Source organism: Pelophylax lessonae (genome assembly GCF_965119305.1).
Source record: "Pelophylax lessonae genome assembly, chromosome: 1".
Lineage (NCBI taxonomy): Eukaryota > Metazoa > Chordata > Amphibia > Anura > Ranidae > Pelophylax > Pelophylax lessonae.
Window position 1 is genome coordinate 276,152,083 of NC_138768.1, and position 72,089 is coordinate 276,224,171.

The window sequence follows — 72,089 nt, forward strand, 5'->3', positions numbered from 1 at the left end:
AGCAGGGCAGGGAGATGGCATCTACATAATCCGAGAGTTCCGCAGCAGTGTGTCCCTGTCTGGATTGGTATAGGGTAGCGTAGAATGACCTCAACACCTCCATAACCCGATCCGGGGTGTTCACGACCCGGCCCCCATCACCCATAAGTGCCCCAATGGACGGCGACGTTTGATGAGAGTGGGCAATCCTGGCCAACAACCTGCCCGTGGTTTCCCCCTCCTCATAGTAAGCCTGCCGTTGAAAGAACCTCCTACGTTCAGCCCCAGAGGAATTAATATGAACCAGAGCCTCCTGAGCAGCCAGCCAGCCCTCTCGGTTAGTCTCAGATGGGTCCGCAATATAGCGGGCCTCCAGCTGAGTCACCAAACCCTCAGCCTGCACCCCCAGAGCCGCCGTGTTCCTCTTGATGGACTGTACCTCCCTGATGAATAAACCCCGTAGATAGGCCTTAAAAGCTTCCCACTGTACACCCCGCTCCCCTGCAACATTATGTACCTGCCAGAACTCCCGCAAAGCCTATCATGTGAGGGGAACAAGTGCAACCAGAAGGCATTAAGTTTCCACGGCGCCCTCTGCAGGGTAGCGGAGGGGCGCACAGCTAGACACAGCACCAAAGGAGAATGATCTGAGACACCCCTGGGGGCATAATCAACCTTGTCAACATATCTAATAGCAGAAGAGGAGCAGAGGCACAAATCGATACGTGATAAAGAGGTGTGGGTTTTAGAAAAGCAGGAGAAGACCCTGGTCCCCGGATTGCGGAGCCGCCAGATGTCCGTCCAACCCACTTCCTCAGCGAATTTCGCCAAGGCCGATCGTCCCATGCCTCCACTCCCCAGTGCAGAAGAATGTCGGTCCAACTGAGCGTCCAATACACAATTAAAGTCCCCCAGTACATAGACCGGAACCTCCGGGTGGCTCAAAGTATAGGATACAAGCTGGCGAAGGACCTCACCATGGAACGGGGGCGGAATATAGATAAAGGCCAGGATACAGTGTAAGGTATACAGTTTACAGTAAATAAATACAAACCGTCCCTCCCCGTCAACTAGCCTATAATGTTCCTGAAAGTCAAGGGACCGATGGACTAGCACACTCACCCCACGAGAGTAGGAGGTGTGCGTGGAGTGGTATTCCCAGCCCGCCCAAGCATAATGCAACCAGGATCCTGACTCAGCATCCAAGTGAGTCTCCTGTAACGAACATATGGCTGGAAAATGCCTGCGCAGGGTCGAGGAAACCATGGAACGCTTAAGTGGGTCCCTCAGCCCCCTAACATTCCAGGAAATAACCGGGACAGCTGTCATGGTGGGCGACAGAGCAGCACAAGCCCCGGCGGGGCAGGGACACCGATCAGCGGATATCGCACAAGATAGGGTACAAGATAGGGATCATGGCTATCACCAGCTAGACATACAGTAAAGGTACAATTCGGACTCCAATTCAAGGAGGTCAACAGGACCTTCCAACTAAACAGTGCAAAAAACCGAGCACCGTGCCGAGGGTGCCCCAACCGGCCACACAGATTCCAACTGCCAAGGCCCTCGGACACCGGTGTCGCAGACATAGTCCCTGGGGAGCACCCCAGCTCAGCCTCCCCTCCCATGTAGAGGACAACAGGTCTCATCCACACTGGTGAGGAAGCCAAATACTGTCCAAGAGGGGATGAGAAAAATTACCCCCCACAGAAAAATAAAAAGGGAGGGGGGGGAGAAAAAAAAAAAAACATCCAAAAAGGGGGAAATGAGTCACAAGTACTTACAGGAACCCAAGTTTCTGCGGAATGGACAGAACCTTACAGCTCCAAGCCAGCAAACAGAAGTTCGAGTCCCAACGGTCTCCAGGATATTAGCACCTGCAAAACAGGAGTAGAACAGGGGAAGAGAAAAAAAAAACAGGGGGTAGCAGGAGAGAGGAAAAAATCACAGGTACTTCCATCTCCAGGCTGGGGGCAGGGCCCCCCAAACAGCATCCACCGGGTCATCATCGCAGAAGGGCACCGGAGAAGAATCTTCAGGCCACACCATCTTCCGGAGGCAGCTGACGAGGACGAAGGGAATGCTCATTGTGGTCAATCCACGAGGAAGCTTCCGACGGATCCTCAAAGAAATGATGTTGACCCCCAGCAATAATACGGAGCTTCGCAGGATACAGCATGGCATAGGAGGCATGTAGTTTCTGCAGACGCTGCTTGACCGCGAAGAATTTCACCCTGCTCCTCTGCACTTCAGCGGAGAAATCCGGGTAAAACGAGACCCGCACCCCATTATACTGTATATCCCGCCGCTCTCTCGCCAGTCTCAGGATAGTCTCTTTGTCTCTATAATTAAGCAAGCGGGCAAGCATGGTCCTTGGCGGGCGGCCCGGTTGCAGGGGACGAGGGGGAACCCTGTGGGCCCTCTCAACGGCATAAAGAGGGGAGAAGGCATCCCCACCAAAAGTTTCTTTGAGCCAAGAGTCCACAAAGTCCGTGGGGTCTCTCCCCTCCACTTTCTCAGGCAGACCCACAATGCGAACATTGTTCCGCCGAAGGCGGTTCTCCACATCCTCAGCCCGCTGTTCTAGGGCCCTGGTCATGCCAGCAGTATGGCGGGACTCCCTGGTCAGGGGGGGCAGCTGGTCCTCCAAGTCACTCACTCTCCCCTCCACAGCCGTGGTGCGCTCCCTGACCTTCTGGAGGTCCTGCCGAAGAAGGGACACCGCTTCTGTCAGGCCCCCAAATTGCTTTTTGAGGTGGTCTACATTGGCGTTGCATCTGTTAACTGCCCGCAGGATATCTGCAAGGGTGGGCTGCTCCTCCACTTCCCCGTCACCCTGCTCCATCTCCTCCTCACCCTCAACAGCACAGTCCTCCACTCCAGGGCCAACCACACCCGGGCTGACGGGGCCAGAAGCACCCGCACTGGTACTGGCGTCTGGAGGTCTCCCTTTCCCCACCGAGCCAGGGGATTTCTGTGCATAGTAGCGCATATCGCGCTGCGGCTCTTTGGGTGGATTTTTCGGGGGCTTGGTGGACTTACTGGAGGTGGCGGGCTTCTCGGAGCCTCTCGTCCGCTGCGGCAGGCCGTGCGCGGCGCCATCTTGGGGCCCAGACATCCCGGAGTTCTCCCGCAATTTGCGGCGGTGCATCGCCCGAAGGCCAGCCGGAGGGATCACAGGCGTGTACCCAACGGTACAAGGATGCCGTCGATACCCGGTAAGCGGCGTAGGAGACCGGGGAAAGGATCAATGTACGGATTCGAGCGGGAGCTCAGTGAGATGCGTCCTCTCACATGCCGTTCCTGGCCACGCCCGGGCAAAGGGTTTTACTCCCACGTTTGTGATAAGAAAACCCTCGGGGAGTTATCGATTGATTTTAAATCTCTCGATAAGGTACAAGCGTTTTCGCATGGAATCGGTGCATTTCATAGGAAGCCTGCTGTATCTGAAATGTTTCATGGCAACACTAGACTTAAAGGATGCTTTTTTAACATCCCCATTCATCTGGCTTACCAGAAGTTCTTATGACTAGCAGTGAAGCTAGGGCCAGAAGTCAGACACTATTAATTTCAGGTGCTGCCCTTCGGGTTATCCTCAGCCCCTCGTATCTTCACCAAAGTCCTGGGGAAGCTTTAGCCACGCTGAGACAAAGTACATCATGATCATCCCCTACCTGGATGACCTCCTAGTAGTGGCGGACTCAGGTCAGAAACTGGAAAAGGACCTCCAGACAGTTCAGGAGTTCCTTGGGTCACTGGGATGGATGATCAACAAACCGAAATCTTGCCTAACACCCTCCCAGAGAGTGACCTATCTCGGATACGAGATCTCTCTGGATCAGAAGATTTTTCTCCCACAACTCAAGGTTTTAAAGATGTTTCAGATGGTGGCTTCTTTACAAAGCAACCAGTGGGTCTCACTCAGGGACATCACAAGAGTCATAGGCCTCATGACCTCCTGTTTTCCAGCTGTCCCTTGGGCACGGTATCAGCAGTGTCCCCTCCAATGGTTCATGTAAAACTGGGACGGATTTCCAGATTCCTTGGAACTAAAGGTGAAAGTTCCCCCCAGGGTAAAAAGAACCCTATGGTGGAGATCACCACTTCACCTTACGATGGGGTTGAACTGGGTTATTCAAGTATCACAAAGAATAACCACAGACAAGCTCTTCCGGGTGGGGGGCACATACATCTCCAGAGCCAACTAGCACAGGGAGAATGGTCCCCGCTAGAAGCACAGACCTCGTCAAATCAGAAAGGGCTCATGGCAGTACTAAAAGCCTTTAGAGGTCTTTCAGATAGACATAAAGGGAAGTCATCTACATCTTCTATTCGACAACATGGCAATGGTGGCGTACCTCAACAAACGGGGAGGTACACAGAGTCGGGGATTGCAGTTCATAGTCCAGAAAATATTCTCTTGGGCCGAGATGAATCTTGCCTCTATTTCGGATATTCATCTGAAGGGGACTCAAAATGTCTTAGCACACCACCTCAGCCGCCACCAGGTGTGTCGGGACAATTGGTCCCTCAACCCAAAGGACTTTGCAGAAGTTGTGGCCAAGTGGGGTTTACCAGAAGTGGACCTTTTTGCAGCTCAAGTAGACAGCAAAACAAAGAGGTTCTTTTCCCTGAACCAATGGGATCAATCCCTGGGGATCGATGCCTTTGTGAACCCCTGGTCTTTCAAACTCTGCTATGCCTTCCCTCCAGTCAGGCTAATCTCTGAAGTCCTCCAAAAATTTCTCCAGGAGGATACTGATCTGATTCTAATAGCTCCTTTTTGGCCCAAAAGGCCGTGGTTTTCACGCCTAGAGGCCTTATCCTCAAAACCTCCAATAACTTTGCCTTTGAGACAGGATCTGTTGACTCAGGGTCTGGTTTCCCATCTGCACATCACGTCCCTGAAACTGACCACTTGGTATCTGAAGAGCAGATACTAAGTTCCCAAGGATTCTCGGACAAGGTGGGTGAAGACCTTGATCAATTGTCGAAAGCCTGTCACAAAAGCAATATGTTCCAAAGTGTGGAGGAGATTTAACTCTTGGCTGGCTTAAAATCATAGACCATCCCCGGATGTACAGTCTACTCTGGAATTTTTGCAAGAGGGCGTTGATGAGGCACTCTCCCTTAGTACTTTGAAAGTGCAGGCGGCTGCCATTAGTACCTTTCTCCATTATTCCCTTCGGGGAATCCCATTATAGCTAGGTTCTTTAAGGCAATCGCACGAGCTAAGCCTATAGTTGTCAGAACATGTCCGACTAGGAACCTATCCCTTATCCTTCAAACCTTAGTAATAGTCCCTTAGTAACAGTCCCTTGAAGGATTTAAAAGAGACTATTCACTCTGAAAACTGCATTCTTGATTGCAGTGACGTCAGTACGAAGAGTCAGTGAGTTGCAGGCCCTCCCAATTAGGGAGCCTTTTCTTATGATTTTTCTAGGATAGGATAGGGTTAAAAACCGATCCAGGGTTTTTACCTAAGGTAGTGTAGTGAATAATGTAGCGCTAATCCATAAACCACGTCCAAAATTTGACTGGACAAGAAAGTCTGTAAAATGTCCTTTTTAACCAGATACAGGTGCCAAACTGTAGATCCAAAGAACCACCACCAGACACCCTGATCACACCGTCTCTTACCAACTCGAAATGATCCCCATCACAGAAATCCAACAAGCTCAAATGATATAGAAGCCCAGGGCGATCCTCACGATTTACCAGGATTCACAGATTCCACCATTGATCGGTATAAAACAAAGAGCAGGACACCATCATAGTGCAGACCGTCAAAACATTTATTCAAAGCATATAGATTAAGAACACTTACAAAAGGTTGATAAAATCAGGCATCTCAGCAGACCTGTAGTGTTCCCCTCGTGTGTCAGACTTGTTCCTTAAACCACCGAAAAGATGGCCGCCGCATCTCCTCCGTGTTGGCATGTAGCACCGCGAGTACCGCCCGACGTACGTTTCGTCTTCTGCAGACGTCGTCAAGGGGCGCCAAATGTGGCTGCTTTTCATTTTTTCATATATTATTTTTAGATACATATTAGTTAGCGCAGCAATACTGTCATTTATTTTTTTACCTAAGGTAGCTACTTCCTTCCATAGAGCACAGGATATTGTACTACCTACCTTTTTGTAATTCTCCAAAAAATGACAAAGAGAAGAATTATAGTTTTTTTGGGTGTCAGAAGAGCTCTTCTGGCTTACCCAGAGGTGACTAAAACCTTTAGGAAGTGTGATACCTAATTTGTACTTTTTTTCTGGCACACATAGGGGTAATAGAGCTTCTAAAGCCACCATAGCTAGGTGGATAAAGCAGGCTATTATAGAAGCTTATAAAGCAAAAGATGTTGCTCCTCCGTTTATCAACGCACATTCAACAAGGACCTTTGTCCACGTCTTGGGCCGAAAGGGCTGGTGCCTCACCAGAACAAATCTGTAAGGCAGCTACCTGGTCTAACTTTTCGACCTTTGTTAGACATTATCGCCTGGACCTCCTCTCTTAGGAACAGGCATTTGGTCGAAAGGTGCTCCAGGCAGTAGTCCCTCCCTAGACTGGTAAGTTTCTGGTTCATCGTCTTATGGGCTGTCCTGGAAGACTACTTGAGAAAAGCTGAGTTAGACTTACCGGTAACTCCTTTTCTGAGAGTCTTCCAGGACACCTGGATTTCCACCTGGTGTTGTCTTGTATTATATATATATATATATATATATATATATATATATATATATATATATATATATATATATATATGTGTATGTGTAATAATATATAAATAAATATATATATATATATATATATATATATATATATATATATATAATGTTTTACAGGAATGTCCTACGGTTCTCGAGAATACTGAAGGTGAGGACCAGAGGGCCGCATTTTTATCCGATTGGATTTAATGTGTTTCCTGTCCTGGTAGGAGGAGCCCTAGGTCTCATGGGCTGTCTTGGAAGACTCTCAGAAAAGGAGTTACCGTTAAGTCTACCTCAGCTTTTTGTGGCTTAAGTATAGTACTGCATTTCTTTCCTTCAGCAGTGTTGTACTTTACCATAAAGGAAGTTGTCCTCTTGCTCTTTAAAGTTGTTCCATAAATCTTCCTCCCACCCCATAAGTGGAAGGCACCAAGCCAGAGCCTTCATTTCAATGGTGTAAATCCCTATATGGTGCCACACACCAAAAAGTCAATGATGTGTCCAGTCCTGACTGTGCTTGCACCAATCATTTCTACGTTGGTATCCTTGCTCACAGTGGCCCCAGCCATGGGCACAGTGAGGCATGCATGAAGTTGGAATATGAAGATGCAAAGCTCCAAGTCCAACATGTTTTGGAATGGGATAAGGTTTAATTCATTCAGTTGGTCTCTTGAGCACCGTGGCGATTGTTTTCCACCTCTGGTATGACATTGGCTAGAGGCTTTTTAGCCAACCTAATGACACACATCATTCACCCTCTAATGATTTTCTGTTTTGAAATTGTTTAGTATATGTCAAATCTTGGCTAAACATGTCCAGGATTTATTTTCCATTTAATTTATCATATTCATCCTTACCCCATGAGGCAAAATCTTGCATGGAGCTCCAGACCGAGGATGTTACTGATGGTATTGTAGCCCATCACAGCCTTGTGTAGGCCTTTAATCTTTTCCCTGACGTCCTTTGAAAGCGCTTTGGTTATGCCAATGATGGTGAGGTGTCTTTTATACACATAACGAGTTGTCGTTACGAGCACCTTCTTAAATTGACAGGACTAATTTGTCTACCACATGAGCACATACTGTAGCCAGTCTGTGGAAGCCAGGATTATTGTTGATTGGTAGGGGGATCAAATACTTAATTTTACTCACTGAACTGCAACTCAATTTATAACATTTGTATCGTGTTTTTTCAGGATTTTTGGTTGGTATTCTGTCTCTATCATTTAAAATACATCTAAGCTAACAATTATAGACCCTTCATTTCTTTGTAAGTGGGCAAACGTACAAAATTTGTAAGGGATCAAAGAATTAGTTTCGCAACTGGAGATATACTTTAACTACTTGCTGACCAGCTGCCGCCTATATACGGCGGCAGGTCGGAAGGTTTCCGCGAATTGCCGTACCAGTACGGCTGTTCGCGGGAGCGATCCTAGGGGCACGCTCCCACTCAACAGCGGGGAAGGTGATCCCCGGGGCCAGTGGCCGCGATCGCTCCCTGTGAGGAGAGAACAGCGGTCTGCTGTTGTAAACACAGCAGACCGTTGTTCTCTCAGGAATCGATGCAGAGCTCCTGTGGTCCTCCTATTAAGGAACACAGGTCTCTATGTTGATTTCACAAGCCCCCCCCCCCCCCACAGTTAGAAAACACCCCTAGGCTCACATTTAACCCTGCGATCAGCCCTGGGTTAACCCCTTCCCTGCCAGTATCATTTTCACAGTAACAGTGCATATTTTTAGCACTGATTACTGTATTAATGTCACTGGTCCCCCAAAAGTGTCAAAAATGTCAGATAGGGGTCTGATCTGTCCGCTGCAATGTCGCAGTCCCGCCAAAAATCGCAGATCGCTGCCATTACTAGCAAAAAAATAAATAAAAATGACAAATCTTTCCCCTAGTTTGTAGACGAGATAACTTTTGCGCAAACCAATCAAAATACGCCTTTTGGGATTTTTTTTCTACCAAAAATATGTAACAGAATACAAATTGACCTAAAATGCTGAAAAAGTTTTTGATTTTTACTTTTTTTTTTGGGAATGTTATATAGCAGAAAGTGAAAAATATTGTTTTTTCAGAATTGTCGCTCTTTTGTTTATAGCGCAAAAAATAAAAATCAAACCGGTGATCAAACACCACCAAAAGAAAGCTGTATTTGTGGGGAAAAAAGGACATATATTTTATTTGGTACAGTGTCGCACGACATGCGCAATTGTCCATTAAAGTAACGCAGTGCCGAATCGCAAAATATGGCCTGGTCATTAAGGGGGGGTGAAACCTTCCGGTCCAGAAGTGGTTAATAAGCTCGCACGTTCATGGCAATAAATGTTTATTTTGGAACTTTGTACCAAACTAGTGTATGCACTGTATCCCACATATTTAAATAAATAAAGAAGCAGATTTTTTTTTTTTTTTTTTTTATTTCTTCTGCCACACACCTTGACAGAACCAAGTTAAAGTAGGGCACTTCAGAAAAAATTCCAATTAATTACATTGGTCTTTAATTCAAAAATGTTTAAAGGCTAAGTTTAACTTAACATAGAAAATAATAAATGCAAATAAAAAAACTATACTTTTTTTTTTTTAAAGCAGGAGCCTGCAAAGTATTGCACCTGTGATCAGCAGACTATCAGACTATGGGTGCAATGTCAGACTTACACAATGCTCCACATATACCTCAAATCCAATAGGAGGTGGGATGGATGTATAAAAGATCCAGCTCCTAAACAGAACCGGGAAGGAGAAAACGGGGGTGTGGCCTCTGAAATGATTTGTGGCCTGCCCCTACTTGATATCATCTTCTGATTTTGACAGCTGTCTGTCCCTGCTTGCGGCCATAGACACTGCCGGTCTGTCTGGCTTTCTCTGGCACTGTACACATCACCGTTACTGTATTATCAGCCGCTGATAGACCGCCTGCATGCTGTTTGCTGTCTCCTGTTCCTTCTATGGTTCTTTGCAGGCTGGATTGAGAGATTTTAACCTGTAAGTGTGCTATGTTCAATAAATGGTGTTTTTGTTTGATTCTACTACCTCCAGCGCCCTGTTTGCACACACTACGTACATCTATGTTGCCTGTTCATCTGTACAGGCTGTAGGTAGTGTGAATGAACTACGAGCATGCTGATCAGTGTACACAGTTCATTCACACTACAAGTCAGTCTCCTGTGGTGGAAGGTGGTACTTGTAGTTTATTCATTCACAGTCAATGAATGACGTGGCTGTGTAGGCGGACAGTTACGCTAATTTTAAAAAAGTGACAGCGGGTGCAGGGAGAAGAACCCCCGCCTGCTCTCACAGGGAGGAGGAGGATTTTGGGTGGCAGGAGCTGAAGCATGTTATCCCTAAATACAGGTGGAACATGTAACATGTTCCAAAGGTTAACTTGTCCTTTAAAGGGGAGAATCAAAGGGAAGCATATGAGCAACTGGAGTTTAATACACAACACACTAATAAAATTACACACAAAAAGTATCATCTAATTTATGAAGCGTAATGCAAGTTTACAGATTAAGACATTTCTATTACAAATCATTAATTTGCATTCATAAGTAACATTTACAGAGCGCAAAATGTATAAAACAGAAGTCAATGTGATATTTTGAATGAGCTCACTTGTAAAAATATTTGTATGAGGACCTATACAGCTCATTGAGGCTGTGATATCAGTACAATTGTTCCAGTCTGGCTGCACACAGTATTTCCCATTTAAATTGGTATATGGAAAATGTGACATTGGGGGCCCCATAAGTGCAGGGCCCAAACTGGGTCAAGAATCTGTATTCGATTCTGGCTTTTCTTTGCTGGGTCCCATGAATTCTATTCCGTCAACAGGGATGTCCTTGTCCTTGATAGCTTTCTACAAAAGAAAAACAATACAGTAAATTATTAATCAATGTTAAAATGCTTGAAAACAGATTTTTACGCAGAGCAGTTACGGGCACAGCACGCTCGGCTCTATGGGCGGTCGGATGTCCGTTTACACCTGACTGCCCTCAGATCCAGCCAGATGGAGAGGAACAGATCCCCATCCATTTGTTTTTGCCAGATCAGAGGTAGCTAGGTTTAAACAGACATAAGTTTGTTTACATCTGACTGCCCACAGAGGAGAATGGAGGGTCCGGTTAGGTCTGCCAAAAAAACAGACAGGTGGACCTGATCATACCTCTCTTGTGAAAGAGGTCTTGGAGATCCTAAAGCAGGACAGACACAAATACTAAATGTTTTAGGCCCCTTTCACACGAGCGATCCAATCAGATCCGCCTGTCAGTTTTTCTAGGCGGATCTGATTGGATGCTCCATGCCTCCCTATGGGGCAGCGGATGTCAGCGGTGACATGTCCGCTGACATCCGCTGCCAGCCACATCCGATTCTGTCCATGAAATCCGGACGGATGGAAACCCTATTTTCCATCCAGGGGGTCGGATCGGATCGGATGGGATCAGATGAGAGCCACCAGGCGGTTCGCTCTCATCCGATTCCCCCATAGAGATACATGGGGCGCTGACACCTCCCTCTCCGCACACAGAGCAGAGAGGGAGCTGTCACCTTCCTGCTCAGCGGGGATCTGTGTTTACGATCCCCTGCTGAGCCGCACGATTGAAAGAGCCCTAACTGTTTTCCTATAATCAGCATTTTTTTCAGCTACAAATTACTTAGAACCTCCAAACACTTCACTGTTCCGAGTGGACATACCTGTATGTCCCTCAGAACGGGAGGCCGCGCAACAGCATGATCCTGTGATGAGAGGATACAGCCAAGATGGGATCAGGATATGGGCGCTGCAATTGACCCTCCTGATCACATGATAGCTGTGTTCAATCACAGCCTTCACAGTATAAAATGAGACATGTGTCTCTGTGACAGTTCTCCCGGCTGAGCTCAGTGAAATGAGAGTGGGAGTGGGAGGGGGGCAGAGGAAACTGGAGCCTCTGTGACAGCGATGTGTAAGGGATGAATTTACACACAGAGCCGTCACAGATCCCCACACCCAGTACACCAAGCACCACTGTCCCTGTCCCATGAATATCTCTCATTGTCCTCAAACATCTGTACCAGTGCACAAAAACATCTGTCACAATGTCCCACAAACATCTATACCAGTGCACAAAACATCTGTCAGTGTCCCCATGAACATCTGTACCAGTGCACAAACATCTGTCACAGTGTCAGGGTGGATAAAAATCAATCATTTTTAAATATTTAAAAAATCTGATTTTTTTTATTTTAATCAAATTTATTTTAATAAAATGCTTTTGGAGTAAAAATCTATCTAAAAGTAGTTTTCTATTTAAGATACATTAATAATTAAATTTATTTAGCATGAAATGGAGCTTAGTTATGTAGCATGAGGCTGTATATTCTGCAATATTTACATTTTTGGTAAACTCAATCAATGAGTCCAAGATAGGCAAAAAAATTTTGGGGGAGCATACCCATGTATTTCTAAAGCTGCTGCAGCTATGAACCAAAAGACATGTATATTAAAAAAGAATAGCGCGCAAATGCAAAAGAAATTACTACCAAATCTGAAGACAATCCATAAATAAAAATGGGGATTTGGTCCCACCATATGGCCACATCGTGCTCAAGCCCACTACTGCGTCAAAGTACCCCATTATCAGTGGGTCCTACACTATCCATGAAAAAGAGATGAATCCAGCCTTTCTAACCCTTGGAGATAATACTCCTTGCTGGGAAAGCTGTGCAAATGCACTACAGGGGACTCTTCCTATATCCACAATGAGTCCAAGATAACATGCACTGCATTGATGCATTCACACAATTTCACAGTAACCTTGAGATAAAATAAAGTTCAGGAATATTCTTTTATCCCATTGTTTTGCAAATTTATGTACACTACAAACTGTATGATTGAATCGGTCCTGATATTGCTGTTTTACTAACCTGACAACTTATTATTCTAAATAGGAAATGTTCATTTTGTTTGCATGAATAAGTCCTTATATATAAAGAGCACCTGTCATTTCAGATCCATCATGGTAGAACCTGTTAGCGGACATCCACTCACCTGCTGCCGCCACGTCCCTCACCTTGTTGTGTCACTGCCGCATCACCAGACATCCCATTAAAGTGAATGGGACTGTAAGTGAGTCAACAGCGGTTCAGGGGAGGAGCCCCTGCAGGTCACAGGTAATAGTTGCTCTTTAGAAATTATGATTTAAATCGAGTGGATTTAATGAAGTCTTTTTACTAGTGATTTAAATCGACTTGATTTAAATCAAATCCACCCTGCACAGTGTCCCCATAAACATCTGCACCAGTGCACAAAACATCTGATCATGTCTCCATGAACATCTGTACCAGTGCACAATAAATCTGTCAGTGTCCCCCATAAACATCTGTACCAGCACACAAAACACCTAAAAATGTTCCCATTAACATCTGTACCATTGCACAATAAATCTGTCACAGTGTCCCCATTAACATCTGTACCAGTGCACAATAAATCTGTCACAGTGTCCCCATTAACATCTGTACCAGTGCACAATAAATCTGTCACAGTGTCCCCATTAACATCTGTACCAGTGCACAAAACATCTGTCAGTGTCCCCATGAACATTTGTACCAGTGCACAATAAATCTGTCACAGTGTCCCCATGAACATCTGTACCAGTGCACAAAACATCTGACAATGTCCCCATTAACATCTGTACCAGTGCACAATAAATCTGTCAGTGTCCCCATGAACATCTGTACCACTGCACAAAACATTTGTCACAGTGTCCCCATCACATCTGCAGCGGTGCACAAAACATCTGTCAGTGTCCCCATGAACATCTGTACCAGGGCACAAAACATCTGACAATGTCCCCATATAACATCTGTACCAGGGCACAATAAATCTGTCACAGTGTCCCCATAAACATCTGTACTAGTGCACAAAACATCTGACAATGTCCCCATCACATCTGTAGCAGTGCACAAAACATCTGTCAGTATCCCCATGAACAGCTGTACCAGTGCAAAAAAAATATCTGCAATAGTGTTCTATTGTGACATCAACATCTGTCAGTCTCCGCCGGTGGGTGATCAACATCTTTTATAAAGTAAAAGTGCACAAAAACATCTGTTAGGCCTCTTTCACACGGCCGCTCTGTTTTTTTGCACCGATGAGGGACTTTTTTTTTTTATTTTTTCACGGAGCGGATGACACTTGTGTCATCCGCTCCGTATGTCCGCATATCATCCCATCCATTTGCAGATGATATGCGGACCTAATGTAAGTCTATGGGGATTGCGGATGTCAGCGGATGACACTGCTGACATCCGATTTTCCTTCCTTTTCCGTTTTTTGAACGGAGGAAAAATAGGGTTCTGTTCCGTTCCAAAAAACGGAACAGAACTGAAAGGACGGAAATCGGATGTCAGCGGATGGTATTCCGCTGACATCCGCAATGCCATTCACTTACATTATGTCCGTAAATCATCCGCAAAAAAATAGGATGATTTGCGGACATACGGAGCGCCCGTGTGAAAGAGCCCTTAGTTGTAACTAATAAAGGTTGTTTACCAACATAAGAGCTCTGCGCTGTGACTGTAGACTGTACACAGCAATTAGCAGGTCCTGGCCATGAATCATTGGCTGGGACTTTGACAGGCTGTACAATTTTCATAGTTACATAGTTAGTCAGGTTAAAAAAAAGACACAAGTCTATCTGGTTCAACCAAAGAAAATAAAAACAGTGATGAAAACCCAACCATACAATCCCATATACACAATCCTATACCCTCTGTTGATCCAGAGGAAGGCGAAAATAAACCCCAGCAAAGCATGATCCAATTTGCTACATCAGGGGAAAAAAAATTCCTTCCTGATCCCCCGAGAGGAAATCGGATATTCCCTGGATCAACTTTACCTAAAAAAAATGTAGTACCCATTTATATTATGTACACCCAGGAAAGAATCCAGGCCTTTTTTTAAAGCAATCTAGTGAGCTGGCCAGAACCACCTCTAGAGGGAGTCTATTCCACATTTTCACAGCTCTTACAGTGAAGAAACCTTTCCGCATTTGGAGACTAAATCAGTTTTCCTCTAGACATAAAGAGTGCCCCTTGTCCTCTGTGTTGACCTTAAAGTGAACAACTCAACACCAAGTTCACTATATGGACCCCTTATGTATTTATACATGTTAATCATATCCCCCCTTAATCTCCTCTTCTCAAGAGAGAATACATTCAGTTCCTCTAATCTTTTCTAATAGCTGAGGTCCTCCATGCCTCTTATCAGTTTGGTTGCCCTTCTCTGCACTTTCTCCAGTTCCCCGACAGTTCCTGGTTTCAGGCAGGAAGTAGGCAGTGACGTACGGGTACGTTACTTTGCCTACAGCGAGGGCTCGCCCACAATGCAGTGATGGACGATCGTCAAGTGGTTAAAGTGATACTAAAGGTCATTTTTGTTTTAAAATACCAAACATGTTATACTTGCCTGCTCTGTGTAAGGGTTTTGCACAGAGCAGTTCCAATCTTCCTCTTCTCAGATCCCTCACCAGTGCTCCTGCCCCCCTCTAAATGCCCCCAAAGCAAGCCACTTACTATGGTGGCACTCGTGCATGCATGCTCCTAATCCCCGCTCTGTATATTCATAAAACACACAGAACAGGACTTGTTCCCCCCCCCCCCTTCTTACTGGCTGCTGTGTCTAAGCCAATAAGGATGAAGAGAACTGGTAGAGCGGTTGCTTCTGGTGCACATCGCTGGATGGAGATCAGGTAAGTATTACGGTGGGCTGGGAGGGGATGCTGCACACAGAAAGGTTTTCATCTTAAAGAGGAGCTCCAGTCACCTGTGATAAAAATAAGAGTCTGCAGCTACAAAAAGTTTAGCTGCTGACTTTTAAAAAAAAACAGCCTATCACCTGTCCCACGGTCCAGCGTTGAGCTCACCCCAGGCGTTCTCACCCACTGTCTTTGGTCCCCGGCATCTTCCCTATAAGCACCTGGCTTTAACAGCTTGCGGCTTCACATCTGGGTGCCCAATGCGCATTAGGAGTGGTGGATGTGTCCTCTGGGACCTGTCATTGTCCCAGAAGACTGCAGGGGGAGGTAAGAAGAAAAACGTCTGTTGCCGAGCGCCAGGGTACCTGTCAAAATCGGGTACCCGTTCTCCACTCCTCAAAAGTGCCAATTGTGAAAGAGTAGAGGGGGATCAGTCCTTAAAGCGGAGTTCTGGCCTTTTATTAAAAGTCTGCAGCTACAAAAAGTGTAATAAACAGACACTCACCTGTCCCAGGATGCAGCCGCCTGAAGCTTTGATCCTCTCCTCCCATCACTAGTGTGGGCACCCGGCTGTGACAGCGCGCGGCTTCACAGACGGGTGAGCACTGCGCAATCGCGAGTCGCGCTGTGCATTCCGAATGGCCGGGCAATCTTCTGGGACCTGTGAGGTGTCCTAGAAGATTGCAGGGAGGAAGGGGGAGAGGAGAACTTCTGCTCTGGGCGCTGCTGTGCTCTGAGCAGAAGTGAGAGCGGGTACATGTCAAAACTATATCCCCTCCCTCCCCCCAGAAAAAAACATGACATGCCAAATGTCATGTGTGAAATGTGGCATGTCAGGGGTAATTAAAGCGGGAGTTTCACTTTTGGGTGGAGTTCCGCTTGAATACATGAAAGTAAAAAATCTCCAGCCTTTAAAACCACTTTACGACTGCTCACAGTAATATTACTGGGGCAGAGTGGCTCGTTATCGTCTGACGACGTAGTACTACGTCGTCAGACACTCCCCCTTCTGGGCGGCGCTTGCGCGCCGCCGGAGGCTCGCTCCCGCTGTTTTCATTCACAGTGGGAGTCGGGCCAGGGGAGGAGCAGCGGCGATTGCCACTGCTCTTACCCGATCGTCGGGGATCGAGTCTGTTTACACACAGCGGGCGGATCTCCATAGTGACAGGGAGTGACAGATCGGACTGTTCAGCATAGCTGGACATCCGATCTGTCCATGACTCACTCAGTCACCTCCCCCCCCACACGTCAGTAAGCACCAGGCATACATTAACCCCTCCCTCTCCAATAAAATTAACCCCTTCCCTGCCAGTGTCATTTTTACAGTAACAGTGCATATATATAGCACTGATTACTGCAGTAATGTCACTGGTACCCCCAAAAGTGTCAAAAATGTCAGTCAAGGGTCCGATCTGTCCGCCGCAATGTCGCAGTCCAGCAAAAAAATTGCAGATCGCCGCCATTACGCGTTAAAAAAAAAACACCAAAAATGACAGAAATCTTTCCCTTTGTTAGTAAACGCAATAACTTTTGCGCAAACCAATCAAAATATGCTTATTGCGATTTTTTTTACCAAACATAGGTAGCAGAAAACAAATTGGCCAAAAATTTTTAAAAAAATTGTTTTTTACATCTTTTTTGGGGGGAATTTCATATAAAAAAAATGTTAAAAATATTGTTATTTTTTCAAAATAAACGCTCTTTTTTTGTTTATAGCGCAAAAAGTAAAAATCGCACAGGTGATCAAATACCACCAAAAGAAAGCCCTGTTTGTGGGAAAAAAAGGACGTAAATTTCGTTTGGGTACAGCGTCACACGACCGCGCAATTGTCAGTTGAAGTCGCACAGCGCTGAATCGCAAAAAGTGGCCTGGACGTAAGACAGCAAAATCCTCCGGTGGTAAAGTGGTTAAAGTGGAATTAAAGGCAGACATTCTCGCCCCAGGTTCTTATGGGTGTTGGTCTTCTGCCAGTTTGATTGCCTGGTGTGAGATGATGTCACTCCTATCATACTGCTGGAAGGTACATTTCAGAGGCCTGCAAACAGGCAGGTAAGTGTACTTGATTGCAGAGGAAACAATGCATGCCTCTTCTGCAATGAAAACCCTGCTTGTTTGCATTTTTTTTATATTTACATTTTAACATGTTAGTAAAGGTTGACTTTTATTTTTGTAAAAGATGAGCAGAGTTCCTCTTTCACACAGACAACGAAATCATTTCTAATGAACCGTTTTATATATTGTCCCACTGATACAGGAAGTGAAAGAAATGCCCCCATGGGAGACACAGAGGGCACTACAGGCCTGACAGGAAGCTCTAACTACCCCACATTCGTTAAAGAACCGTTTTCCCTTTCTTTAGTTCCTCCGGCTCACCCCCCTGAGGTAGGTCTCACCTGGACACAGGTGCGGTACCGCCGGAAGAGCTCGGTGCACGGGTCCCCGCTGCCCTCCCCTTTCAGGAACTTCTCGGCGAACCACCGATTGAAGCACTGGTCATACTCCCGCTTCATGTCCGTGCACTCCTCGCCCACACTGTTCATATCGCTGCCTGTGTCACTATCGGACAACTCACACCATACCCAACAATGCCTCCTGTGCCCTCTCTAAAGATGGCTGCTCTTTGCTCAAGGTCACGTTAGCCGTCGCGCTGCATATGGCGTCATTGGAAGGCGACTCCGGTGAAAATGTGGTTGCAGAAGGCAGCTGTGAGGCAGTGGAGGACGGCTGGATTTACATGCCTCCTGTCCTCGCAGAGTAAGGTATCACAGTGTTCACTATCCTCCTGCTGATCAGAGACTACATTTCCCAGGGGGCCTCTGTACACAGTGCGACGGAGAACCTGCTGGGACTTGTAGTACCTGAGCAGCTGGATATTATACATTGATTGGATGTAATGAATGTTGCCATTAAACAATATGATTTGCATCCTCTGAAGGTTCCGCAGAATCCGACTTGGAGAATTGAGCCTGAGCCGCAATCACAGGTAAATGGCATTTGTATGGTGATGACCCCTGAGACACAATCATAGGTACATGGTATTTGTATGGTGATGACCCCTGAGACACAATCGCAGGTACATGGCATTTGTATGGTGATGACTCCTGAGCCACAATCACAGGTACATGGCATTTGTATGGTGATGACCCCTGAGCCACAATCACAGGTACATGGCATTTGTATGGTGATGACCCCTGAGACACAATCACAGGTACATGGCATTTGTATGGTGATGACTCCTGAGACACAATCATAGGTACATGGTATTTGTATGGCGATGACTCCTGAGACACAATCACAGGTACATGGCATTTGTATGGTGATGACTCCTGAGACACAATCACAGGTACATGGTATTTGTATGGCGATGACCCCTGAGACACAATCACAGGTACATGTCATTTGTATGGTGATGACCCCTGAGCCACAATCGCAGGTACATGGCATTTGTATGGTGATGACTCCTGAGCCACAATCGCAGGTACATGGCATTTGTATGGTGATGACTCCTGAGCCACAATCGCAGGTACATGGCATTTGTATGGTGATGACTCCTGAGCCACAATCACAGGTACATGGCATTTGTATGGTGATGACTCCTGAGCCACAATCACAGGTACATGGCATTTGTATGGTGATGACCCCTGAGCCACAATCACAGGTACATGGCATTTGTATGGTGATGACTCCTGAGCCACAATCGCAGGTACATGGCATTTGTATGGTGATGACTCCTGAGCCACAATCACAGGTACATGGCATTTGTATGGTGATGACCCCTGAGCCACAATCACAGGTACATGGCATTTGTATGGTGATGACTCCTGAGCCACAATCACAGGTACATGGCATTTGTATGGTGATGACCCCTGAGCCACAATCACAGGTACATGGCATTTGTATGGTGATGACCCCTGAGCCACAATCACAGGTACATGACCTTTGTATGGTGATGACCCCTGAGCCACAATCACAGGTACATGACCTTTGTATGGTGATGACCCCTGAGACACAATCACAGGTACATGGCATTTGTATGGTGATGACTCCTGAGACACAATCACAGGTACATGGTATTTGTATGGCGATGACCCCTGAGACACAATCACAGGTACATGTCATTTGTATGGTGATGACCCCTGAGACACAATCACAGGTACATGGCATTTGTATGGCGATGACCCCTGAGACACAATCACAGGTACATGGCATTTGTATGGTGATGACTCCTGAGCCACAATCATAGGTACATGGCATTTGTATGGTGATGACCCCTGAGACACAATCACAGGTACATGGCATTTGTATGGTGATGACTCCTGAGCCACAATCACAGGTACATGACATCTGTATGGTGATGACCCCTGAGCCACAAACACAGGTACATGGCATTTGTATGGTGATGACTCCTGAGCCTCAAGCGTAGTAGGTTCATTGCATTTGTGTTGTTAAGACTCCTAATTTTCAGTGTTAAAGTTTAACAGAATAGTAGGTCTGGATGACAGTATGAGATACATTCATAGTGCTTTGTAGTACAGTGTACATCTCGGCAAGACATTATACACACATCAAATGTAGTAATAAAAAATGGTTCCTTTAACCTCCCTGGCGGTATGATTCTTTCCGATTTTAGGTGCTGAAAGCGGTACCATTATTTTGCTAGTAATTCTTAAGGACGAGCAGCCCAAACCAACTATTTACATATGATTTTTCTTTACTGTGCGTTCTTCTTTATAACATCTCGGGTATGATAAAGTTTGAAACACAAAATCAAAAATTATAATATAATAAATGACTATAAATGAGTTAAAGTGTGTGTGTATATGTGTGTGTATACATACATATATATAACGTGTGTGTGTGTGTGTGTGTGTATATATATATATATATATATATATATATAAAAAAGTACAGTAAAACTGCAGGAAAGGGCACTGGGGGCAAACTAATATCAATTTTGTTTTATTTTGTAATGAAATCAGTGTGTTTGTGTTTTACTTTTCAAATTTGCCGCCGGTTCCACCCCCCCTGCGAGCGTCACGTCGCAGGAGATGGAAGCCAGGGCTCACAAGCATCGGGCAGAAGATCCGGCCGCAGTATGCCGAAGGTACACATCGCTGGATCCCAGTGACAAGGTAAGTAACCCTCTCCAAGGATCCAGCAATGCTCCCTGGCAGTACCCCGAGTGTGGCTCGGGGTTACCGCTTATGGCAGTGAAATCCCACCCGAGCCACACTCGGAAATACCGCCAGGGAGGTTAAAGCTCAATATAATTTAACTATTTCCCCTCAATGTTATAATTTTTCACACATATGTTAAAAATCTAAATATTTGGGTAGAAAATTATTTAAAAGCACCACGATATTATGTTTTTTCTGAAAGTATAGTCTGTACTTGCCTGAATCCAAAACACCTTGTTCCCCTGTTATCTGCTTGAGTCAATCTGACGGTTTTTGGGCACAACAGCCTGCAGGGAGATGGCCCACACAACAGCCCCACACACTATGGTGTTGCATACTGATGTATGCAGAACAAACTGCATTTTTAACAGCCCTAAGGGTTTACAACTTCTAAATTTATTGGTATCACACCAGGACCAATAAGCTCCTATATAAGTTATGTTGATGGAGACATCTGGGTTCTATTAGATCGCTTATGGTCCCGACTGCTCGAACTGACCAACCACAGGGGTGCTAGGTCAACTGTGCACCTGGCTTTCTAGTTTGGAGTTTGTTAGCTCTGAACTGAGTGCTGCTGTCGTTATGTCGCTTTGTGTACAGCATAGCGGAGGTGCGCGCGCGCCAATTGGCTTGAGGGGGAGGCCATCAGCGGGCCCAGCAGCCGCGATCGCTACCATGGAGACAGAACAGCAGTCTGCCGATATAAACACGCCAGACCGCTGTTCTGTCAGTGATGAACACAGGGATCCTGTGTTCCTCCTATTTAGGAACAGAGGTCTCTGTGTTCATCCAGTGATTACAACCCCCACACAGTTAGAAAGCATCCCCTAGGCCAGTGATGGTGAACTTTATAGCAGGCGTGCCACAGCCGGCACGCAGAGCCCTCTCTGTGGGCACGCCAGCTATACTGGGAAGTTGCTGCTGCCTCTGCTCTCTAATCCTCCCTCCTTCCCACACGGCAGTGGCGCTGTGACAAGGGGAAAAGGGAGCGCAGGCTTTCTATTTCCCCCCCGCTCGCCCCCCTTCTTCTGTCAAGCAGTGCTGGACAGGGACAGAGCAGCACTTGCAGAGATCGCCACCCGCTGTGATTCTTTCTGCCTTCCCATTGGCTGCAGCCAGGGACCAATGAGGAGCTTGACAAGTGCACTATGGGATATATAGTCCTGGAAGACCATGGGTCTATTTTAATGTCTAGCCCAATATCCCCATCCGGAGGGAGGGAGAGAGAGGGAGAGAGAGAGAAGTCATTGCTGCAAGGGAGAAACTAGAGCAGCACGCTGTGAGCCAGGGGACAAAGAGGCAGCCAGGATACTGCCCCTACAGTGCCAGTTGCGGGCGTCGCCACGAGCAACCAAGAGTGAGTGGACATCTGTTGGGAGGAAGGGTTGTTGCTTTGTCGCTGGGATTGGTGAGAGGCCCTTGTGGCCATTATCTGTGGCTGTTACTAATTGCAGTGTTGGCACTTTGAAAAAATAAGTTGATTTTGTGTGGCAGTTTGGGCACTCTGGCTCAAAAAGGTTTACCATCACTGCCCTAGGCACACATTTAAACCTTTGATCGCCCCTGGTGTTAACCTCTTCCCTGCCAGTGTTAGTACAGTAACAGTGCATATTTTTAGCACTAATTACTGTAGTAATGTCACTGGTCCCCCCAAAAGTGTCAGTTAGGGGTCCGATCCGTCCACTGCAATGTCACAATCCCGCTAAAAATCGCTCATCGCCGCCATTACTAGTAAAAAATAAATTTAAATTACATAAATCTATCCCCTAGTTTGTAGACTTGATAACTTTTGTGCAAACCAATCAATATACACTTATTGGTATTTTTTTTTTTACCAAACATATGTAGCAGCATACATGTTGGCCCAAATTGAGGAAAAAAAAGTTGTGTTTTTTTTTATTGGGAATGTTTGATAGCAAAGTAAAAAAAAAAAAATGGATATTTGATTTACCGTAAAATCAATTTCTTTGAAGTTCATTGACGGACACAGCTCCTGATATTCTTAACCATTGGGTGTTATACTGCCCCCTACAGGAGTAGGACACTAAGCATAAAAAAAGTCTGGCTTTGCCTATGGGCAGTCCCAGGGGGGTTTCTCACTCTCCCTGCTATAGGTTTTGTTACAAGCAGTGTCAGAAGAATTTCCAACTCCACAGAGGGTTGGGTGCTGTGTCCGTCAATGAACATCAGAGAAATGGGTTTTACAGTAAGTCAAAAATCACATTTTCTCTTTCGTTCAGTGACAGACACAGCTTCTGATATTCTCAACCATTGGGACATCCCAAAGCAGTGTTTTAACATGAGGGGTGGGAACATAAAAAAATTCCCAAGGCTAAACAGTAGCCAACCAGGCAAAAAGAGCTCAACCAAAACAACTGGAACCCACCTGAAAAAAACAATTCACCCTCAAAGAGGATCAAGTCCTCTCAACAGCAGCCTGCAAACCCTTGCGGCCAAAAGAAGCATCCATAGATGCCAACACATCCACTTTATAAAACTTTGTAAAAGTGTGCACCGACAACCAGGTGGCTGCCTTGCAAACCTGTATCACTGACGCCTGATGACGGAAGGCCCAGGAGGTACTAAGCTCCCTAGTAGAGTGCGCCTTAACAGGGAAAGGAGGAACCTGACCCTTGATGGAATAGGCCTGAATCACTGTCTGATCCATCTGGAAATGGTCGCAGAGGAAGTGGACAACCCTTTACGAGGCCCATCCGCGAGCACAAATAGTATGTCTGACTTCCTGAAAGACTCTGTAGCTGCCAGGTACACCCCAATTGCCCAGACCACATGCAAGGCAATTTCCCTTGGATGTTTAGGCCTGGGACACAACACAACTTCATCATTCAAATGAAAATCAAAGACAACCTTTGGAAGGAAAGACAGGCAGGGGCGAAGAACAACCTTATCTCTGTGAATTACCAGGTAAGGTGAATGACAGGATAACGCCGCCATTTCCGACACCCTGCACGCAGAGGTGATGGACAGCATAAGCAGGGGAATCTTCTGAAGATTATCAAAGGGAGGCTTCTGGAGGGCCGAAAGCACCAAATTGAGGTCCCAAGGCCGCAACAGAGACGGCACTGGAGGAACCAAACGTCAGACACCCCGAAGAAAGGTACGCACCAGGGAGTCTGTGGCCAAATGTCATTGGAAGACTGCCAAAGCCAACATCTGGCCCTTGATGGTACTCAAGGCCAATTTCTGTTCAACCCCCCGTTGAAGGAAGGACATGATCCGAGCCACTGAGAAGGAGCAAAAATGAACCCCAAGAGATTCACACCATGCAATGTACATCTTCCACATACCATGGTAGATCTTCCTAGAAGTAGATTTCCTAGCTTTTACCAGTGTGGGAATCACCGACTCAGATAAACCTCTATCCTTCAGCACCTGGCATTCAACAGCCAAGCCGTCAAAACCAGCAACTGTAAAGCAGGATGGAAGATCGGTCCTTGGGACAGCATATCCTCCCTGAGAGGAAGCTTTCAAGGAACATCGGCGACCAGCCGCACCATATCGCCGTACCAAGCCAAGCAAGGCCAATCCAGAGCCACTAAGATGACTGGAACTCCTTCTGCCTCGATCCTGCGTAGAAGTCTTGGCAGAAGCTTGAGAGGAGGGAAGGCGTAAATCAGACGATACTGACCCCAAGGGCCATCAGCGCGTCTGTAGCGTTCGCCAGAAGATCCCGCGACCGAGGCAACAAACCTCTGCACCTTTCTGTTGAGACGATACGCCAACAAATCCACCTTTGGGATGCCCCACCGGGGGCACAACTGATGATACACCTCCGGATGAAGGGACCACTCCCCTTGGTCCAATGCCTGCAGACTGAGGTAATCCGCCTGCCAGTTTTCCACCCCGGGAATGTGTACGGCGGCGAGGGCTGGAACAAACCGTTCTGCCCACCTTAGAACGTCGCCTTCCTCCAGACCCTTTTTGTGCCTCCTTGGTGAGTGACATAAGCCACGACCGTGGCATTGTCCGATTGAATGCGTACTGGACATCCCGAAGATGATCCATACAATAGTCCAGGCAGAGTCTCATCTCTCAGAGTCCCAAGACATTGATCGGTAGTCTGGACTCTTCCAGTGTCCAGATCCCCTGAGCAGAATGCTTACTGAGGACACCTCCCCAGCCGGACAGGCTGGCATCCGTGGTGACCACTGTCCAATACAAGGGGAGGAAGGATTTGCTCAGCTGAAGCGCCAAAGAACAAAGTCACAATATCAGGGACTCCGGATCTGATTGTCCAGCGACTGCGAAGTCTTGTCCCATTTGGCTAGAATCTCCCTTTGCAGGGACCTCGTATTGAACTGTGCAAATGGAACCACCTTGAAGGTAGACACCATCAGGCCCAGCACCCGCATGAAATTATGGAGGAATGACTATCTGCTGGACAGTAGGAGACGAACTGCAGCCTGCAATTTCTGGAGTTTGTTCAGAGGAAGGAGTACTCTGGCTAAGGCCGAGCCTAGAGTCAGCCCAGATAGTCCAGCTCTGTGGACAGAACCAGTGCAGACTTCTGAAAATTCCAAATCCAACTGAATTCCTGCATAGTTCATATTGTGATCTCCTTGTAACACTTTTGTGAAGACCTGAGGAGCGGAAGCGAGACCAAAGAGTAAGACCCCGTTCACACTGGGGCGACACTACTTGCCGGGGCGACCTCACAGGTCGCGGTGCGCAGCTCGCACCGCGACCTTGGAGCGGCCGGCACGGACTTCATATCATTGAAGTCAATGCAGGTTGCTCCAGGTCGCCCCAAAGAATCTCCGGACCCTTTTTCTAAGTCGGAGCGACTTGTGTCGCTCCTATTAGAACAGGTCCACAGCTACTCTATGGCAGGCGACCTGTCAGGCGACCAGGTCGCCCCAGTGTGAACGGAGTCTCATGCCACAAACTGATAATGCTCCTCTCCCACGGCAAAGCTGAAAAAACGCATGTGACTGGCACATATTGGAATATGAAGGTAGGCATCCTTGATGTTGATAGAAGCAAGGAAATCCCCCTGACGCAGGGATGCCACCACTGTGCAAATGGACTTCATTCGGAACTCCTGCACAAAGTGGTTGTTCAGCTCCTTGAGGTCCAGGATTGGATTCACTTTGCCTTCCTTCCTGGGAACTGTAAACAGGTTTGAGTAAAAGCCCCGAAAATATTCCAAAGTCAGACCTGGGACAATCACCCCTTGAAGCAACAGGTCTTGCACCACCCCAAATAGACCCTGTAAGCGGTGCTGGGACAGTCACAAGTTGGAAGGAAAGAACCTTGCCGGGGGACAAGAGCGAAACTCGATCTTGTAGCTGGACTGAATGATTTAGTGGACCCACTTGTCTTGTATCAGGGAAGTCCACGAGTCTGGAAACCAGCAAAGACGCCCCCCCCCCAACCCTAGTACGAGTGAGGGCACCTTTCATGCTGAAGGAGCCTTGTCTGCTGTCTGGAGAAGCCCGTTCTCGGTTTGCCAGACCAGGTTCGTTTGGATCCTCCAGAGAAGGCCCTGATAAGCTTTGAGCGCTTGTCAGTCGACCCGGAGGGCCGAAAAAAAACTTCTTATGAACCGAGAAGGAAGGCCCAAGTCTACAACAAGTTTTCTTGCCCTTAGTAGCCTGTGGAAGAAAGGGACTTCCCCCCCCCCCCTGTGAGACCTTTTGTGATGTCATCCAGGGTAGCTCCAAACAGGCGATCTCCTTGAAAGAGAACATCAGTCAAGGCCTTTTTAGAAGTCTGCAGCCCAGCATTTAAGCCAAAAGACGTGCCGCGATCAGGAAGTAAAATGATTCAGGAGTCAACAGGAGATGAGGAGGGGCTCCCACCACCAAAATCACCGCCCACAAGGCTCCACTGTCATGGCTGCCGCTATTTTCAATGGCAAGCCACCGCAAAATGGTTGCTAGACTACACAAACATGGCCGCCATGCATAGACACACACAGGCTACAACAAAATTGCAGCACCACGAGCCTTCCAGGAACCCAGGAGGGATCCCTAGGACTCAGGAACAGACCCGGGCAGGATGGGGGGCCCTGACAGGATCCCCCAGCTGGTAACCCCCCCCCCCCCCAGCCAATCACCCGGTTGCTGGCAGCACACACCCCCCATTGCCAGTATAGCGCCCTGCCCCCACCCCAGCAGGTGAACCAGACCACCCAAACAGCCCCAGCATAAGTGGAAGGGGGGGTAAGATGGGCCCACGTCCACCCCAAAACCCTCCAGGGGGAGATGGGGGACAGCTACTCAACATACCAGGAACCGGGTGGGCACCACTCCAGATAGAACCCCTCTCCATCGAAATGGGGGGCTGTCGTCTAGGAGGAACGCTGGGACTCGAGCCGAGACCCGGTCGTATGCAACCTTGCGAGGCGTTTAACTCACAGGCCAGCCCCTATCCAGTGGGGCTATGTCGCGGCCAAACTAGCGTGGAACTGAGGTCTGCGCGCACTTGCTGGCCAGACTGGGGTGACCACTGGATTTATAATAAGCAAGAAAAGCTCTATTTACCCAACAATAGTCGGTTAAAGGTACCACATCCCAATTATATTGGAAAAACAAGAAATTGGTGTGGGGCATACATGGGGACTTTATGAGGTACCATCTCAGACAAATAGTAATGGTATAATACCACTCCAAAGGAAGGTATAAAAAACTTTTATTGTATTTACATATCAAAAAAGAGGGGGAAAGACAGGAGAACAAAATGATAAATACTAGTTCAGACATGCATAGTACAACCAAATCTCAGCAAGTTGTAAACCTCTAATTGTAACGTGTGTTGTTGAATACACCAGGGGATACTATAGGGGCCAGATAAATCCGGTGTCACCCCATGTATTGCCCTGGATGTACAACTAACCCACTACCCTACATGTTTCGTGGAGTAATCCGCTTCTTCAGGGGTACAAGTAGATGTTCAGAGGAGTAGCTGTAGGATAATCAAAAACAAAAAATACACTAAAAACAGGCATGGACGGACGCAAATAAACACAAACTAAGGCAGGTATCGGAACCTAAAAATGTATATAAAAAAGAGGGGGGGGGGGGAAAGAAATACCCTAACCTCTCTAGTATCTACGGTATAAGACGTGGTTTGCTACCAGGTGATTACTGCCGGTCCATTCCTTCAATCAGCAGCCTTTTCAGGTGGGAGCATCCCTACCCCTTTTTTGGCGTGTATGTCTATATATCTATATGATTTATTATGTCTGATGTAAATGTACAATTATATGAATTCAGTGTATGTTTCAAGTGGTGTAGGATGAGGGGATTACGCTTTTGCGGTCTCACCCCCCCCCCCCCCACCAACACGCTGAATAAGATATGTATTCTATGTTTACATGAAAGCTGTTATAACAGACTGTTAATGTATTTTTTGTTTTTGATTTATCCTACAGCTACTCCTCTGAACATCTACTTTTACCCCTGAAGAAGCAGATTACTCTGCGAAACATGTAGGGTAGTGGGTTAGTTGTACATCCAGGGCAATACATGGGGTGACACCGGATTTATCTGGCCCCTATAGTATCCCCTGGTGTATTCAAACAACACACGTTACAATTAGAGGTTTACAACTTGCTGAGATTTGGTTGTACTATGCATGTCTGAACTAGTATATTAAAAAAGAATAGCGCGCAAATGCAAAAGAAATTACTACCAAATCTGAAGAGAGTCCATAAATAAAAATGGGGGTCTGGTCAGACCGAATACATAATAAACAGGCAAAAAATTTGGGGGAGCATACCCATGTATTTCCAAAGCTGCTGCAGCTATGAACCAAAAGACATGTATATTAAAAAAGAATAGCGCGCAAATGCTCCCCAAATTTTTTGCCTGTTTATTATGTATTCGGTCTGACCAGACTATCGAGGTTGAGCAGCCCTCCCCACCCCCCCACATACGCCGGTACTCAATCAGTGTCCACCATCAAGTGGATATAGGAGTCCCCTGTAGTGCATTTGCACATTTTTCCCAGCAAGGAGTATTATCTCCAAGGGTTAGAAAGGCTTGATTCATCTCTTTTTCATGGATAGTGTAGGACCCACTGATAATGGGGTACTTTGACGCAGTAGTGGGCTTGAGCTCGATATGGCCATATGGTGGGACCAAACCCCCATTTTTATTTATGGACTCTCTTCAGATTTGGTAGTAATTTCTTTTGCATTTGCGCGCTATTCTTTTTTAATATACATGTCTTTTGGTTCATAGCTGCAGCAGCTTAGGAAATACATGGGTATGCTCCCCCAAATTTTTTGCCTGTTTATGTCTGAACTAGTATTTATCATTTTGTTCTCCTGTCTTTCCCCCTCTTTTTTGATATGTAAATAAAATAAGTTTTTTTATACCTTTCTTTGGAGTGGTATTATACCATTACTATTTGTCTGAGACGGTACCTCATAAAATCCCCACATATGCCCCACACCAATTTCTCGTTGACCACTGGATCTAGATTATCCAGCCCGTCGCCCAGTCCAGCAGTTGATTGTAGATCTCACAGGAAAAATCCAGAAGAGAAAAAAAAAATTCAATGTAAAAAGAAAAAATGCCAGGACCAGAGATCCCAGCAAGGAACTAGGTCCTTACTCAGCAGAAAAAAAAAAAAACTGAGTATCTATAGGAGGGAGTATACCTCCTTGGACTGCCCATAGGCGTAGCCAGACTTTCTGCCTAGTGTCCTACTCCTGTAGGGGGTAGTATAACCTAATGGTTAAGAATAGAAGGAGCTGTGTGTGTCAATGAACGAAAGAGAAATATTTTTATTTTTTTCAGATATGTCGCTTTTTTTCTTCTATAGCGCAAAAAATAAAAACCGCAGAGGTGATCAAATACCACCAAAAGAAAGCTATTTGTGGGAAAAAAAACACATCAATTTTATTTGGGTCCAGCTGCGCACAACCGCCAGTTAAAGTAACGCAGTGCCGCATCTCAAAAAATGGCCTGGTCATGAAGGGGGTAAAAACCTTCAGGGTGGTTAAACCACTTCTCATCCAACCTCATGGAGTGGCCACGCTGCTCTTTATTCTCTCCTCACAAGGCAGTGGCTCCTCCTGCTGCCGTCAGTCAAATCTTGTAAGAAGGGAGTGGGGTTGGGCCATACTGTTTCTGTCTCTATGGACACACAAAGCCTGACTCAGGAGCGAGCCCACACATCTACCACTATAGCAAGCACTTTAATGGGGGCAGATACAGAAGAGGTAGGTCAGGGCCACTGAGCAGGTATTACAGGTTTGTTATTTTAAGAACCACTTTAAATTCAACTAGTGTAAGTACTTGAATTTGTCTTGATAGCCTCCTGCAAACCTTTGCACACAAGCACCTGAAGTTGGTCAGGCAGTGGCACAGTAGACATGTGCCGAAACTAGAAAATAGAGGCATGACTATGCAGCAACACACTCCATTCGGCAAGTAGGTAGTTATGCTCTGGACCAATTTTTGTACAGTGTGGTTGGGGTGTCTGAATCACAATACTGGCCTCATTAGATCTTTTCAACAGTAAATTGCACCCACATATGTATTACAATAAACTGCCTGCTGTGAGTTTAGCTCTAAAATGACCTTTTAGTTTGAATCTTCAGCCAACTGTGATTATGTATACTACAAACATTAAAGTGGTTGTATACCCAATGAAGTGAATAGCCTCAGATGATACACAGAGATGAGACCAATCATCCTACATAAGTATATATGCAGTCTTCCCCTCTCAAAAGTGCCGATAATGGTCAACCCTTCTTCACATGCAAGGGTGGAGAGGCTGCACTTACACTGTGTGAGAGCTGATCGAAAGAAGAAGACACCCCCCCACATAGGCAAAGGAACACCTGCAGAGCTGTATTCTGAACCGACAAGCTCAGTGCTCATCTCCCTACCAGACATGTTTTCAGCTACTGTTATCTCCTGTATCGGAGAACTTGTCAGAAATGACTCATGTTGATAACCGAAGAATGAAGCACCAGAGAGAAAGAACACTTGGAGCGTTGATGGGAGACAAGTAAACACTAGATATACATGTGCTTCATTCCATGAATGGGTTTACAACCGCTTTAAAATTTCCTTTATAGAACTGTATTTTTCAGTTTTGCTTTTGTATGGGATACAATTCTAAGTTCATCTGAACTTAGAGTTTAAATCAGCCAACTGCAATAAAATAAAAGCTAAGTCTTGTGGTTCATTTTATTTTCTACGGCCTAAATAGAAAAACTTCCCCTGCCAGAAGTGCCGGCAGGGGAACCAAGAAGAGGAGGATTAGGCTTCGTTCACACCTAGGCGTTTTTGGGGAGTTTTTCTGCTCTAGGATCAGCTCTCAAAACGCCCAACAAGACTAATCCTATTCATTTCAATGGCCCCTGTTCACATCTGAGCGTTTTGATGCTGTAAGTAAAACGCCCAAAAAAGTACATGAGCTTCTTTTTGGGCAGATTGCAGGCGTTTTCCATTGGTTTCTATTCAATCTAAAAACGCCTGTAAATCACGGTAAAAATCGCTGTAAAAAACGCGCGAAAACGCTACGCTCAGGTGTGAATGTAGCCTTAGGGCTACTGTGCGCAAAACCATTGCACGGAGCAGATAAGTATGACATGAATGTTAAAAAAATTAAAATTCAAGCTTTTTTTAACCAAAAGGCCCACTTGTCCTTAGGTTTACAGCAGCAAGCTTTTTATCTTAGGGAGGTATCTGCATATTTCAGGGCTACAATGTTTCCTAAGGCTAGCCTAACCCGATTATACTAGGCAGATGATTCCACTTGCATTTCATAGTTCCTAGACAGATTTAATTTGCCATTGCCTTTATCCAAAAATCCTTGCAGTAAATATAATCATAGAAAGCTGCTGTCCCCCCCCCCCCAAAAAAACAAAACTAAAACTAGCTTCACAGGAGAACACTAATGTGGTTTCTTCCTAGTTTGTGATTCCTGCATTTTGCAGTTACCATTATACATGACCAAAGGTCTCTAAATTTACTGCACCAACTTGCTTTGCTAGTTGTCATCGTGCATTGTCCATCGATGCCACATAAGCTGGTAGCCAATCAGTTGTGTAATTCCATTTTTACAGCCAATTCTGTGCAATTCCAATAAAGACATTTCATAACCAGTTTTTTTGTGCAATTACCAGGACTGCCATGTCACTCCAGCGGTCATCGATCATCTAGAGAGGTTAGCCCTTGTAGACTTTCGTAATCAAGAGGGAGTACAGCGCCTGCAGAGTGCAATTAATTTTGCAAATCAGCTCCACAGTGTGAACACCGATGGCATAGAGCCACTTGCCTCTGTATTAGAGGACAGGTAAGCATCAGCCACACTATTGGGACAGTTGCTTCATGTACATGAGTTCATCTCGTTTTCTTTCTGTAGGGCATTGTATATAAGAAGTGATACGGTTACATCTGGCAATTGCTCAGAAATTCTACTTCAGAACGCAAGCTCAGTAGTTGAAGATTATTTTGTAGCGCCTCCAGGTATATATATAAAAAAAAAAACCCTTGCATTTTGAGAAATATATATATATATATATATATATATATATATGTGTGTGTGTGTGTGTGTGTATATACACACACTAATGTTTGTTCTACCAACAGGAAATATTCCCTTACCGCAGAAGGAAAATAACTACGTATCCTCCAAAGGAGATGACATAGAATTTGCAAAAGAGGACTGAAGGGGGAAAACAGGCAAGGATACACCCTTTTGGAAATCTCACTGTTTTATTAGGACAGCTACAGATGTTTACTTTAACTGAAACACTTTCATAATAAAAAGGAAATAAACCACATACAAACTTGATTGAGGAGGATTAAAAGTTATTTCAAATAATATCATTCTAACAAATTGAGGGGGGAAAAGGTCTATATATAAAGGACAAACATGTACCTTCCCTTATGTTTGCCCCAATGCCACAACATTCCACATTTGTTTTTTTTTATACCCCATAGAGCTATCATTCACTGTCACTGCACACTTATGCAAAGAACATCAGATCAGGCACAATACCGTCTGTTGCCTTTTAAAAGATGACAGAACATAAAAGAAAACAAGTACATCTGATGCAAAGATCACACTTTCCTTAAAAAAAAAAAAAAAAAAAAAAAGTAGGGGCAGAAATAATGGTATAAAAGATAATGAACTCCATCAGTTGTGGAATGTAAGAGCAGATGGTCTTCAGAATTGATTTTATAGAAAGTGTCCCTGTGTGGCAGCTCAGTACTGTCGGAAGGGGGAGGCATAACGAGGAGAACGACGACTTTGATAGGGAGAAGAATCACGGCCTCTAGAACGGGATCTGGATCGCGAGAAACTGGCATTTCTTTCTGCACAGACACGAATATAAGAAGTTTCACCCTAAAAGAGAAAAATAAGGTTAGGCACAATCAACTGCATGGATTGGTTTTATTTTGGGGTAACATCCACTGCTTACTTCATGAGACCGAAATTTAGTGTCATCCAGTTTCCTCAAAGCGTATTCCATGTCTTCTTTGCGTATAAATTCCACTATTCCCATTCCATCTTTGTGTACATCAGCATAACAGACATCCCCAGCTTCTCTCATATGATCCTTCAAATCCTGCCAGCTCCCTGATGGTGGAAGACCTAGAATAAAAAAAAAAAAGCTAGTCTTTAGTGCAAAAGGAAACTCTACATTCAAAGTATTATGATTAATATGTAAAGTAGACCTGTCATGAAAAAAATAATGGGTAAGGCCATTTGACCTCTCTGAAAATACTTATTGTCTGCCTGTTATGCTGACTCACAGGCATCACTGAATATGTATATATAGTGGAGTAGACACCAAACATGTCCTAGCTTAGAAACTCAAGTATCAAATCAAAAAGGCATGACAGCCAAGCAACTAGCACTTTCAAAAGGAAAGGTCAGGAATGACATTTCACAATATACTTTAACAAAGCGTAAACATACACAGATAAGTTGATATTCTAACTAGGGCAACAAAGTCAATTTTGTAAACTGGATTCATGAATTTTATATCACTAGGACAGAAAGTGAGATTATCCCAAATTGTGCCACAAAAACAATTCAATAGAATAGGGTTAACTGTCCCCAGTTTGTGGGCCTTGCTTCCAGCCCAGCTTTGCAACTTAGTATGGGAACCGTGCCAGAAATATGTGGGATGCCAAGCTACACCAGAATGCTGTCTTGCGACTTCCAATCACTCGCTGAACCTCAGGGCATAATGGAGAGCACCGCTGACACCTCCTCCTTGGAGTCAGATGCCTGGAGGCTACGAAAACCTGCCTTCCACAAGATTCCCACTGCTACCTGATCTCCTTCCTTCCTCTCTGACTTCCAAGTCACTAGCCCATACCAAGCATGCACCATCTGACTTTCCGGATCCACATGCTTGTTCCAGGTCACCACTAAAGTTTTGGAGCAAGGGAAACAAGCATTTGCAGTAGATTGTAGAGTTCACTATAGCCAGCCTGGGTTTCTCTCATTACAGTTTTTTTTAGGGCTAGTTCACAAGTGTAGCAGCCTTTGCCATTTCCTCTGAAACAGCAAACTTGTGAACTGCTTTTCACTCACCGCCTGATTTTACCCTGTAAATGTCACACCACAATCACATGCATTGAAATTTTAGGTGGCATGGCCTCACAGACCTTGCATGGGTCGCATTCCAAGAAAACTTGCTGTTTCACTTTTGCTGCAGAACACACCACTGTAGTGTGTATACATCTCTGAGCAGCTGCATAGCTGTGTTCAGGTGGGCTGTAAAACCACAGCTCCATTGCTTGGTTTTACCCCCCACCCACATGCATGATCAAACTCTTTAAAGTTTAGGGCTGGCCTAAAAACAGCTTAAGATTCTGGCCAAATCTAGCTGAATGTCATTATTTCAGCTGTGGGTGGTCCTATTAGAACCACCTTGCACCATGAACAGATTTTTTTTCAACTGACTTTTTGAAACAGTGACTGCATCCAATCAGATACAGCTACTTTAAAAAAAAAAGGTACCTGCTAAATACAATATCCAGGAGGGGGGATATCTGTGTGTATGGCTAACTTAAGTGTTCATAAAGACAAAATAAATTAGTACCCCCCCCCATTTACTTCAGTAAGACTTTCTTGTATGAATGCATAAAGTTTTATTGATATGTTTTTCTGCATGTAACACACGTACTGGTTAGGGGGACAATATAAAACAGCCTAAGGCCCCTTTCACAGGGGTTTCGATCAGGTCCGCCTGTCAGTTTTTCAAGCGCACCTGATCGGATGCTCCATGCAGCCCTATGGGGCAGTGGAGGTCAGCAGTGACATGTCCACTGACACCCGCTGCTATCCAATCCTGTCCATGAAATCCAGACGGATAGAATTCAAATACGACGGGAAGAAATGAAAAAGATGTCTGCGGCTGTCAAGGGGCTGCACTCTCAAAGCAATACAGGCTCTCCCCAAGCACCGCAAGCTTCCAGTCGCAAGGTATGGGAGGAACTGACTCTCCAAAGAAAAAAAAAGGGTATGGTGGAGCAGGAAGCATGGTCTCTCAGGACAGCACCATAAGAGTTCCTAACTCCCCACTAGGTGTTCCTCGGCCAGAGGAAACAAAAACTGATAAAATGTGGGAGAGGCCTCCTTTTAAAGTTTGGTGGATGTGGTGTTTCCTGTTGGCAAGTGGAGAGAGCCATCTCAAGGTGCTGTCATGAAAGATGTTTTAGGGAAACCCTATTTTCCATCCGTCTGGAAGATCCCGTGTGAAAGGACCATATATCGAAGTGCAATTTTTATCACCTATCCCCAAATCAGGAGATACTGACAGCATCTACTTGCCAGTGTTAACATTAACATTCAAAAAACAATAAAAAATGTAGTGGTATATATATATATATATATATATATATATATATATATATATATATATATATATATATATATATATAGTAATAACTTCAGACATCCCTTCTTTTTTTTTTTAACTTTGTTATTTTTATGTTAGAAATAAAAACGTATATCTGACTGGCTGTAGGTGCTACTACTGTGTTCGCCCCTCTGGTGTATATGCAAAACACAGGATAGATTTGCTGAACAGGACAAAATGTAAACAGTTATGTACAGGCACCAGATTATATCATTGACATATAGAAATCTATCTAACCAGTTCTCTTCCAAAGTGACCCAATAATTTTAAAGCATGCCCATAATGCAGGGCTTGACAAATTTGCCTGAAATCTAGGAGCCAGCTAAAAAAGTTAGGAGCCAGTTTTTTTTTTGTTTTTGTTTTTTTTAAACAACCAAGCTTTAGTTAATAAAACGGATACTAAATTTACACATAAATACGACTAGAACCCCACTCTCCTCTATAGCGCAATTGGATGGAAACAGACTGTCTCTTTCCATCCGCTGCCATCTGATCCGATCCACGGTCGGGATGGATAGAAGATAGAACAACCATCCGTCTGTTTTTGGTGGACAGGATCAGATGGTGGCAGATTAATGCTCCATAGAGGAGAATGAAGGGTCCGATCAGGTCTGCCTGAAAAACTGACAGGCGGACCCGATCAGGCAGCCCGTGTGAAAGGGGCCTTCGGCTGTGGCATGTCGATGAGGGGAAAAAAAAAAAAAAAAAAGATATATATATATACACACACACACTTTTTTTTTTTTAATTTAAAAAAGAAATTAATAATAATAATAACCACACTCCCTGTCCACTTACCTTTAAGCAAAGGTAACTGGATAGGGAGATGAAGCCTGCAAAAAAACTTCCCTCATCTCCTCTTGGGAAGGAGATGGGAATGCATTGAGAACAGGCAGTGGAAAGTCATTACTCCCGGCCACCACAAGAGGGCGCCAGTTCCCCGATGGAAGCCTCTCTCACTCACAGAAGAAGGCCGAAAAGCCGGGGCCTCAATTTTTGGACGGCGCGGAAGTCCGCGCACTCGGGGAGGAGGTGGGGGCGCAAAAGGGACAGGACACCCCAGACGCCAGGTCGCTAATTCTAGTCGCAAATGCGACCTGGCGCGCGGGGTTTGTCGAGCCCTGCCATAATGACACCAACACAGGTAGACTAGGACAGCTACCCAAGGTTAGGTTTCCTTAGATGTGTTGTTTCTTATTTTGGACATCTCCATGTTTGTGTATATCCGCTCCTATGGGTCTAAGTGTTAAGAATTGCCTGTGTTCCTCCATACAGTAGCCAACAAGGCCCCATTTTATTTTCTGATGTTATCTGGAACCATTAAAAAGAGCCAAGCTGTAAATTACATACAAGTCTCTAAAACATTTAGTTTTGGATAAGAGAGGAAAGGGTAATGTCTCTTACCCCTTCAATTCTAGTAATATCGTATCGGCCCAGCCAATGCTGTCAAGCACCACACCCCAAATATGGCATTTGGTAAACAAAAGAAAAGAGAAATGGGGCTATTCCACCCTACTCAGCAAACAGAAAATTTCATAAATCTATAAAAATTATGCTTTATTAATATATCAAAAAGGATTAAAAAATATTCAAATTGATCAAAATACATATAAAACTATACATAACAGTACACATATTGATAGAACAATACATAAAAGAATAAAGCCCCACCCCCAAGGGAAGGGAACAGCTCTACCCTCTGATATGTACATGGGTACACTGTACATAGAGTGATACTAAGGGAGAGATTGAGCCTTTTATTGAGGGGGTTGATTCTTGTATGCATTGTTCTATCTTTATGTGTACTATTATGTATAGATTATATGTATTTTGATAGATTTGAATATTTCTTAATCATTTTTGATATTAAGCATAATTTTTATAGACTTATGAATTTTTGTTTGCTGAGTGGGATAGCCAAGCACCGGAAAAGCCCAGTTTCTCTTTTTTGTTTACCATATGCCCTTTCAATTCTTTCTCTACATCCACACTGGGATGCTTTCCCTTGCTTCTTGTCCCAGGTAGTATCAGTAGCTCCACACAGGGTTAGACAGCAGCAAAGACCCAAAAGCAGTTTTAACATTTAGCCACATTTATTTAGAAGGTGAGATTCAGGGCAGACTGTTTGGGTCCTTTCACACGGGGCGGATTGTTTGGCACTTTTTTTTGTCATCCAGTCCGTTCACGGATGATAAACGGAGATAATGTAGGTCAATGGGATTGCATCCGTTTCGTTTTTTTAAACGGAAGAAAAATAGGGTTCTCTTCCGTTCCAAAAAACTGAACTGATAGGAAAGGATGCAAATCGGATGGTCTTCCGCAATCCCATTAACATGCATTATGTCCGTTTTTCATCCGCAAAAAAATGGGACGAAAAGCGGACAGCCCGTGTGAAAAGACCCTTAAGAAGTTTTTTTACAAATGCATTTGAATGCAGTACTACTCAAAGACATACTTTCAAATGCAAAACCTCCTTAGCCTGTAATGTGAATGCATCTCAATAGGACTTACTGCAGCAAAAGAAAAAGCAAAACAGGTCACATAGCCTTTAGAATGGTCATCCATACTGCACCATTAAAGTGAATGGGAATCTGCAGTCTTGCATTTCAGCTGCATGCAGAAAAACAATGCAAGTACATTTAAGCTTCTACTCTAGTTCTAAAAAGGTGCCCATACTGTTTCTCTTTACAAGAGATAGTGAAAAAGATTAAATCAGAAATTTGCTGCAACCTTAATAGTCGGTTTACACTGATCCGACTCAGTCGCCCCGACTTCGGGCGACTAATGAAGTCGCCCGTGCACCGCGACTTCGGCGCGGCTTGCAACGACTTCACATAATGGTAGTCAATGCAAGTCGCTCCGACTGAAAAAAAAAAAAAAAAAAAAAAAAAAAAGGTGCAGGAACCTTTTTCCAAGTCAGAGCGACTTGAGTCGCTCCGATTAGAACGGTTCCATTGCACAGCATGGACCGCAACTTGTCAGACGAACAGGTCGCCTGACAAGTCGGATCAGTGTGAACCGGCACTAACACTCTTCTATTGCAACTCCTAGGTACAACTAACACTTTGCATTTTTAGTCCAGTTAAAGTGGGTGTAATGTTTTTTTTTTTTCTTAACTAGAAAAAAAATAATTTATACCTACCTGTGCAGTACCCTTGCACAGAGCGGCCCCAAACCTCTTCTGGGGTCCCCTGCCAAAGCTCTCCACTCTGCCTCTTCTCCGTATGCCATCATAAGAAGCAGCTTCCTATGGGGGCACCCGTGCTCCTGAGGCAGGCTGTGTGTGTGTCCATAGACACATACACACAGCCCATCTCAGCCCTGCCCCCCCCCCCCCCTCCTCACAGAATTTGACCACCAATTTCTCCCACTTTTCTCACCCAAGCCTGAGAGAGGGGAAGAAGATATGCAGAAAGGGACGATGCTGGATTCATTCAATATTGTGTATTGGTGGGGGGTAGCAACGGGAATGATTTTTACCTTAATGCATAGAATGTATTAAGGTAAAAAAGACATTTCTTCCTTTAGAACCACTTTAAAGAATTACTGTGCCTAGAATAAAGGCCGATTTACACCACGTGCATTCTGTATCATGCACAGTAGTGACCAAAACTGCTTGTTCTCTACGCATTTTGCAGTATGTTTATTTTAGCAAGCATATTGTGAACAAAACCTACTAAAACTATGCATTTTAGCTTGTCAAAGTGTTGGGCCGTATTGCTCAACACAGGCCTAATGGACATTTAAGTATTTACATTGTCCTAAAGCCGACCTCCAGCTTTTAATTACCCTCAATTAGTTCATTTGGATCAAGCTGGTCAAAGCAACGATTACCTTCAGTAAAATGCAGCCGCTTGGAGCATTATATAAACTGTATAGAAGCTTAGCTACGTACAGTATACAGCGCTGTGTTATGCAAGTGGGGAAACGTCCCATCCCATCGCTGCAACAAAACTGAACTGTGCTAAGCAATGCGCAGCCATTCACCAGGGAGCTTTGTAGTCTAGGGATAAAGACAAAGCTTCCTCTGATTGGCGGAGGTGGAGAGGCAGGTGGAGGACATCACGATCTCCGATTCAGCCAATAATAGGAAGCTTTGTGGTCTTTCATAAACTTCATAGTTACCTGGTGAACGACTGAGCAACACTTACCCCAATTCAATTTGTTACAGGGGTAGGATGAGAATTTCCCATCCTGTTGTCAGAACACAAAGCTGTATACTGTATGTAGCTGCGACTTCATACAGTTTATGCAGCATCTGGGAGCATTATATAAAAACTGTATGAAGGCTCAGCTACATACAGTATATAGCACTGTGTTCTGGTAGTGGGAGGGGACCTTCCCTTCCCACCCCTGAAACAAAACTGAATTTGGCTAAGCTATGCTCAGCCATTGACCAGGGAGCTTTGTATTCTAAGGATAAAGACAAAGCTTCCTCCGATTGGCTGAGGTGGAGAGGCGGGTGGATGACATCACGATCTCCGATTCAGCCAATAAGAGGAAGCTTTGTGGTCTTTCTTAAACTTCAAAGCTCCCTGGTGAACGACTGAGCAGCGCATAAGCAAATTCAGTTTTGTTCCAGGAGTAGGACAGGATGTCGCCATCTTGTTGCCAAGATACAGTACTGTATGTAGCGGTAGCTCCTTACAGTTTATATAGTGCTCCCAACGCTGCATTGGTTGGTTAAGGCAATAGTTCCTTTGGACCAGACTATCTCAAACAAACCATTTAAACTTACCTGAAAGCTGGAGATCAGCTTTAACAACTGTCTACATATATACGAAGATCCAAGTGTAAACATGGGTGCAGCTGTAACCCCCTGAATGCAGACTATCCTTCCCTAAGGGCATGCCTGAAAGTGTACCCACATCTAAGCTTTGGGTTGCGTAAACCCACATACAGCTGTATCGTGCAACAGGAGGCTGTGTGCAGCACCAGTGGTTCCCAGGTGGCACAATATGACCCAATACATCCATATGCATGAGCCCCAACAGTGCCTGTTGTGAGAGTACAGCCAAGATTCTGTTCTTCACAGAAAACAAATAAAAGTAAAGGAGCTGTGATTTCAGTGACTCTTGTGAAATTAAAGATGGCAGTCTCCACAATGCCTTAAAGAGGTTGTAATCCGAAAATTATTATTTTTTTCACCCTGAAAGAGAAAGACATAATGAGCTAGTATGCATCGCATACTAGCTCATTATCAAATACTTACCTTAGAACGAGCCCCCGCCGTGCCGCCCGCTTACCTCTATGACGGGCGACAGTGATTATTGCTAGCGGCTATAACAGCTGCTAGCAATAATTGCAAGAGAATCCGGCAGGCTGGTTGTACCCAAGTTGTTTAAATAACTTGGTACATTCAGCCTGTCCATTATTGGTTCAAATCTCAGCCAGTTTCTGCTGAGCCGGATGAGATTTGAACCGTGTATGGCTGGCCTTCTACTTTAATCTTTGATTAAGCAGTAAAAGCACTTTAAACAAACCCTCATTCAGCTCTGTACCTAAAGGCAGTGTGGAGACATTCATCATTAAATACGGAACAGGTGATGAAATCACATCTCCTTTACTCTTGTGTTTTCTGTGGAGGTTTAGCCCAAACCTCTACTTTAAAGTGGTTGTAAAACTTCAAGGTTTTTCACCATTCTGAGCATTAAGGTGGAAAAAAACTTTTGTGCTGCAGCTCCCCCCAGACTCCCCCTTATACTTGGTTAAAAGCATATCACATAAAGAACGCAATCCTCAGTCATGTGATCCGAGGGTAAGTTGTCCCTTGAGTTCGTAATGGCTAACGCGTTTCGAGGCTTAGCTCTAGGCTTAGGCTCTGAAGAAGAGGCTAAGCCTTGAAACGCGTTAGCCATTACGAACTCAAGGGACAACTTACCCTAGGATCACATGACTGAGGATTGCGTTTTTTATGTGATATGCTTTTAACCGAGAACTCGTTTGTGAGTATTTTTAATCTTTTTTCTTTTAAATAAACCAACCAAAGGATAATGCACTAGGCCTGTGCGCCCCTGTGTTTGTTGTTTGCAGTATTTCCGGACTTCCCTGGTCGTTAAAGGGCAGCAAGGTCGCAGCATTATCCTGGGTTGCCGAGTCCATACCTCCAGAATCAGAAGAAAGACCCTAATAAGGTGGGCTATTATCTACACCTCTGAGCTCAGGGAACTGGTGCTCTGCACCAAAAAACTCTTTTTGCAATCCCCCTTATACTTACCTGAACCCAATCTAATGCAAAAATGTGCACAATTGCGACGGCTCCATTCAATATCTCTCTCCTCATTGCGGTCATCAATGAACACGGGAGAGAGCCTGCATGGATGCCCCCATGGAAAATCGGCTTTCTGTGGGGGCACCTGATGAAGAGGAGGGGCCTGGGGAACCTCAGAAGAGATCAGAGTTGCTCTGTGCATAACAATTGCACAGAGCAGGCAAGTTTTGTTTTTTTAAATAAGGAAACAAGGTTTTATAACCCTTTACAGTGCATAGTCTGGACACGTTTATTGTAAATTTAAAACTACACAATGAGATCTGTACCATTATAGCCAAAGGTACCGCTCACACATGAGTTGAGTTGTATACGCAATCAGTGCCATTGACTATTATGGGGTAGGATCTGTGTGTAGGCCCAAAAAACACAATTGTATACAAAGAGGTGGGGAATAAATGGTGTAATAAACCTCCTGTGCAGGGTTATCTTTAAAAGGATAGACATAGGTAAAAAAAAAAAAAGGTGTGATCAGTCTTCTATGGTTGTGGCCCAGCTCCTTTGTGTGATGAGGACACAGATTTGATCAATGATCCTCCATTGATTAGTCATTTGTGATCAGAGGGCCTATCACACACACAGCACCTACCTGATACAAGGACTCGGTACTCCGATCTCCGGGATGGGGGGCCGTTCCTTCCTCGAGGTCCGCCATAACCGCCCCCGGGCCCTCTGTTAGATCGCGGGAACTCCACCCGTAACCGACAAGATCCGAACTCGTATCCGTTCCGCCCGAACACGGCATCTTCCGCATCCCTGGGAGGAGAAGGCAGAGCTTAGCCACAGAGCCCCACATGGGAGTCCCCTCCCCCACCGCCTCTCCCGCCATCCCCGACTACAAACTCTCCATGTGCGTCCTTCATTCTAAACAACCGGGCCTACCCGCCCCCCACTACCACCGCTAGATCCTACACCGAAGGCCGCCGCCCGCTCTACTCCCCCCTCACCTCGGGTCCTGGAAGCTGATGAAGGCGAACGGAGCGGCGGCACCGCCGCGGTTCTTTAACTCGATCGTGCGGATCCGACCGTAACGATGGAAGAGCTCCTCCAGCTCTTTTTCCCGCACATCGGACGGCAGATTTCCCACGTAGATCCGCCCATCCCCGGAGCTCCGTCCGCTATCACGCTCCCAGCTAGACATCCTTACGCTTCCTGTGACCGGCCGCGCAGAGCACGGCGGGAAAGCCACCGGATGTAGCTGATAGCGGAAGTGCTGGCGAGGGCGCGCGTTATTGTGGGAGGTGGCCGCGGGAGCGCGACTGAGGAAGAAGAATGGCACAAAGGCTGTGTGGTCGGCGACTGAGGGGAGGCTGGGAACCAGTTTGACCACCTGGCCTGCTTGTCCTGAGGGGGCGGACACACAAAAGGCCCGCTTTTCGGGTGGATGGCCATTTCTAAGAAATGTGGGCTGGCTCAGCTTCTGCCTCTACATGGACAAGGAAGGTCTTGCAGCCATCTTTGAATAAAAACTGCTTAAGAAAAGCAATGTGGGAAATCCTAAACTGGCATCTTCTGGACCATTTTTGTACATAATGGTGGGGTCATTGAGAAAACTGAAGATCCCAAATCCTATGAGAATTTGGTCCTGGAGTGTCGCACATGGTGGAATCCTGAGCTTTCCCAGGAACCTACCTTGAGGTCCAGTGAGATCACCAAAACCTGTGCTTTATTTTTTCCCCCCAATCTGCATGTTTCTATGAATCTGATACTGTGCGACTTTAAAGCCTCGTGAGAATATTGGACGTGCTAGTCTCATATCGAAAAGCAATAGCTCACTAAAGTTACGGGAATTCTCATACGACTGAATACAACTTTGGAAGCAATGTTATGTATTCCGTCATTTCTGAGCATGCGTTGTCTTGGTCTTCCAATTTTTAATTTATTTTTTTACAGATGAATGCCGTACTCATTAAAGGAAAATTATACAATCTGGTATCGTAAGAGAAAGATTTTTGTGTTTGTCGCCTCGTAAAATTTAGCATGAACTGTCATGATCAGCTCTCGAAAGCTGTGTTCTAACAACGATTGTTTCAAAGCAGTATTTTCATCCCAATTTTCTGATCGTGTGTACTAGGTTTAAGTAGACCTTGTGTTTCCTTGCTATGTTGTTTTTCATTTCAGCATCCCTGGTATAGAGCAAGCATGTGGACAGTGAAGTCAGAGTAAACTTTAGTTCCTGATCATCAGCTGAGAAAGTACTAAAGCCAGTAGATCAGCATGGCAGCCAGGTAACTAGCATTTTCAGTAGAGGTAAGCAATGATGGCTTCCACATTTATCAAAGCATGTCTCTTATCCACAGTTGCTTGCAGCTCTCGGGCTGTGTAGAAACTCTCTACAGGACATAAGTAATTTTTCTCCTTCATTGATGTGCTCTGATGAGACTGCACTGATAGGCTGCACTGATGCGTTGGTACTAATATGCCGCACTGATATGTGGCACTGATGGGCAGCACAGATGAACACTGACTGGCATCAGTGGTGGGCACTGATTTTTGTCACTGATGCTAGTGTTTTTGCTTTACTGTAATCAGGGCACTGATTATCAGTGCCCTGATTACTTGTCCTGGACTCCCCTTTGAGGAGGAGCTGCTGATCGTCTCTCTCCACCACGAGGAGCGCAGATAAACAGCACTTCCACATTTACATGTGTCCGGCTGTGATTGGACACAACCAATCACATGTTTGCAGCGCTGCGCGCCCCCACAGGCAAGCGAGAGCGGCCGTTCTGGGGCGCCGTCATATGATGTCTTTCTAGAACGAGAGCCGCACCGCTCCTCCATCATTTGGCAGCGGGCAGGCGGCAAGTAGTTAAATTATAACTAAAGGCAAAACTTTTTTCCTTTTGTTTTGAATAGAGTGGAGAGGGATTAGAGCAACTGTCAATTTTTATTGCTGTCTGTTCCCCCCCTGTGAAGGAGATTCACCTCTATTTGTCCTGTTTACTGTTTTCATCAAAAGTGAAAGTAAAGGAAAATCCCACATTTTGCATTGTCCCCAGAAAAGTAATAGAGGAGAAATCATCCAATGGGGGCACTTGTTCTGGTGATCCCAGGTAATTCCCTTCAAGGCGGTGTACAGCCAAAGCTTGTTTGGCTGTACATCTCCTATGGATCACAGGAGTGCAGTTGGTTCTGCACTCCTGTGACCCGTTTTCAGTAGAGAGTGGGCTGAAGTCTGCTCTCTGCTGACGTCACAGAAGTCAGTCCAGGCACCATGTCATCACGACCATCGAGCCAGGATCCGCTAGGTCAGTGTTTCTCACTACTGCAATCACTGAGCAGCAAATTATATCACTTGTTATGTATTTCAGTTATCTTGCAAACCTGTTCTGTTAGTGTGCCCTGAGGACCGGAGTTGAGAAGCACTACACTAGGTGCCTGGACTGACACCTGGCTCAGCCTCTCAGCAAGCCGCTGAGATCCTGAGCTGGCCGCTCCCCACCCCTCCACAGCCCAGCGCTCCAGTGAGCGAGGAAGGGGCAGAGAGCTGCTGACTGACTGACCGCTCTCTGCTCTGGGAGCTATCAGAACCGAGCAGTCGGCGATGTTCAATCGCTCGGTTCTCAGTGTAGAGGCGCCAGGAGATAGATGCAGCATCCAACCAATGATGCATCCACCTAAGTAAGTATAAATGGGGGAAAAAAAACTAAAACCTACTGTACATCTCCTTTAATTTGCAGGGATTTCCTATCACTTCCTGTTAGGCTGTGGGACAGGAAGTGAAGGGAAATCTCCGCAATGGAACACAGATGGCAACAAAATGGTGAGTTATAATCCTCCCTTGTTCTATCCAAAAATGGAAAAAAAAAAAGTTTTGCATATAGTTCTATTTTAAAGGTTGCATAACACAGGTGATAGTGTCCGTGGTGGGACCTCTATACTGAGGCACAGAAATACCTTCTTTGGTAAGGGGGGCTCTGCAGCATTTCCATCAGTGATGCAACAACGCCCAACTGATCTGGCTAGTGAACCTAGTATTTTCACTATGTGCCATGACAGCACACTTGAGGGACTGTTCACCTGCAAGGAACATGAAATAGAGTTGGGATTTCCTGTCCCATACATGGGCAAGATCAGAGTACTGACATGGAACATTGGACTTTTTTCAGTGTATCCTGTTCAGGCTGGTCCCTTCTTCCCCCTAACAGGTATAACTCACAGGGGAGGGGAGTCTGTTAAGGTCCCAGCCTGAGGGAGAAAACAGGGGTAGAAAGGGTAAAGAGAGTTGGAGACTCGCCTGTGTCAGCTCCTGGGTGTAAGTCCTGCAGGGGAGAGTCATCCCCGGGTCTTGCAGCAGGCTAAGGTGGAAGTAATCACATGTGCTGCTTTTTTTTTTTTGCTGTTTTTCATTAGGGGCTCATCTTGGCTCCCCTTCTGTGCATGACCAGATTGAGATGGGCAATGAAAGGGTGGGTGGGGAGCAACCTAAAGGAATCTGGTTGTGTATTCGGTTTCTAAGGGCTCATTTGAATTTGGGTTAAGGACTGCTGCGCCTCTGAAAAGTCTTCTGTTCTCAAATTGATTTTGACAGGGGGATAGGAGGCAACATTTCCCCACACTGCCTGTTTTAATCCCCTAAATACCCTTGCATTGCATGCTGTGATAGTATGGCTCCATTCACTTGAATGGGTCGCATTCGGTGGGCAAAGCATTGTGGCTCCATCGAGTGTACACCTTCTGGCCAATGGCTTTGCAGCTTGAAGGGGGGGCGTGTAAACAAGCTCTAAAACATTTTAAGGTACGCTGGGCCAGTCTACTGCTGATGTACTGCAGGATGTCTGAGAATGTTGGTGCTGCTGCCCATTAGGAGAACGAAAATGCTAAAGAGACTTCCAGCCAGGCATGAATATACTGTACCCCTTTCCATTTATTTGGAGAAGATAGCACCTGTTTTTATAGCTATGTTTCTCTGTGCCTTTAAACTCAGGAAGAAGCTACCCCCCCCCCCCTCTTGAATGGCGCCTAGTGCGCATGCATAGACCAGGCGCTCGCTGAGCCACCTCATTTTCATTAGGATTATTGCAGATGCATGACTTGACTTTTCCTCTTTCCAAGCGGGACTTTTTGACCAACAACATCTCCTGCAAGCATCATATAGCAGCTTATACAGCACCACCTGGGCTACTGTGGCCTTCAAATGCTTGGCATCAAAGCATTCCCCCTCCATCGCTACTGCTGTGGAGGTTATGAGTACCCCTCTGGGGGCAATCTTCACAAGCATGGCAGATCTTTTGCGCAGGAAAAAAGGGTCAGATGGAGACTTGCTAGCTCAGTCTTTATCTCCACTTAGGGTGATAGTTTATCCATTCAGAGCCCTAGTATCCTCTCCTCGGAGTTGCCACCACTCTGACTATGCCGTCCCCTGTCTTTTCCACTGACCTGTCTGAAACGCCTGCTTCCTCTTTCCTGTCTGGAGAAGAATTCATCAGATTTTATGAGCAGGATTTCTGGCTTTATTAGGGTTGTAGATAGCAAGGGTCACAGCCCTGCCCCTTTAAACCTACCCTCCTGGATTGGTCTTTTACTTCACCCAACACATTACCTGAGGAGGAGATGCAGTTGAGGAATCAGATCAGGATGCCTTTAAATGAGATTTCATCCAACCTGAGGGATAGCAAAGCTACCTTATACAAACAGTAGTAGTAGTAGTAGCCAAGGACTTTTAGAGGAACATATAGATACAAGGAAAACACTGCGTATATAAAAACCATATGTTTTATTATAGCATCCAATAAAAGGCAAAACAAACCAAACAATAAAATATTGAATATAGAGTTCAAGTATTTGTTTATATCCAATACACTCCACATGGAGACACAATACGTTTTGATAGATCTTCTTCAGGAGTACATGTGATCAATCAGCATGACATAACCCAGCTGGGTTTGTCTTTTATTGAATGTTATAATAACATTTATGGTTTTTATATATGCAGTGTTTTCCATGTATCTACATGTATATGTTCCTTTAAACGTCCTTGGCTACTACCACTGTTGTTTGTATATGCTAGATTTAAAGTGGAGTTCCACCCATTTTTGGAACTTTAGATCTTTGTAATCCCCTTTAAAATGGCTTTTACCAATGGAAACTTTTTTTTTTTTTTTTTGCTAGTAAATACCTTAATTTTGGCTTTATTCCCCCTCTCCTCACTTCCTGGTCCGATCGGCGATGACGTCATTCGGCGATCCGCAGTGTCTGCTGGGATGTATTCTACTTGCAGTAGCTGTATCTGTACTGAGCCGTGCCTGCCCCGCCTCCGCCCCGCCTCCTCTCATTGAATTGCATTGTATGAATGTATTAAGGCTGTTCTCTGCCCAGCCTCCGCCCCGCCTCCTCTCATTGAATTGCATTGTATGAATGTATTAAGGCTGTTCTCTGCCCAGCCTCCGCCCCGCCTCCTCTCATTGAGTTGTATTGAGAGGAGGCGGGGCGGAGGCTGGGCAGAGAACAGCCTTAATACATTCATACAATGCAATTCAATGAGAGGAGGCGGGGCGGAGGCTGGGCAGAGAACGGCCTTAATACATTCATACAATGCAATTCAATGAGAGGAGGCGGGGCGGAGGCTGGGCAGAGAACAGCCTTAATACATTCATACAATGCAATTCAATGAGAGGAGGCGGGGCGGAGGCGGGGCAGGCACGGCTCAGTACAGATACAGCTACTGCAAGTAGAATACATCCCAGCAGACACTGCGGATCGCCGAATGACGTCATCGCCGATCGGACCAGGAAGTGAGGAGAGGAGGAATAAAGCCAAAATTAAGGTATTTACAAGCAAAAAAAAAAAAAAAAAGTTTCCATTGGTAAAAGCCATTTTAAAGGGGATTACAAAGATCTATGTATTCCAACCTATTAAAAATGGGTGGAACTCCGCTTTAAGGATGAGGACATATAGCACACAGTATATTGGATACACTCCTGCTTAGCTTTGCAGCAGTCAGTCTGCTCACTCCAAGGTGTCCGGTATTGGAGCCATTTAAATTACTTAAACTAGCCAAGACTTACCTGGTCCACTTGCTGGCAGAGCCTGTCTTGTGTGGGGACTGTCCATACCCAGAGAAGTACTTCACCCAACAATATCCTACTAAGGAAAGTTTCTTGCATAAGTGGGCAGTTCCTGTGGTAGATCCTGCTGTTTCTTTTCTTAAGAAGACCCTTACGACCCAATGGGGGGGTAATCCCCATGTTCAAAAACCCAGTAGACAAGAGGTTGGAGGCCCTCTTTAGAGCTTTCCTTCCTTTGCTGGGCCCTGCCATGTAACTTGTTGTTAATTCTATGGCAGTTTGCCTGACCAAAGCTGTCTGAACTAAATGCATGGCGCAGAACCCTAGCTCCATTTTTGCAGATGCCTCTGTTCATAGGACTTAGACCCTTTTACCTTCTGCCTTATACCACATCAAGACTTCTCACTATCCACATTTTTTTGCTGATCAGCTGTACTCCCCAGTAAGATGAATTTTGAACGGTGACAATTTGAAAGAGAATGCCATCTTGGTCCCTCCTTGGATAAACACATGAATATGATCACAGAGGGTAAGAATAATCTCATTCTCCAGAAAGAGGAGCTCGCACTTCTACCTTCTGCTCCTGAAGATAGTAAGGGTTTCTTCGCTCTCAATCTTACAATGCCAAGTTTTAAATGGGAATGTACCTGGCCCTCAAAACCAGCAAAGACTGGTTCCAAGACCACTTCCTAGTGATGGAATTAAAAGTGTGTGTGTGTGTGTGGGGGGGGGGGGGGCATCTGTAGGTCTTTTGGGCCAACAAAATTTCAGGCACCTGGATCCAGAGTTTCCTTTCCAAGGGCTATAAACTGGAGTTTTGCACTCTACCTCCACCATGCTTCATGCTGTCAAACTTGTCTCCTACCCCGTCACAGCAGATGGATCTACTTGCAGAAGCTATTGCTCCCTTGTACCCAACAGAAGAACACTTTAAAGGTTTCTATTCAAACCTTTTTACAGTTCCCAAACCAAAGGAGTCAGGCCCATTCTAGATCTGAAGGTTTTCGACAAGTCCCTATGGGTTAAAAGTTCTGCATGAAAACTACCAGGTTGGTTATAACCTCCCTCTTTCTGGATAAAATGCTCTGGCCTCTATAGACATTGGCACTGCTTAGTTATTTGCGGTGACAATCATCTTTACCGATTTGTCACCCATCCCATGGGCTTACCCATAGCCCTGTGGGTTTTAACCAAGGTGTTTACCTCAATCATGGCTCTGCTCTGTGCCCAGGGGATTCATGTTGTGGGGTACCTGGATGATCTTCTGTTAGCCAACATCCAACAGATGGTACAAGCCCTGCCAAGCTATAGTTGGGTCCTCAACCTGAAGAAGTCCTTGATACACTATCTAACAGATTGTAACACCTGAGTCTGATGCTGGTCATGGCTCTATGAAGAATCCTCCTTCCCTAGGAAAAACTTCTGTCCCTTCCTTCTCATACCAGGGCTGCCCAAGCCCAGAGAAAGCCCTTATCTGCTTGCATGAGGGTCATGAGTACCATACATCTTTCTTCTGGTGCTGTGAGAATTGACAGCCACTGCTGCTAGTCTGAAAAGTTGCTTTGCTTGCCTGCCCCTTCTGCCCTCTCCGACATATACAAAACTCTAGTTACTGATTGTACTATTTCCTTTAGGTCTACAAACAAATATGTAGCTGCAAGGACCTCTTAATATAGATAGCTAGCTCAGGTAGGTCTTCACATTACATAGTTTTGGTAGATCTAAAATTGGTTGTAGGTAGATTGTATGGTCAAATTGTAACATGTATGTTAGCTTTAATAAATCCTAATCCTTATGCTCATGGACTACTGGGCCTGGGATTGTTGGAGTTCCTTTTGGATTCAGGCTGTACCATTGATAGGCAGATTATATGCCATGATAGAAACCTCTTAAAACTGAACTCCAGGTTGTGGGGCCTCCCTGTACTGCAAAGGTTAGAGTGATTGTAAAGCTTTATTTTTTTTTTTTTTCATTAAAATAATAATTATGTTATACCTACCTGCTCTGTGCAGTGGTTTTGCACAGTGGCCCAGATCCTTCTCTTCTCAGGTCCTACGCTGGCGCACCTGGCTCCTCCCTCCTGTCAGTGCCCCCATAGCAGGCTGCTTGCTGTTGGGGCTGTGTGTCCATTTACACACGGAACCATGACTTGGCCTTGTCCCCTCCATCTCCTGATTGGCCACTGGCTGTGATTGACAGCAGCGGGAGCCAATGGCTGCCGCCGTTGCCAATAGCTAATCAGGAGTGCGAGTCCCCGGAAATGAAAGGCTCTCGTAGACATCGCTGGATCAAGGGGGGGCTCAGGTAAGTATTGGGGGAGGGCTGCTGCACACAGTTTTTTACTTTCATGCATAGAATGCATGAAGGTAAAAAATCTTGTGCCTTTACAACCAGGTAAAGTAAAGGAAGTGCTCATTATATTTAGGGGTGCTGCAATAAATAGAAATGCTTTGTTCTGTGCTCCAATAGGCTCCCCCTATCAATGCAACTGGTCCAGCGCTCCTCTCTAAGCTGCTCATGGCTGTAGTCACACATTTACCTCATCCACATACAATGCAGGGTTAATAGTCCTGCACTGTATGTGATGATGTAGAGGGACCGCCCGCAAGCTGGAGCTTTGAAGATAGGAGGACAGGGCTGGAATGGGGAATACAGTGAATCTCAGCAAACACTGGTGCCTTGTGTAGATCAGGATGTGTAGCTATGCATCCTGTATATCTTTTGATGTCAGGAAATCTTAATGTAAGGATGTATCTTCGATTTTCAGAAATTGTACAGATTTCTAGAAATTACCTCAGCTCTCTCGAGTTTCATGAAAGATTGGGTTGGCGTTCAGTTATGTATATAAGATTCCTGCGTATTATTATTGGGGAAATTTGATTCGTTTTACTGTGTATTGTACTGTTACCTGCATTGTATTCCTGAAAGTACAAAATAAATAAGCTTTTTTTTTTTCACTTTTCGTTTGTCTCCATTGTTATTTAAAAGATAAAGCACATTGTGAGCCTTCAAGTCCAGGATGGGTTGGACCTTGGCTTTGGCACCAGTAAATTGGCTCAAATAGAACCTTCTGACTCTGTCCATCGTTGAGTGAGAATAATTAGCCCCAGTGCCAAGAGTTCCTTAATGGTCATCCAAATGTGTTTTCACCCTCTGGGGGGTTAGCTGGAAATAGGAAGCATACAAATGCTCCAGGGGAACAGACTGGTATTCTATTTTGTAGCCTGAAGAAACTACTTTGCAAACTTGGCATTCAAAATATGACTAACAAAGGACTGAAGCCTTCCCCACCCTCCAAGGCATAAGTGGGGGCGCACCTTCATGCTGAAGAAGGGTTCTCAGTGCTGTCTGTGGTCTTACTTGCCAAAGTTTTTTTTACACTTTTGAACCTGGGAGGACTTCAAACGGTGGAAAATCAGGTGCTACGCCTTGGATGATAGTAAAAAGAACTAACAATCTGACAGTTGTGGAATTAAGCCCCCAAAGGGAACACCCTGCATAAAGGGAGCTTTATTGTGCACATGCTTTCTATTCCTATAGAGGGCTGCATAACCCCATTTTTTTCTGGTTAATCTATCAACAGCTCTGTTTCAAATGAACAATAGAGAAATAGGGGGCTGAAATCCTAAGTTTTTTTAAAAGAAACAATTCATGGTCAACTGCTCCTTGTAGGAAACTTAAAATATGATGGACCTAAGACGCTACTGGCGAGTGTTACAGAAAGACTGAATGGCTTTTACATAAAAACGTAAAGATGCTTCTACCCCAAAAATCCTACATGAAGATGAGATCCAGACACCTGTGCCCAGACTCACATGGTACTTGCAGTTCATTCACGGAAGAAGTGAAAGTGCGGCACCAAATCTTGAATTTAAAGAAATCATTTTATTTCTCCAACAAGACATTAAAATGATAAAAGACATTTAAAAAGGAATCAGTTTGTTGTAAAAGATTGATGCGTTTCAGCCTCTTGTGGAGGCCTTATTTGTAATAAAATACCATTCTTTATATTGATCACTCTTTATATTGACCCCATAGCTGCAGAAAACAAAGAGACAGGGCAATTCAAAAGACAATTGAATCCAAGCATTTGTTAATTATAAGCCAAGCATTATTTTGGTAGCACCACATACCAATATAGAATTACAAACATGCAAAAAATGTACAAAAAAACAGTTGTTTGATGTCATTAAGATTTGCTCCTCTTAGCTGCCTTGAGGTAAATATCCAAGCAATGCATTGCTGAACTATGGAGACTGGTATTTGAAGTAAGAGTTATGTAGAACAGCACAGAACAGTCAGCCATGCCTGAGGTTGGAAGGAAGCATGCGCCAGTGAAGGCTGCTCCTGACTGGCAGAGAAAGAGGAACTTTTTTGATCTCTTAACTTGCCGACCGCCGCACGACTATATACTGCGGTGGTACGTCACTCGCCCACGAGCCTCTAGGGGGCGAGCGCTTCCGCCCCCGCTCGTTCCCTGACATCCCCGCGCGAGTGACCGGTGGCTCCGATGTCCACCGGCCACTCGCGATCTCCCGCTGGAGAGAGAGAAAGGCAGGCAGCTGATGTAAACACAGCCGTCTGTCATTCTCCCTGAAGTAACTGCAGAGACTATACAATCCTGCTATGTAGGATCGTATGTCTCTGTAGTAACATCACAAGCCACGCCCCCCCAGTTAGAATCACGCCCCTAGGGATACATTTACCCACTGATCACCAATAAAGTTAACCCCTTCCCTGCCAGTGCCATTTTTACAGTAACAGTACATATGTATAGCACTTATAAAACAGGTGCGTACCAATGAATTGATAAACACAAGCAGCGCTATGCAACTATAAAACCAAATCATACAGCTCTATGTGAATAAAGCTCTCCTTATACATAAATTTGTGCATAAAGATAGGGTGTCAGAGTCCAGTGTGACAAAAGTCCATCACCAAAAATGCTTCCAATGGGGTCATGAGAAGGAAACAGCCAACCAAAATAAATAGCAGATGCTGGTAATATGCTTCCACCTCACCGCATGCTCATCCCCAAGGTTATGCTCTTACCAGATTTCTCTGTATAACAAGCCCGTAATCAGTGATGTTCTCCCATAGATTGTCACCGGACTCAGCACACACTAGCAAAGCTCACGGCTGAGGTATCCTCAAATCCGTCATGCATATGAGAGAGTAAAAGATGCACATAGGGCAATATTGCTTTGATAAAACAACGCACCTTTATTGTATAAAACCTCCTCCCATTACACTCACATTTGACTGGACAATACACAGCATAACATCGTAGGCAATACGGTCCCTGCCGGCCGCTTACCGGTCTCCCGCCCGCTGTTCAGCGTCCCGGAAGTTGCCGATCCTCGTGGCTAGACAGCGTCCCGTTGCCTGGGTGACCGCGCAAGCCACCGCACTAACGCGTTTTGTCAGAGACTTCAACGGAGAGCGTGCTTGCGCGGTCACGTCACTCCTATTTATCTGGTCCGTCCGCCCGGCATTAACCGCATCAGTGCTGCCACTACTGTCGCGGTAAGCCTGGCAGCGGCGGAACCAACTCAAAATGGATCTCCAAATCATTAGAGCCACTTTTTACTCTGCTGGCAGTGTCTGTCCAGTAGTTTATCGCAGCGATGAATCAGTATATAGAACCGTCACGCTAACAATGTTTTCAACTACTGTTACCATTCGACACTGAAGTCCCAGCATCGCTCCATATATGTGATGGGAAAACGATGGCTAATTTCAGCTTACTATTAGCAAAATATAAGATTAACATTATTAAAATGTCCTCACACAGTGCTGCCCTATCATACATATGTGAGATGACCAATGTTCACGTATAACGTGCATGCTGATATATTAGTATACCATCGAGTTCTCATACATTTACATGATCCGAAGTTAACCTGATAATGATCTGCATATGAATCCATATATTTACATAGGATAGGAAGACCTTATCAGTATAAAACCCACATTTGACATGTGTATAAAACAATAATATTCTCATGGTTAACCACATGATATCCATATACAGTAATATACCTTGTGATATTAAAATAATAATATTTATGAAAACGCCAGACTGGTAACCCCGATTTAGGATAGCCTAAAAGCCTGAAGGATTATCTAATTACTTCTAGTCTGATCTGGCAATAACCAAATGATAAAAAACTCTTAAAATAAGAGCATATTACATAAGTATAAAACTTTAAAATTACTGAACTACACAGAAAAAACTTAGAAAAAAATCTTATAGGTATATTATATGGATATCATGTGGTTAACCATGAGGATATTATTGTTTTATACACATGTCAAATGTGGGTTTTATACTGATAAGGTCTTCCTATCCTATGTAAATATATGGATTTATATGCAGATCATTATCAGGTTAACTTCGGATCATGTAAATGTATGAGAACTCGATGGTATACTAATATATTAGCATGCACGTTATACGTGAACATTGGTCATCTCACATATGTATGATAGGGCAGTACTGTGTGAGGACATTTTAATAATGTTAATCTTAATTTTGCTAAAAGTAAGCTGAAATTAGCCATCGTTTTCCCATCACATATATGGAGCGATGCTGGGACTTCAGTGTCGAATGGTAACAGTAGTTGAAAACATTGTTAGCGTGACGGTTCTATATACTGATTTATCGCTGCGATAAACTACTGGACAGACACTGCCAGCAGAGCAAAAAGTGGCTCTAATGATTTGGAGATCCATTTTGAGTCGGTTCCGCCGCTGCCAGGCTTACCGCGACAGTAGTGGCAGCACTGATGCGGTTAATGCCGGGCGGACGGACCAGATAAATAGGAGTGACGTGACTGCGCAAGCACGCTCTCCGTTGAAGTCTCTGACGAAATGCGTTAGTGCGGTGGCTTGCGCGGTCACCCAGGCAACGGGACGCTGTCTAGCCACGAGGATCGGCAACTTCCGGGACACTGAACAGCGGGCGGGAGACCGGTAAGCGGCCGGCAGGGACCGTATTGCCTACGATGTTATGCTGTGTATTGTCCAGTCAAATGTGAGTGTAATGGGAGGAGGTTTTATACAATAAAGGTGCGTTGTTTTATCAAAGCAATATTGCCCTATGTGCATCTTTTACTCTCTCATATGCATGACGGATTTTAGGATACTGCAGCCGTGAGCTTTGCTAGTGTGTGCTGAGTCTGGTGACAATCTATGGGAGAACATCACTGATTACGGGCTTGTTATACAGAGAAATCTGGTAAGAGCATAACCTTGGGGATGAGCACGCGGTGAGGTGGAGGCATATTACCAGCATCTGCTATATATTTTTGTTGGCTGTTTCCTTCTCATGACCCCATTGGAAGCATTTTTGGTGATGGACTTTTGTCACACTGGACTCTGACACCCTATCTTTATGCACAAATTTATGTATAAGGAGAGCTTTATTCACGTAGAGCTGTATGATTTGGATTTATAGTTGCATAGCGCTGCTTGTGTTTATCAATTCATTGGTGCGCACCTGTTTTATATGTCATTTTCTTTTAGGCAGCTGCTTTTTAAGATTTTAATTATTTTTGGTCTATATGCACATGAGATATTGCCGCATCTAGTAATAAGCGCTGGGTGATTGAGTTATAACGGAATTTTTGTAAAATCTTACCGTAAAATTCCTTTCTCTGAGTCCTCCGACAGTCGCCGCCCACTCACAAGTCTTCACCAATGGGTATTGACCTTTGCTCCGCAGGAGTAGCTAGGCACAAGATTTGTTAATAACAAAAGCTTTTAGCATAGACACACCCCTAGGGGCTGTCCCCTTAGTCAATACCTCCCTGCACCAGCATTCCCAACTCAGTTTGGTAGCATAGCAGTAAGAGTACACAAAAACCCCAACAGAGGGGCGGGGGGCGGCGACTGTCGGAGGACTCAGAGAAAGGAATTTTACGGTAAGATTTTACAAAAATTCCGTTTTCTCTTACGTCCTCCGACAGTCGCCGCCCACTCACAAGTCTTCACCAATGGGATGTCCCAAAGCAGTGTAGACCTGAGGGGTGGGAAACGCAGCCGCAAAAAAGCAACGCAGTACCTACATCAGAGAAAGGAACCTTACACACAGTAAGAGAACCAACTGGGCAACAGGAAAACGTGCTCAACAGGAGCAACAACCCAGGGAAAACAAGTAACCCAGGGGTAAAACACCCCAACAGCCAAGGACCCAAAACAAGGGTCCCTAAGGCACTGCCGCACTGAGAACTTTACGGCCAAAGGAGGCATCGGCCGATGCCTGAACATCCACCTTATAAAACTTTGAGAAGGTGTGAACGGACGGCCAAGTCGTCGCCTTACACCCCTGGGCCACAGAAGCCTGATGCCGGAAAGCCCAAGACGTACTCAACGACCTGGCAGAGTGCGCTTTTACAGGGAAGGGAGGAACCCTCTCCTTCAAGGCATAGGCCTGCACAATGGTTTGCCTAATCCATTTAGCGATAGTCGCAGCCGACGCCGCCATGCCCTTCCGAGGTCCCTCAGGAAGGACAAAGAGGGAATCCGACTTGCGAAAAGGCTTAGTGGGCGACAGGTAAACCCTGATCGCCCGGACAACATCCAAGGAATGTAAGGCAACCTCCTTAGGATGATTCGGCTTCGCGCAGAGCGAAGGCAAGACACTTTCCTCATTAAGGTGAAAATCCGAGATCACTTTCGGCAGAAAGGACGGGTTAGGTCGCAAGACCACCTTATCCTTGTGAACCACCAAGTAGGGAGAGCTGCAGGACAAAGCCGCCAGCTCCGACACCCTGCGAGCCGAAGTGATGGCCACCAAAAAAGCCACCTTTTTGGACAACAGAGGCAACGAGATCTCCCTGATCTTTTCAAAGGGAGCATGTTGCAACACGGACAGAACTAGGTTCAAGTCCCATGGAGGCAAAGGCTCCCTCCTAGGAGGGGCCAAATGTCGCACCCCCTGAACAAAGGTGCGGACCAATGAATTTGACGCCACAGGGCGCTGAAAAAGAACGGCCAGCGCAGAAATCTGGCCCTTAATCGTGGCCAGCGCCAAACGCTGGTCCACTCCAGTATGGAGGAAAGCCAACACTCTCGACACCGAGTACGAGCGAGGGGAATACCCCCTGGACTCACACCAGGCAAAGTATGCTTTCCAAGTACGGTAGTAAATCTTCCCCGAAGAGGCTTTTCTAGCCTTGATCAAAGTGGGAATGACCTCAGGGGAGAGACCCCTATCCTTCAGGACCTGGCCTTCAACAGCCAGGCCGTTAAAGCCAGCGACTGTAAAGCAGGATGGAATATCGGCCCTTGAGACAGAAGGTCTTTCCGAAGCGGCAGGCGCCACGGAGCGTCGACTGCCAGATTGACGAGGTCTGCGTACCAAGACCGGCGAGGCCAGTCCGGTGCCACCAGAATCACCGCATACAGTTCGGAGGCTAACCTGCGAAGGAGCCTGGACAGCAGCTGAATCGGTGGAAAGGCATACATCAGACGATACCGATGCCAGGGCGCCACTAACGCGTCCGAGGCGTCCGCCCGAGGATCGCGCGTCCTTGCCATGACCCTTTCCACCTTGTTGTTTAGACGAGACGCGAACAGGTCCACATCTGGGGAACTCCACTTCGCGCACAACATCTGGAAGACATCCGGATGAAGGGACCATTCCCCCTGGTCCAGGGTCTGGCGACTCAGATAATCCGCCTGCCAGTTGTCCACCCCCGGAATGTGAACTGCCGTTATCGCCGGGACGTGCGTCTCGGCCCAAGACAGAATGTCGGCCACTTCCCGAGCCGCTCGGGCACTCCTGGTGCCCCCTTGATGGTTGATGTAGGCCACCGCGGTGGCATTGTCCGTCTGAACCCAAACCGGACGGCCCTGAAGCCGTTCCGACCATTGCAGAAGGCAAAGCTTTATCGCTCGCAATTCCAGAATGTTGATCGGAAGGGAGGACTCCTCCTCCGACCAAGTTCCCTGGGCGGACAGAACGCCCAGAACACCACCCCAGCCTGACAGGCTGGCATCCGTGGTGATCACCGTCCACAACAATGGACGAAAAGATTTGCCCCCCGACACCACCGGGGACTGGAGCCACCACAGAAGATCCCTTCTGGTGCGTTGGCTCAATGAGATCCGCAGATCCAGGGACTGCGGTCGCCCGTCCCACTCGGCAAGAATCTCCGTATGGAGACCCCGCGTGTGAAACTGGGCAAAAGGGATTGCCTCGAAAGTCGAGACCATCAAACCCAGACATCTCATGCATGTCCGGAGAGACGAGTATTGGTTGGTCCTGAGGGTCCCGACCTCGTCCCGAAGTGTCCGGAGCTTGTCTGCCGGCAGGAAGACCCTTGCTTGAACAGAATCCAGAACCATCCCCAGATAGGGAAGCCGAACCGAAGGACACAGAGTCGACTTCGGAAAGTTTATGGTCCAACCGAACTCTTGCAGTGTCTGCACCGTGGTGGACAGGTCGGTCACCAGCGCAACAGGGCCAGAACCGGCGCCAGCACCTTGGTAAAAACCCGTGGAGCCGAAGCGAGACCGAACGGTAACGCTACGAATTGGTAGTGATCCTCCGCAATGGCGGATGTGCAGGTACGCATCCTTCAAATCGATGGAGGCCATGAATTCCCCCGGACTCAGGGCAGCCACCACTGAGCGCAGGGATTCCATGCGGAACTTGCGAACCCGCACAAAGCGGTTCAGAGCTTTCAAGTCCAGAATCGGACGCACCTTGCCCTCCTTTCTGGGCACAGTGAACAGATTGGAGTAAAACCCCCGAAATCTGTCCCGATGAGGCACCGGAACCACCACTCCTTGGGCCCGCAGGTCCCGCACCGCCAGGTGCAGATCCTGCAAGCGCTCCGGAGACAGCTGAAGATTTGAGGGAAAAAATCTGCCCGCCGGCCGAGAGAGAAATTCGATCTTGTAACCAGATCGAACGATTTCCTGAACCCATCTGTCCTGAATGCGGAACAGCCAAGGTTGGAGGAAACCGCGCAGACGTCCCCCCCACCCCAGAAACGGGTGAGGGCGCCCCTTCAGGCGGAATTGGTGTGGGTTGACGAACCGGACTGGCCGGATTTTTGCTTACCCGCCCACGGCTTCTTCTGGGAGCCTTGGCCTTTGAAGGGCTTGCCCTTGGATTGCGACCGAAAGGCACGAAAGGACCCCTGAGAGGGCCTAAACGAGGAGTTCCATTTGCCACGGAAAGATTTGTGCTTGGGATTCTGGGGTAAGAGAGTACTCTTGCCCCCCGTAACTCCTTTGATCAGAGTATCCAAAGCCTCGCCAAAAAGGCGAGATCCCACGTAGGGAAAGTCCGCCAACGTCTTGCGAGAAGATTGGTCGACCGACCAACTTTTCAGCCATATCAGACGACGATTCAGCACTGCCACGCTGGACAAGCGTGCAGCCACAGGAGCTAAATTTAAGTCCGCATCACACAAGTACATGACTCCTTGATGGATTTGATCCACCATAGCCAACGTGGTAGGCGGAGCCGAATCAGCCACCAGGGTGCGCCTGAGCACCTTCGTCCAATCGGCAACCGCCTGGGCCGCCATAACCGAAGCAAAAATAGGTTTTAGCATAGAACCAGCAACCATATAGGCATGACGGGCAAGAGACTCCAACCTCCTGTCCGTAGGGTCCCGGAAAACCAGGGTATCCTCAGAAGGAACCGCAGTAGCTTTGTTTAAAACGGCTACCGCGTGATCCACCTGAGGCGCCACACACCAACGCTCGTCGGTGGAAGGCGCAAATGGATAAAGCAGTTTAAACGTATTCGGCACTGTAAAGGGCTTCTTTAAATTGCGCCACTGCTCATTAACAGTATGATGAAATTCTGCAGGGCAGGGAAAAACCTGCGCTGATTTGCGGGTTCTTTGCGTCCCAAATAAGACACCCTAGCAGGAGGAGTGGGCTCCTCCTCCAGGTGCAACGTATCCTTAATGGAGGCAATCAGCTCATCCATGAGTGCAAGCTCTTCAGGCGAGCCAGGGGGAGAAACATCAACCACCTCCGCCTCCCCCTCAGACCCCATAAGGTCCAGAGATGAGCGAGACCCTGAGAAGGGCACGCCAGCCACAGCAGCCACATCGCCCTCTGAATCAGAGGAAATGGATAACCTGGCCCTTTTTGCGGATCGTTCAGCCATCAGCACATGCATCTGAGAAACTAAGGACGCCACTACCGTGGCCAGATCAGCCCCCTCGGGGGGAGCAGCAGCCCCCTGGTCCCCCACCAGGGCGGGTGGAAACTTGCTATCCTGAGAATCCATGCCCACAGCAATGAAAGGAAAAAAAGGTACTGGCCCTTTAACACCACGGCGAGCGCAGCCCACCGTACACTACTGTATGCACCAATCCCGCAGGGATAGAGAACACTGAGCAAGTAATGACAGGACAATGAAGGAAAAACCTGGAGAGAGCACAAACAGGCTGCTGCCACCGATCGCTGTTCCAGAGAGAGAGGAAGTGATGCAATAACCGGCTGACTGAAATAGCCTATGAAGGCTCAGCAAAAATGGCCGCTCGGCTGAGGGATAGAGGCTACAAGAAAATGGCGCCGACATGTGCTCGAACGAGCGCGGCCCGCCAAAATGGCGGCGAGTGGCGCCAAAACAGCGCTGTGCAGAGACAGGGCCGTCCATAGCATTTCTGCAAAAAAATGGTGGGCCGCAATAGCGGCCGCCGCTCAAGCATGTCTGCACCCAATCTGCCCCAGACAGAACTCACAGCAGAGCGGGAGGGCCCCCCCCCCCCTCGCAGCCCACAAAGGCATGCTAACCCATACAGGGATCTGACAGGGAGCCCGCACTTCATACAGACATGGGGGTACACACAGCCACAGACTGACAACCACACAGATGGTCCCCACACAGAAGGTGCTTACCGTACCGGATGGCGTGGGGAGCCGTCTCCAGCGACAAACCGATATCAAGACGACAGGGAGTGCCGCAGCCAGGACGCTGTGGACTGCAGCACAAGACCGCAGAATGGCGTCCAGTGAGGTAGCCACCTCACAGGCAGCATCCCTGCAGCGAGCAGGGATGGGTCGTTCATGGCGCCAGGACGAACTGTAGCTGAACGCTCGATGGCAGGCTGGGGATCCATCTGGCCCTCAGCCCTGGGATCCAGGGCGGCCAGTCCGAGACCCAGCTCTGCATGATCATCTTCATCCGAAGATCCCTAAACTAAAGCTGACAAAATAACAGCTAGTAAAGAAAAGAAAAATACTTGAAATAAAATCAAAAAAAGGGTAGAAGGCTGAGACTGAAGCCCCAGCACAGGAAAGCCTGCTACTCCTAAGCTAGGCAAGATCAAACTGAGTTGGGAATGCTGGTGCAGGGAGGTATTGACTAAGGGGACAGCCCCTAGGGGTGTGTCTATGCTAAAAGCTTTTGTTATTAACAAATCTTGTGCCTAGCTACTCCTGCGGAGCAAAGGTCAATACCCATTGGTGAAGACTTGTGAGTGGGCGGCGACTGTCAGAGGACGTAAGAGAAAAGTTATTTCTTAGCACTCGGTCCTTTTTCTGCATATGTATAGCACTGATTACTGTAGTAATGTCACTGGTACCCCCAAAAGTGTCAAAAATGTCAGTAGAGGGTCTGATCTGTCTGCCACAATGTTGCAGTCCTGCAAAAAAAAAAAAAAAAAAATCGCAGATCGCCCCCATTACTAGTTAAAAAAAAAAACAATATAAATGATATAAATCTTTCCCGTAGTTAGTAAACGCAATAACTTTTGCGCAAACCAATCAAAATACACTTATTGCGATTTTTTTTTTTTTTACCAAAAATATGTAGCAGAAAACAAATTGGCCTAAAATGTTAAAAAATTTTGGTTTTTATACTTTTTTGGGGGGGGGAATTTCATATAAAAAAAATGTTCTTTTTTTGTTTATAGTGCAAAAAGTAAAAATCGCACAGGTGATCAAATACCACCAAAATAAAGCTCTGTTTATGGGGAAAAAAGGTACAGCGTCGCACGACCGCGCAATTGTCCGTTACAGTCACGCAGTGCCGAATCGCAAAATAGGCCCTGGTCTTTAAGCAGCCAAATCCTCCGGGGCTTAAGTGGTTAAACTCTCCCCACACTAAAATATATGGCTTTCCTGGCCTGATCTCTGGTTTGTTTTAGCCCAAAATACCTCCCCTTTTTATCGAGAAATCAATCAAGGTGCATCCCCACTGACTATTATGATCAGCTCATCTTTACAAATGGTGACTTTCTCTTGTAGAAGATCACACAAGTCCTAACTTGAATGAGGTATTCTTTGGATATGGCTTCATCCACAAGGTTTTCTTGGTTGTCTTTAATATGATTCTAGTAAACTAGCAGATCTTAACTGCCTTAGCCATGTAATCTGATATGAGTTTACGTTCAATCAAAATGTGTGTGGGAAGGGCCATTGTAAATACAAGAAGAAACTTTAACGTGTTACCAAACCCAGGATCCTGAATTCACTATACCTGGCCTCCCACATTACACAGGACATGGAAATTCAATAGTTTTTAGTAAATATAAACTGCAAAATACCTTTTCTCATCAGCATTTGTGACTTCTATCAGTCTATGGTTCAAAATTGTAGGAGGAGTTTTCATTCTAACCTAACTGTCCTCTAACTGTCCTATGAGCCTGCAGGACCCTTGGCCCTGGCTGGAGAGTGCTGATTGGTCTATGCTGATCACATGCACTCTCCCAAGAAAAGAAAACCGCTCTAGCAATACAAACCAAACTGAGCATGTGCAGCTTGCCCACAAGGCTCTGTTGTATTAGCAGATGGTTTGAGGACAATGGAGGAAGGGGAGGATCAGAGAAGACAGGGTCAAACAGCCTTTCTTACACAATGCAGAGCATTACCCCAAAGGTTTCACAGTGAGCATACTAAGTATGCTTTACTGCAATGTTTCTCAACTCAAGTCCCCCCAACAGGTCATGTTTTCAGGATTTCCTTCAGATGAAACAGTTGTAGTAAATTCTCGGCCTTTTGGCTAAGATCAAGTGTAGTATCTGTTCTTATCAGTGTTGGAATGGAGCCGGAAGGTTAGTATCGGTGGTGGCCGAAGTTAACCAGGGCGCCCCGGAACAACCGGGGGACTGGAGTAGGCCAAACCAGAGAAAGCCGGATGGTTCCAATGCCTTCCTGATTTGAATGGGTCCGCCCCTGTCAGTTTGAAGGGAGTGGGAAAGCCGGGCGACCACGGTTAGTACTGCTCCTGGATGTAATTGGTGGGAGTGCGGATGGTGAGGGGAAGGGCTCTTCCTCTTGGGTGAATTTGGCTAGAAGGGGGCCATTTTCTATACCTTGAGGTTGGGCTCTCCCCGAGCTGTCTGCATTCCTGGCCTCCTGACAGGAAGGGCTACACTGGGTCTGGCCAGGGGCTGAGACCGAAAAAGCCTGTGGTGTACGTGCCCCTGGGGTGGCAGCCCAGGGGTGCCTCAATCTCACTGGTGAGGGGCAGCTCACCTGAGTTTTTGTGGCACCTTGGTCACTGCACCATCACACTTTTTCAAGCACCTGCCTCTTGGGGTGGGCCTTTTGGCCAACACCAGAGGAATTTTTTATTCCTGGCCGGGGGGCCTGCCGAGGTCCTGCACTTAGGCACTACCCAGCACTTCTCCACTTCCCTTTTCCCCACTCTGTTTTTCTTTGTTGTGTGTCACGTTTGTCCCTTTTGGTTGAGCACTTTTGCACGACTTTGATGGCGTAGGTCCTCGGGCCTGCCCTGTAAGTCTTGGGGGGGGGGGGTGGATATGGCCTTTTGGCTTAGTTCGCCCTCTCCCATGGGGTCTCCCTTCGGGGGAGCCCCACCTAGTACTCGGGGTGGGCTGTTTCGGCAGTCCCCCTGAAGAATGGGGTCTGCCAGGCTTCGGCTGGGTGGACCAAAGTGAGTACCTCAGTCCCTGTCAGGAGCTTCGCGCCCCGGGGGATCAGGGTCAGGGCCCTTCCTCTTCGGAGGAGGGCCATGTGTACGCCTTGTGCACTTTTTGTGTGTCCACGTTTGCGTGTGTGCACTTTTTTATGTACCGGGTGTAAGTCTTTTGAGTGTGTTTCACACACCACGGGCTTTAAAAAAAAAAAAAAAAAGTTGTAGTAAATACTAAGGCAGTGAAACTGATCAAATCACCTGTGCAAGTTAATGGAAAGCCTGAAAACATGACCTGTTGGGGGTACTTGAGGACTAGAGAAAAAATAGCTTTACTGCATATGCAGACTGATTTTACTGTTGTAGGGTTAGTAACACTTTAGGTGTAAAAAGTCTAATTGTTTAAAAATAAGTAATGTTTCTCTGATCAGACTGCATAGTCCAAGTTGGCACCGGCTCTATTTACAAAAGGAGCAAGGAAGTGGCAGCCAAGCTTGGATACTTAGCCTGCACTCCTGCAAAGGAACTTTGCTGGCAAGCACACCAATAGATCCCTTGTGCTCCTTGATCGTCCTGACAGCCTTTCCGGGGACTATGAGGATACATTGTTGGGGAAGGGGAAATGTTTCTCAGCTCAGTTTCAGGGCCCACAGGGTACCAATTCGACCTCTTGGGAAAGCTGCTCAGACCCTTCCTAATCAAATCACTGAGCTACCAGGATAAAGAGGTCATCCTGCGACAGGCTAGATAGTGTTGACATTGACTGAGGAACCTGCATATGCCTTACTCCATGTTACACCCCTCTAAACTCAGGGTGGAGGAGGAGACAATGAAGCTGGACAGCAGGAGGTTTTGGGAAAAGCAGAGAGGAAGGTTTGGGTGATATTTTGCGAAAAGATAGGTGGTAGACTGTGATTATAGAGGGTGTTGGTGAGGTTGCCCAGAGGGCAGAGATGGGAGAAAACAAGGTCAAGAGTGGTACCATAAGAGAGTGGAAGCGTGTGTCCATTGTATTTAGCCAGAAGATGAGGTTAAGTGGACAAGTTGAGATGTAGCTGGGTCTCAGGTGTGAATGGGGAGCAGGGGTGTTAAATTTGGTGTTATCGCTCTCACTTTCTCATACTGGTCACTGGAAGTTCAAAATGGCACATCATGGCAAAGAACTCTCTAAGGATCTGAAAAAAGAATTGTTGCTCTACATAAAGATGGCCTAGGCTATAGGAGGATTGCCAAGACCCTAAAACTGAGCTGCAGCACGGTGGCCAAGACCATACAGCGGTTTAAAAGGACAGGTTCCACTCAGAACAGGCCTCGTCATGGTCGACCAAAGTAGTTGAGTGCATGTGCTCAGCGTCATATCCAGAGGTTGTCTTTGGGAAATAGATGTATGAGTGCTGTCAGCACTGCTGCAGAGGTTGAAGGGGTGGGGGGGTCAGTCTGTCAGTACTCAGACCATATGCCGCACACTGCATCAAATTGGTCTGCATGGCTGTCGTCCCAGAAGGAAGCCTCTTCTAAAGATGTTGCAAAAGTAAGCCCGCAACACGTTTGCTGAAGACAAGCAGGTTAACAACATGGGTTACTGGAACCATGATTTGATGAGACCAAGATAAACTTATTTGGTTCAGATGGTGTCAAGTGTGTTGCGGCAACCAGGAAAGGAGTACAAAGACAAGTGTGTCTTGCCTACAGTCAAGCATGGCGGTGGGAGTGTCATTGTTTGGGGCTGCATGAGTGCTGCCCGCACTGGGGAGCTATAGTTCATTGAGGGAACCATTAATGCCAACATGTACTGAGACATGCTGAAGCAGAGCATGATCCCCTCCCTTCAGGGACTGGGCTGCAGAGCAATATTCCAACATGATAACCCCAAGACAACCACTGCCTTGCTAAAGAAGCTGAGGGTAAAAGTGATGGACTGGCCAAGTATGTCTCTAGACCTAAACCCTATTAAGCATCTGTGGGGCATCCTCAAACAGTAGGTGGAGGAGCGCAAGGTCTCTAACATCCACCAGCTTTGTGATGTCGTCATGGAGGAGTGGAAGAGGACTTCAGTGGCAACCTGTGAGGCTCTGGTGAACTCCATGCCCAAGAGTTGGTTAAGGCAGTGCTGAAAAATAATGGTGGCCACACAAAATATTGCCACTGTGGGCCCAATTTGGACATTTTCACTTAGGGGTGTACTCACTTTTGTTTCCAGTGGTTTAGACCAGTGTTTCTCAACTCCGGTCCTCGGGGCACATTAACAGGCCAGATTTTAAGTATTACCTTGGGGAGATGCAGACTAGAATACTGCAATCACTGAGCAGCAATAGATATCACCTGTGATGTATTTCAGTTTTCTTGCAAACCTGGCCTGTTAGTGTGCCCTGAGGACCGGAGTTGAGAAACACTGGTTTAGACATTAACCACTTAACGACCAGCCACGTAGACCTACGTCGGCTGACTGAAGGCCCGTACACACGTACCGATCGTCGGCATACAAACGTCGGTGGACGAAGGATCTGCCGATTGTACGCGTGTTAGTATGGTGCCTCCGACAGATGTCTGCGCACAATCCGCGGACAAAAGTCTTTCGTGCAAACATGAAAATATTTGTATGCCGACACCAGAACGGACGATTGTTCGCCTGTCAGTACACAATTCGGCCGACAGACCGCAGATTTGCAAGACTGGGCATGCTCAGAAAATAGAAAACACAGGGAAAGTTAACCATTACATGACATCACTTCTGCAGTCGGCGGACAAAATTCTTGTGCTGTCCTTGTGCTGTCTTTGCACTTTTCAGCAGACACCGACATCCCGGGGAGAAAAGAGGAACATTTGTAAGCCGACCATCGGTACGTGTGTACGGGGCTTTAGTGGTTGTATCGCGGTGATGCCTCTAGCTAGAGGCATCAACCCGATACCGTTTTTTAGAACCGGCGGTCGGCTTTCCAGCGGTAATGACCAATGCGGCTCGGTCATTACCCCAGCAAGCAAGAGGGGACGCCTTCCGCGGCTCTGCCCGGGTCTCCCGTCCCACCGAAAAACCCGAGCAACCAGCCAGCGTGTCCGCCGGCTGGTTGGAGTCCCGATCAAAGCCGGATGCGGTTTTGATCGGGTCTCCGATGACGTAACCCGGAGGCGGCGTCCATGACGTCACATCCGGGTTACTCGGCTGCTAAAGGCGCTGGATTTAAAAAGTGACAGTATTCAAAAATGCAGTTTTCGGCGTTTTGAATACATAGAAGTGTAGTGGAGGGGTCTAGGGTCTTTTAGACCCCGATCCCTCCATAAAGGGTACCTGTCACTGCCTATTGCTGTCACAAGGGATGTTTACATTGCTTGTGAAAGCAATAAAAGTGATCAGATTTTTTTTTTCTCTTTTTTAAAAACCTGTGCTAAAAATAAAAAAAAAAAATAAAATAAAGAGGGAAAAAAAAATAAAAAATTTAGATGCCCCCATCGCCGTAAGCTCACGCACGAAAGAAAACGTATATGGAAGTCGCGCCGCAAATGAAAACGCTGTTCAAACCACACATGTGAGGTATCACCGCAATCGCCAGAGCGACAGCAATAATTTACAAAAAAGAGCTACACTCTAACTCTAAACTGGTAACCGGATCCTCTTAGACAGGAAGTCGAGTGAGGTCAAGATGGCCCTCACTCGACTCTATGGTCTTGGAGGACCGGAGCAACGTCAAACGTCGTTGCCTAGGAACCAGGTTAAAGGGCCGATTTTTCTTTTTTAGTGTACTTGTGAGATCTGAGGACTTTTTGACCCCAGATCTCACAATAAAGAGGTCCTGTCATGGCTATTTCTATTACAAGGAATAAAAATGATCAAATTTTTTTTTTTTTTTTTTTTAACCACTTGCCGACTGCTCACATGGAGCGTACTGTGGCAAAGTGGCTCGTTATCGTCCAGCAACGTAGACCTACGTCGCTGGACTCCTCCCCTTGTGGGCGGCACGCTATGTATTCAGACACAGCGGGAGTCGGGCCAGGGGAGGAGAGGCGGTGATCAGCGCCGCTCTTCCCCGATCGTCGGGGATCGAGTGAGGAGATCCACACACTTGTGTAAACAAAGCGGGCGGATCTCCTATGTGACAGACAGTCACAGATTACAGGATTCAGCATAGCTGAACCTGCGATCTGTGCCTGTGTCACTCAGTCCCCTCCCCCCACACACGTCAGTAAGCACCAGGCATACAATTAACCCCTAGATCACCAATAAAGTTAACCCCTTCCCTGCCAGTGTCATTATTACAGTAACAGTGCATATGTATAGCACTGATTACTGTAGTAATGTCACTGGTACCCCCAAAAATGTCAGTTAGGGGTCCGATCTGTCCGCCGCAATGTCGCAGTCCCACAAAAAAATCGCAGATCGCCGCCATTACTAGTTAAAAAAAAAACAATAAAAATGACATAAATTTCCCGTAGTTAGTAAACGCAATAACTTTTGCGCAAACCAATCAAAATACGATTATTGCGGTTTTTTTTACCAAAAATATGTAGCAGAAAACAAATTGGCCTAAAATGTTAAGAAATTTTGATTTTTACATTTTTTTGGGTGGGAATTTCATATAAAGAAATTTGAAAAATATTGTTATTTTTTCAAAATTGTCACTCTTTTTTTGTTTATAGCACAAAAAGTAAAAATCGCACAGGTGATCAAATACCACCAAAAGAAAGCTCTGTTTGTGGGTAAAAAAAGGACATAAATTTAATTTGGGTACAGTGTCGCACGACCGCGCAATTGTCTGTTAAAGTAACGCAGTGCCGAATCGCAAAATATGGCCTGGTCAGGAATGGGGGTAAAATCTTCCGGTCTTAAAGCGGTTAAAAATACGCTCATTGAGAATTTTTTTGTCTAAGACATGTAGCTAAATACATTTTGGCCTAAATATATGACAAAAATTGAATATATTGTTATTTTTTCAAAATTGTTGCTCTTTTTTTATTAATATCGCAAAAAAAGAAAAGCGCAGAGGTGATCAAATACCACCAAAAGAAAGCTCCGTTTGTGGGAAAAAAAGGACGTAAATTTTGTTTGGGTACGGCGTTGCATGACCGCGCAATTGTCAGTTAAAGTCGCACAGTGCCAAGTTGCAAAAAGTGGCCTGGACATAAAGCAGGAAAATCCTCAGGTGGTAAAGTGGTTAAAAATCAAAAATAATAAACAAAGTAAATAGGAAAAAAAAAATTAAAGCGCCCTGTCCCCGTTAGCTCGCACGCAGAAGCGAACGCGTACGGAAGCCCCGCCCACATATGTAAACGGTGTTCAAACCACACATGTGAGGTATCGCCACGATCGTTAGAGCAAGAGCATTAATTTGAGCCCCAGACCTCCTCTGTAACTCTAAGCTGGTAACCTGTAGAAATTGTTAAAATGTCGCCTATGGGATTTTGAAGTACCAAGGTTTGTCGCCATTCCGCAAGCGTGCACAATTTTGAAGCATGACATGATAGGGAACTATTTACTCAGCGTAAGATTATCTTTCACATTATGAAAAAAAATTGGGCTAAATTTACTGTTTTCTGATTTTTTTATTAAAAAAAGTGAATTTTTTCCAAAAAAATTGCGTTTGGCAGACCGCTGCGCAAATACGGTGCGATAAAAAAAATATTGCAATTATCTCCATTTTATTCTCTAGGGTCAATGCTAAAAAAAATATATAATGTTTGGGGGTTCTAAGTAGTTTTCTAGCAAAATAAAATGATTTTAGCTTGTAAACACCAAGTGTCAAAAATAGGCCTGGTCTTAAAGTGGTTAATATGGGCATGGTTCAACAAGAAGGTGAATCACGTGTTTCCATCAGGGATCTGACAGCAATGAAATAGGTAATCATGTCCAGCCACCAGGGATAAGCTAGCAATAAAAGGGTTAATCATGTCAGTTAGGCTGTAAGATCCCTAGTGGCTAGAGACATGATTAACATTTTTATCTCTAGCAGATCCTTGGTGGCTGGACATGATTAACTATTTCATTGTTATCAGATCCCTGGTGGAAATGCATGATTAACCCTTTGTGTCTCACAGACACAAATAAACCTAAGCACAATCAATTTAAAGTGTATGTTCACTCAAAATATTTATTTCTTTGTTTTGAGCAAAATGGGAAGGATTAGGGCCCCCCCAGATAGTAAAAAGGAGTTCTGATCCTTTACCAGTCTAGAAAAAAATGTTGGCTTGACGCACACTTTAAAAATGTAAACTCTTCCATTACATGTGAGTTCCCTGCACATAAAATAAAGACAAAGAATGAACACTTTTACTGAGCCCACTTTAAAGAATAATGTCATTTAAATAGCCCAGGTCTCAGAGGTGTACCTAGGGTCTCCAGCGCCCTTGGGGAGGAACTGTATCGGTGCCCCCCCTTAGGGAGAGAGAGTTTGACAGAGAGAGAGCGGGTGACAGTGAGAAGGGATGACAGAGAGAAAGAGAGGGGGATGAGAGAGGGTAGGTGACAGAGAGAGGGCGGGTGACAGAGAGAGAGAGAGAAAGAGGGCAGGTAACAGGGAGAGAGAGAGAGGGCAGGTGACAGGGAGAGAAAGAGGGGGGGCCCGGGAAAGAGAGGGGGTGACAGGGAGAGAGAGGAGACCACAGGGAGAGAGAGGAGGTGACAGGGAGTGAGAGGAGGTGACAGGGAGTGAGAGGGGGTGACAGGGAGAGAGAGAGGGGGTTGACAGGGAGAAAGAGAGAGAAAGGTGACATGGAGAGAGGGGGGGCCTGAGAGAGAGGAGGTGACAGGGAGTGAGAGGGGGGTGACAGAGAGAGAGAGGGGGTGACATGTAGAGCGAGAGGGGGGTGACGGAGTGAGAGAGGGGGGTGACAGGGAGAGTAAGGGGGGGGTGACAGGGAGAGTGAGAGGGGTGACAGGGAGAGTGAGAGGGGGGTGACAGGGAGAGTGATCAGCCCTGGACACTTCTGGTTCCCCAAAAATGCATCCCCATCTCCAGGTTACATCTACCCCCAAAACTATAGGTGTAGCACCCTCCTAGGTAGATGCTAGTGAGAGAGTATAGTTTTGAGCTCTGTCTGCTTACCAGAGGGGCTGCAGGTAAATTTATATTGCTCTTTGCCTACCAGAGAGCAGGATCTGTTAGTGAGGTCTGCTCATTGTGCTCAGTATGCTCAGATTCATTCAGTCTGGAGAGTGTTTCACGCTGGTCCAATAGAGAGGCATGTTGGACCTGGAGGAAACCTGACGAATGGGTGCATAGGCTTTTGATGCAGTCCTGATGATTGGCAGAGGACAGGTTGTCTCGGTGCATGCTGGGATACTGTATAAAAGCCAGGAGCACATGTGCTCAGAGTCTTTAGTTGGAGAATGGAATCCCGGAGGAAGGGAGCGGCTGCCTCCTCCTCTGTAGAGGTGCCATGCGGTCACACACAGGAGGTCATCCTGAGGGCCAGAGGAATGGTTGAGAGGAGCTGAACCCAGAGGTCCAAGGAAGCTGACTGAGAGGGGAGATACTGGAGACCCTGTGGCTGCAGTATTGTGAGT

General features: G+C 46.1%; 3 protein-coding genes across 3 annotated transcripts; 1 reads left to right on the forward strand and 2 right to left on the reverse strand.

The window, feature by feature from the left end:
* Positions 1 to 10,149: 10,149 nt before the first annotated feature.
* Positions 10,150 to 18,056, reverse strand: TRIAP1 (TP53 regulated inhibitor of apoptosis 1). The gene is made up of 2 exons (XM_082254893.1): positions 17,814 to 18,056; positions 10,150 to 10,540 (listed from the first exon to the last, which is right to left on the reverse strand). The coding sequence occupies exons 1-2, from the start codon at positions 17,958 to 17,960 to the stop codon at positions 10,451 to 10,453; spliced, it is 237 nt and encodes a 78-aa protein (XP_082111019.1). The 5' UTR covers positions 17,961 to 18,056; the 3' UTR covers positions 10,150 to 10,450.
* On the forward strand, positions 18,034 to 32,253 carry GATC (glutamyl-tRNA amidotransferase subunit C; the record flags this gene model as incomplete). Its single annotated transcript, XM_082243968.1, has 5 exons — positions 18,034 to 18,179; positions 18,356 to 18,403; positions 31,708 to 31,877; positions 31,947 to 32,050; positions 32,174 to 32,253. The coding sequence occupies exons 1-5, from the start codon at positions 18,105 to 18,107 to the stop codon at positions 32,251 to 32,253; spliced, it is 477 nt and encodes a 158-aa protein (XP_082100094.1). The 5' UTR covers positions 18,034 to 18,104.
* Positions 32,254 to 32,383: 130 nt separating this feature from the next.
* On the reverse strand, positions 32,384 to 42,934 carry SRSF9 (serine and arginine rich splicing factor 9). The gene is made up of 4 exons (XM_082254841.1): positions 42,679 to 42,934; positions 42,321 to 42,487; positions 33,010 to 33,182; positions 32,384 to 32,933 (listed from the first exon to the last, which is right to left on the reverse strand). The coding sequence occupies exons 1-4, from the start codon at positions 42,870 to 42,872 to the stop codon at positions 32,793 to 32,795; spliced, it is 675 nt and encodes a 224-aa protein (XP_082110967.1). The 5' UTR covers positions 42,873 to 42,934; the 3' UTR covers positions 32,384 to 32,792.
* Positions 42,935 to 72,089: the final 29,155 nt, after the last annotated feature.

Bases quoted from the DNA above. Each gene is read 5' to 3' on its own strand.
- TRIAP1 (XM_082254893.1), bottom strand. From the start codon at position 17,960: ATGAACAGTGTGGGCGAGGAGTGCACGGACATGAAGCGGGAGTATGAC. The intron at 10,541-17,813 runs GTGAGACCTACC...TTTCTTTTGTAG, and splicing joins GGTACCGCACCTGTGTCCAG to AAAGCTATCAAGGACAAGGA.
- SRSF9 (XM_082254841.1), bottom strand. From the start codon at position 42,872: ATGTCTAGCTGGGAGCGTGATAGCGGACGGAGCTCCGGGGATGGGCGG. The intron at 42,488-42,678 runs GTGAGGGGGGAG...TTCTCCTCCCAG, and splicing joins ATCAGCTTCCAGGACCCGAG to GGATGCGGAAGATGCCGTGT. The intron at 33,183-42,320 runs GTAGGTGCTGTG...TTTTTATTCTAG, and splicing joins GTACCGAGTCCTTGTATCAG to GTCTTCCACCATCAGGGAGC.